The sequence below is a fragment of the Emydura macquarii genome, unplaced genomic scaffold (assembly GCF_026122565.2).
Source record: "Emydura macquarii macquarii isolate MOO-44397 ecotype Brisbane River unplaced genomic scaffold, CSIRO-AGI_Emac_v2 contig_2531, whole genome shotgun sequence".
In the NCBI taxonomy this organism is placed as follows: Eukaryota; Metazoa; Chordata; order Testudines; family Chelidae; genus Emydura; species Emydura macquarii.
The window spans coordinates 5,691,415-5,763,503 of NW_027132668.1; the positions used below are offsets into that span (position 1 = coordinate 5,691,415).

The 72,089-nt window shown below is 40.2% G+C and overlaps 1 protein-coding gene across 1 annotated transcript; it reads right to left on the minus strand.

The window, feature by feature from the left end:
* Positions 1–1,233: 1,233 nt before the first annotated feature.
* EDAR (ectodysplasin A receptor) lies at positions 1,234–37,504 on the minus strand. Its single transcript, XM_067563537.1, has 11 exons — positions 37,454–37,504; positions 36,765–36,887; positions 35,223–35,404; positions 29,334–29,419; positions 14,729–14,815; positions 11,361–11,486; positions 11,191–11,265; positions 10,808–10,880; positions 8,049–8,208; positions 4,298–4,358; positions 1,234–1,553 (listed from the first exon to the last, which is right to left on the minus strand). Exons 1-11 carry the CDS (start codon positions 37,502–37,504, stop codon positions 1,234–1,236), a joined length of 1,344 nt encoding a protein of 447 aa, XP_067419638.1.
* Between the last annotated feature and the right edge of the window lie 34,585 nt (positions 37,505–72,089).

Genomic DNA, 72,089 nt, shown 5'->3' on the forward strand with positions numbered 1-72,089 from the left:
TCATCACAGCATTTTAGCAACAAACTGAACAGTAGATTAACCAACTGGGTTGTTAACAGCTGCTGGCTTCTGGCCTCTGCAATTATAGATTTTAAAAAACCCACTATATCAAGAAAAATAGAAATTTGTTAACTCTAAAAAAAAATAAGTTGATACTTGCTGTGGGCAACCTCAAAGTAAAGCATCCATGGTTTGTTTAACCCTGTGGTCTCTGTGTTTATGTTCATATCATATTTTTATAACAAGAGCACAGCTTTTCAAAAACCACTGGATTCTCTACATTTTCTTCTTTTTTAAAGTGTTTTACTAAATCTACCTTTTTGTTCTATATGTCTTCTGCAGTTGTAGAGTAAGCACCATTCTTGTTTGAAATTTCTCTGCTTGGAATATAAGCACAGATGTCATTAAATACCTAAAAAGAAAAATGTCTTGTTATGCAATAGACAAGTGTCTTTTTTTATGAATTCAGCGAAGAGAAAAAATATTGTCCTTTTAACTTAAGAGCAGTCACTGCCAGCTTTCTCACCATGTCTTGTCAGTTAACACTTTGCATTTACAATTTATGAAATGTCTGCATGAAGAATCCAAGAAGAATCCTACAGTAATTTGAAGCACTTGTATCATGTAATTACATTAGTAATTTTTTTCGTACAGAATAATTAGTTAATCTAAGCACTCTGTTTATATAACCCTATGCACACACTTCTTGATTCAACAAATCCCTTGTATGTATAAGGAAGGAAATTGGTTATCAATTAAACATGTTAGAGCTGGTAGAAATGGATGTGCCTGATGCATATTGCTTGGTAGTGTATCTGACTGTAGATAGCTATTAAATTATTGAACTGAGCCCTATGTGATGGAACTATCCTCAGATAATAATTAAATGGGTTTTCTTTAAACAGGCTATCAGCAGATTGACCTGCACTTATACTTGTAAACTGAGTGGAAAATGGCTGTCACTGTCCACTTACTATCAGTAACTGTTTAACAAAAGCCATTCTTTTTAATTAAATATTTCATGTTGTGCTTCTCAGAAGAACTTCTGCCCTTGTTTGTTTTGTGCATGTTAAATTCAGATGCAAATCTTGCCTCATTTTAGTCTTCGGAATAATATAGCATGTGAGCAGTGTATGAGAAAACCACCAATTCTCTCAAGTCTCTGTCCCATGTCTTGGAACCATTACTCTTGGAATCAATGTTCTTGCACATCCTTTAGAAGTGATGATCACATCAGGATGTAATCGCTGGTTCAGATGAAGGCATCACTTGCACCCACTCCAAAATATCTGCACACAAAGACTCAACAGCATCTAACCGTTCAATTTGCACGAGTTTAGTTAGAAGTTCTGGGATGCTGTAGCCGGCGGTACTGATGCGGTCGAAGAGCTGCATGCCATCGGTCATACCACCTATTTCATCCCTTTTTAGTCCAAAGCTCTCAGCAAGGTGGCGCCATGTTTTCACAATGGCTTTTTCTGAGTTGTACGTTGAGCTGAGCATCCTGCTGGTCTTCTCCAGGCAGTCAAATGGCAGCTCCGTGGGACTGAGACCTGCGAAGTAAAAATTCCTGGAGTCAGAAGATTCCATAGACACATTTTGACAAATACTAAAAATGTTCCCTTATTCAGTACTACAATATTGAATATTAGCATCATCTTAAAATATTAAATAATAAATACATCCAAATGACACCTGTGAAAGTAACCCACCTTGCCTGGCACTCAACTCTTTGGGTTATTCTCACATGCATGTTTTGATAGCCCCAAATGACAGTATGGAATTGGAAAAGTCTTGAAAGAGAGAAAAAACTGAAACAGTGGGAGAGATAAGAGAAGAATGCATCTGTGAATTTGGGTTCAAAATATTTTTAACTGAGTTGTGTATTTCCTTATTACTGTATCCCTCTCTCAGCTAACTGTAAAGTAGCTTCCCCAGAGAATATATTGTAGATGTAGCCCTAGTGAGCACTTCAACAGATACAGCTATGCATGTCCAGCACAAGAGTTCCATTTTGGCTTTGCAGACTGGCCAGTGGCAGCCAGATTTCTAGTGGTACAAAATTCAGTTATTTAATAGCACAAAGAGTACTTTGCTGACAACAAACCTCTCCCACAGCTGGCTCAGTGTTTGATTCTCCTTCGACTCTGTATATGTTTCTGTGATTGGAAGATGTTCTCGCAGGGATAAGATGAGCATGGGTGGTATCATGATACCTAGTGCCTCCATGCATATATGTTCCTGCAAGAGCTTTCTTGTTGTTGTACCTCCAGAGGAGATCTTGGTCAATATTAACACTGATTTTCTAGAGATGGGATTTAGCACTGATCATGTGGCTGAATGGCTGCTCTTTGCTGGACCGGTTTCCCATGATACTGGATGTAGTACAGAAGATACTATCCACAACAAATAATGAAGCAATCACTTTGCAAACACTTAGAAAATAACAATGTGATAAGTAACAGTCAGCATGGATTTTTCAAGAACAAAGTGTGTCAAACCAACCTAATAGTGTCCTTTGATAGGGTAACACAAGCCTTGTGGATAGGGGGAAGCAGTAGATGTGGTATATCTTGACTTTAGTAAGGCTTTTGATGCTGTCTCACATGACCTTCTCAGAAACAAACCAGGGAAATGCAGCCTAGATGGAGCTACTATAAGGTGGGTGCCTAACTCGTTGGAAAACCGTTCCCACAGAGTAGTTATCAATGATTCACAGTCAACCTGGAAGGGCTATCAAGTGGGGTCCACAGAGATCGGTCCTAGGTCTGCTTCTGTTCAATCACTTTATCAGTGATTTAGATAATGGCATAGAGTACACTTAGTTGGTGGACAGTACCAAGCTGGGAGGGGCTGCAAGTGCTTTGGAAGATAGGATTAAAATTCAGAATGATCTGAACAAATTGGAGAAATGATCTGAAGTCAAGAGGATGAAATTCAATAAATTGAAATGCAATGTACTCCACTTAGGAAGGAACAATCAACTGTACATATTCAAAATGGGAAATGACTGCCTAGGAAGGAATACTCCAGAAAGGGAACTAGGGGTTATTGTGTATTGCAAGCTAAATATGAGTCAACAGTATAACACTGTTGCAAAAAAGCGAACATCATTCTGGGATGTATTAGCAGGAGTGTTGTAAACATGACACGAGAAATAATTCTTCCGCTCTATTCCACTCTGTTAAGGCCTCAACTGGAGTATTGTGTCCAGTTCCGAGTGCCACATTTCAGGAAAGATGTAGAAAAATTGGAGCAGAGGAGAGCAACAAAAATAATTAAAGTTCTAGAAAAGATGACCTATGAAGGATGATTGAAAACATTCAGTTTGTTTAGTCTGGAGAAGAGAAGACTGAGGGGGCGGGGGACATAACGATTTTCAAGTACATAAAACGTTGTTACAAGGAGGAGGCAGTAAAATTGTTCTGGTTAACCTGGGTAGGACAAGAATGAATAGGCTTGAATTGCAGCAAGGGCAGTTTAGGTTGGACATTAGGAAAAACTTTCTAACTGTCAGGGTAATTAAACACTGGAACAAATTGCCTGGGGAGGTTGTGGAATCTCAGTCATTGGAGGTTTTTAAGAGCAGGTTAGACAAACACCTGTCAGGAATGGTCTAGTTATTACATAGTTCTGCCTTGAGTGCAGGGGACTGGACTAGATGACCAACTGAGGTCCCTTCCAATCCTACACTTCTGTGATTCTGACTTTTGTGTTTACCCCTTTTTAATTGATTTTGAGGCTGATAGAGCTTTTCCTGTTTCAAATTCAATACCAGTGGTTAGATGGGAGCTGGGATCTCACTGAGCCATAGAACACACAGAAAAAGAGTGAATTAAAGAGAGAATTAAATAAGATTATGTACTTTTTGATGTAGTGAAATGAATCCATGTCCACTGTGCCTAGGTAACACAGGTAGTCAGATGCTAAATCAAATTAAACCCTTAAAAATGGTCTGATTTGGAAACTACTGTTCTTGGGATGTGGTGGCAGAGCGGGGTAGGGTTTAAGGTAGCTGAGAAGCAGGACGGGTCAGGACACTTGTCTGAAATACCGTTCTGATCCTTCCCAAATCTTAAACTTCTCAGAACATAGTTTAATGAGTATGGCTTCATCCAAACTACTTAAAATAAACAACTAATACAAAGTATACATTTAATAATTTACACCTAATTTGGGTCATCTCTTTGAAGACCACTTTTTGACAGTTTTGAAGGCAAAAGGAAATATATTCCACAGCCAATAGTTATAATCTAATTCTGTACAGTTAGTTTGAACATATTTTGTTCACACTCACCTTCGGCAACACCACATACACTGGCATACACATCAAGTATCTTTTTCCTTCGACTTTGAATCTAAAGGGAGCAACAACAAAACAAATTTTAAGGACTAGTACTGCATTATTTCTTCAGTCACGGGGGGAGATAATTACTAGACAAACAGAGGCAACCAGACACACAATGCAACCTCTTGAAGTGCTCTCTAGAGGCTCCTCTTCCAAAACTCTGAACACGCTGAATTAGCACATAAAGCCTCCAAGGATCCCTTCTGAAGATTCATAGAAGAGTAGGATAAGTGTAAATGAGTTAAGAGTTCCAGAGGGGTAGCCTTGTTAGTCTGTTTTTAGCAAAACAGTGAGAGTTCTGTGGCACCTTAAAGACTAACAAATTTATTTGGGCATAAGCTTTCATGGGCAGAAACCCCACATCCGACAAAGTCGGTTTCTGCCCACAAAAGTTTACGCCCAAATACATTTGCTAGTCTTTAAGGTGCCACAGAACTATCGCTGTTGAGTTAAGAGTAAACATGTTTTTCAGATTTCACTTTCCGCTCTTGGAGATCTCACTTTCTGTCTCCCAGTGTCATCTAATTTGGATTAATGAACTTTCTGCTTTAAGTGTTTTAGTATTTAATTTCCCTATCTAGACTCCACACAAGGGAGAGAGTAAACTAAATACCATAGCCGTGTGCCCCAAATGCAGGGATTGTTATGTAAAGAGGATTGGACCAGCTGTGATGAATTAATTTTTCCCAGCACACTTCAAGAGGGCTGTACTTGGAGGAGTTGTTGCTGGTTGGTATTAGGGGGTAGATTATGCTGGTTGGAACATTTTCAGTTGAATATATTTTTTTTCCAAAATATGCTCATTTGTCAAAGCTGAAACAGAAACATATTGGTTTAGATGGGAGAGCTTTTTGAGGTCCAGGGCTCTCTGACCACTTCTGATGAGACAGACAGGAATTGACCTGACCTATTAAATCCAAAACCAGATGTTTTAACACAATCCTATTTTGCGGAAAGGATTTCTTTTTGTTCCAATGCAAAATGAAAACAATTTTAAAACCTTGGAAGTTATCATAATACAGAATTGCTGACCTCCAACCAGCTCTATTAAGAACAAGCTATTAGAAAAATTCTCTTTTTCATGGGACTGAAGCACTGGCTTCACAGATCCACAGGTTGTCACTAAATGTATTTAAGAAAACACCCTGCTTGAGCTTTTGGGTTTGTGGAATGATCTTGTTTGGTTTGTTTGGACTGCCCTCTAAAAGCCCAGGTATTGTATATCAATCAGTTGGATTTCTAGACCTGTGGTTTTGGACCTCAAAGTGACTGCTTCTCACTTGACTTGTCATGTAGACACATTAGATCTGCAGGTATTTTGAATGTAATGAGATGGGAATACAGATATTAAATCGATTTTACATATTCTTGTGTTATGTATTTATTTCTTAATTAAAACTTTTGGGGTTTTTGAGCATAGTAGCTGTTGTGCATTTGGAGCAGCCACTTCATAAACATTTCAGGAGCTCCCATTTCTTTTCCTACGGTGATTTTTAGAGTTCTTTTTAAAGCATCTAAGATTCCCCCATTTTCTCTCTTCACTCTTGAGCCTTCCTTATGATTGTCTCCGGAGCAAGAGAGACTAAATAGCACCTTCCTCCCAAGTCCAGCCAGAGTGATGCAAACGGCTGTCTTCTTCTCCAGAGGCTGAGGCTGTTGATTCTGCACTGCTCCTAACCTATAAGCAAATAGCTAAGTTTGTGATTTGACCTCGGATCCACTGCGTGGTAGCTCATTGCATAATATCTCTTTTTAAACAGGAAGGAGCAGTCCAGAATAAGGTGAAGATCTAGCTTTTAGATTCTCTATATTTTTCTACCCTTCTCTTTAGCTGTCTTTAGCCTCATTTAACTCCCATTTAGCATGATGGTCTGTCTTACAAATACTACTTCATCTCCCCAAGTGCATTAATTCTCTTCCAAGGCACAGGACCTGGTTTGGTCATAAAATGTGAGGCATGGAAGCTGAGTGTCTCAGCACAATTGTATTTTCATCAAAGACCTTGTTTTCATTCTTGTTAAGAGACCTCAAGTCGTTATAACCATATTCCAGCAGAGAGGTCTAGGATAAGGGATTTATGCTTTAGACAATATTATAAGCCAAATAAATGCTTATGAAGATGTATTTACTGTATGTACAGTCTTTAGGGGGGTTAAGCCATTTCTTTTAAGACACTTCCACTTGGTCTGAGGCTCTGTGTACCAGATTTCAACCCAATGTGAAGTATAGCTAGACGATGGTGTCTAGATTCTATGATGATGTGTGCATTAGAAATATCTAAGGACAGATAAGAAAAACTCATACCTGGGGTTAATGATAATTTTCAGCTGTTCATAACTCTCTAAAAGCAAAGCTAAAAGCATCTCCCTTGGGGTTGAAACTTTCCATGTCTGGTCTTAGTTGAAAGATGAGCTATTCTGGAAAGTTTTGAGTTAAGTCACCTCTGCCATTTCAATTATGCAAGCATGAAAAGATACACTTTTCAAACCTTTTTCTTTTTAGTCTTGAATAACCAAAAATAGCTGATGCTACAAACTTCTATCTTGGCCTGACTTACTTCATTGTGGTTGGGTTAATATTTTTAAAACTAAAGTATAAAACATATCCATCTGAATATGTGCATTTCCTTTTTTAAGTATGCTTTAATGTTACCATTGATTAGAAAGTTGGGTATGTACTGAAGCACCTTACAAGTGCCTTTAAATGCCCTTAGCTGCCTTGAAATACACTAAGCTCTGGTCCACACTCACCTGGCGATTCGGCGGCAGTCTACGGGAGTTATGCAAACTACGCAGGGTAGCTTGCGTAACTCACGTCGACCGCTCTGCTTCCCTTCTGCGCGCTGTCTACACTGCGCTGCGCCAATGGGAATAGTGTTCCCGTCGACGCAGCGCTATGCTACTTGAGAGGGTGGTTTTACTCAGTTGACTTCCTGATCGATTGAGCAGGTCTACACTGACTGCTCAATCGATCCAGAAAGATCGATCTGGCAGTGGCGAATTTGCTGCCTTCAGTATAGACATGGCCTAAGAGGGAGCCAGGCAGCAGGAAAGAATGTAGGCCTCAAGTAGAAAAACCAAACAGGGAGATGGAGAAGGTGTGGGTCTATGGAATGATGGAGCCACCTTCAATGTGACTCTTGTAGCTTTGAAAAATAAACAGGAAAACTAAGTACAAAAATTAATATTAATGAAACATTAAGGTGTAGAAATGAGCATGTTGTGTTTAAGCACACAAAAGTCAGGAAATTCAAAAGTTAAGGTTCCCATTATAACATTAGTCGAGGCACATAGTTCATATACTCATGTTCCTTCAGTGACATTAACTCTGCTCTTTTGAATGCTGTACATTTTATGGTATAAATGTTAACAAAAAGTCAATAATACAGCAAGACATGCATTTAAACAGAAAAAACAAGACTACATTTTTCTTCCTTGATTTGACTTTTGGGTGCTTAATTTCTCAGTCTTTCACAGTGCATTTTATATGCACATACAGCATTTTTGGCATATTAAGAGAATACTATATGCTATCTCTACAGATAAGATTGTCAATTTCTTGTCACTTTGCAAAACTTTCCTGTAAATTAGTTTAATTTCCATTGTAATTCATTGTTTTATTGTAGTGATGATTTGTGCATGTATTTTTTTAAAAAACTAACAAAATATGTCTTCATTTTCAGTTCTGAAAAAAGCCTTACCCCAGTTGATTTGTTGTTCATAGAAGATTTGTCCCTGGCCAGATGAACTAAAGATAACAAGCACAGGTCTGGGGTCCCTTGCTTATCAACAGCAGCTTCTTCATCACTGTCCATGCTACGACTTAAAAGGCGTTCATTCTCAGAAGATGCATCATTTTCACTGAAAAATTAAGGGTAAGGTTACCGTAATATAGCCTTTGATAGTATGAGTCGGTTCTGTCTTTTCTCTTATCTTAGAAGCAATGGCCTATCTATTTTGAAGGATCATATAAGTAAGGCTTGATCCTGCTATTGCAGATGTATGTACAACTATCTTTATTTAAGTTACACGATCATGCATATCTGTATGAGAGCAAGAAGGAGACCTTATAAAGGGTGTTTTTTAAATATGTTTCTTTACTTAGGGCCAAAGTCTAGCTCTTTGACTTTACCTTTATATCTTTGAAAAATTAAAACCTAAAAAGGAAAACTAAATACAAAAATTAATATTAATGAAACATTAAGGTGTTTCAGGCCAAGACTATAACAGGATACAGAAAAAGAACTAGATTAGTTCACGGAGGATAGGTCCATCAATGGCTATTAGCCAGATGGGCAGGGATTGCTGTTTGCCAGAAGCTCGGAATGGGCAACGGGATGGATCAGTTGATGATTAGCTGTTCTGTTCATTCCCTCTGAAGCACCTGGCATTGGCCACTATTGGAAGACAGGACACTGGACTAGATGGACCATTGGTCTGATCCAGGATGGCCATTCTTATGTTCTTACCTACATCTACACTTTGAGCTAGGGGGTGTGATTCCCAGCTTGCATTACATGTACTTATGCTAGTTAGATGAGAGCTAGCATGAATATAAATATGGTAGTAGCATAGCCATGGTAGGATGGGCAGTGCCAGCACGTACCCAGGGAGTTCAGGTTGCCTGTGCCATTGTGGCTACATTACTATTTGTACTCGTTATTTATTGACCTAGCATGAGTATGTGTCTGCAAGCTGGGAATCACACCCCTAGCTTGTAGTGTAGACATAGTCTTTGTGGTGTGGCACAGCACTCATTGTGTCATTTACCTGGTCTCAGGGAGCCCTAAGAGAATCCTTAGGGGGACTGGACCTGTAGCCAGTTATTTCATATAACCATTTAATTGTGTTATGAATTAACCACAACAATAGATATGTATTCAGTGCGTGATGAATAGATATAAGTAGAAGGCACAATATAGGAATAAGTAGGATAGTATTATAGGGATATAAGGCTGACAAACATTTATGAGAGAACAGTATGTATTAAGTATATAAGCAAAGTAAGGCTGCAATGCAAACCCTACAGGCTGAGGCTGGTAACATTTTAAGTTAGCCACATTAGACCTTGGGCCTAAAAGAAGGGTCGACATAAGTAGCTGACCCAGGAGTAATCCTGTACCAGTAAAAATACAAGATTATTGTAAAGAATGTGCCAATGGATGATGTTTGGGAAAATATGCCACAATGTACCTGTCAGGTCTGCAAAGCACTCAATTGTAACATCATGGAAAATTCTGCAGTGACTGCAGGTTGCCATGGGGACTTGTTGACGTAAATGCTAATGCAGATAAGGGGAACGAAGAGGCTTGGCTATGAAAAGTTGGGCACCCCAAATTTTATGGGATTGGCAAGTCCTGATAAGGAAAAAGAGGTCAGAACTTTCATTCATATGTATAAGGGCTATGGGTGTGAGTGTAACTCAGCCTAGAAGAGATTCCCAAGCATGAACAGGGAGGATGAATCCATCAGGAGACCCTCCACAGATGACCACCTACTGAGAGAGCCATCCACCTTGATGGTACCCTTGCGGATGTGAGTATGAGAGCCTTGATGCTGGACATCCTATGATATATATATTACCATGTAACAATATGTATCTCTGTAACTGTGGCATTGATTATCTGTGTAGTAAGATTTTTAATAAAGGGAAGCCTAATAACTTGTGAATGCTGTTGTGGTCCCCTACTATTGTTCCTCATGTGCCTCCAGAGCAAAGGACATTTCTCATGGTAGTTCTTGTTCTGCTGATTCTAATACTGCAGCCGTTAAGAAGCACCAACTTTTCGCCCAGGTTACTAAGGTTTAAGAGACCATTGTTAAAATCAACCCTTCAATAATATATAAAGGCTACTGACTTCTGTGACTTTGTGCCATCTAGATGCTGAACACTAAAGTTGGGAATAAGGTGCTTTCTTGATGTGTGGAGCAGGAAATGTGTTCTCCCCTGCTGGCTGACAAGCAGCAGGGAGAACATTAATGGAGAACACATACCTGAAAACCACACTTCTGGCTCACAGCACCAAAATGGAGCTGTCAGGAAAGAAGACAGAGCCCAATAGAGATGAAGAGGGAGATGGGATGAGGGGATGATCAGTCCTCCCCCAGCTAGCCTCTGCCATCCTATCTTAGAAATTAGAGATGGAAAAGACCTAGTGAGTCATCTAGTCTTTCCCCTGCTGATGCAAGACTGTTAGTGTATTTTCAACTCTCAGGTCTAGCTTTAAAAAACTCAAGCAATGTGGTTTCTGGCCCTTCCTTTGGCAGACTGTCCCTCATTCTATTAGATCTCACCAGTAGGAAGCTTTTAGCCTCTTTTTTCCTTGTCTTAATTGCAGCTCATATTTTTGTTGTATTCCTTTGTAACCCGGCTAAATAATTCTTCGCCTCAAGTATCTGGAAATGGTTACCTTCCTTTTCCACCATAACCAAGCTAAAATAATGTTTATTTTTCACTTACCTTTTAACAGTCTTAGCTGGAGTTGCTGTCAGTTTTTCAAACTCCTCTTTTTCTGAGAAAATCACAACATTTTCTGTAGATCAAAATAAAAAGAAGTTTAACTGGCAGAATGATTGCAAGTGTGTGTTTTGCCTCACTAACTTCTTCATCTGGCAGTCTTACTACAAACCTAAATCTCCCTGAATTCTTCTACACTTTTAATTGCTATCAGAGGATTAAGTGCAATTTTGGTGGTACAGAAATGTTTTTGCATATTTCTTTACTAAATGGAACTGGAGTTTAAACAATTAAAAGGGGAAATTGCACAGGAAGAAGGATTTAAGAGAGTTTAAGCCCTGTATTATCCGGTGTGGAAAAAGCAGAAACTATAAAACGGCTCAAACCTTGTACTTCTTTCTTTTCTTCTTGCATATTGGCCTGGGCTTCAACTGTTTTGACTGAATGGCTGGTGCAACAGGCTAGAATATAAAGAATGTAACTTATTAATAATCATTCTCAGCAGTTGTCTGGAGATAGCATTTTGCAATTGGAATTTCTTATGCCACATAATTACCTTGACCAGAAGGTTTTGTTTTCACAATGTAAAACATGATGATCAAGACAATAGCAATAGCCATTATGAATATAGTAGACATGGCAATTATAAGAGCAGTAGCCAGATGCCCTTGTCCTGAAAGATCTGCTGGAGACACAAAGAAATAGTGTATTGTAAAGGAGAATGTTTATCATTTTGAGGTCTGCACTAAACTTAATTCCTAGTTCATTTATTTATTTACTTAAAACTTAGTGCATTTATTTGAACTGGAGTTTTGCTGGATAAAGCACTGCAGAACTTGGCTCTTATGATTCAAAAGCCAACCAATATACAGAATTTTACCAATCAGTGTAGTTTGTTCTCCAATAACCAATTAATAATAATTACATTAAGTACTAGATGATGTGGTCCTGCAGAGATGAAGGAAGCTTTATTGTTCTCTAATAATAAAAGAAGTTATGTATGAAGAGGAAAATATACTCTGCTCTTTCAAATATCTTGTGAAATGTTCAATGTTTCAATAAGGAGAAAATATGAGCTACCAAAATTTGACCTCTTTCCATATTTCAGTTTTTTAAAATTATATACATAAACTATTTCATTAAATTTTGTTTATATTTTACTCATTGTAAAAAGAAAATTTATGAAATTAAAACATGTGCTTGATATTTCTTTGGTAGATTTCTTTTCTGCCACTGTCAATCTGTGCCTGAGAGAATGAAGTTTGTTGTTTGTTGTTGTTGTAACATGAAAATAGTAAGCTGAAATTTATGTCCGATGAAAATTATAACAGGCCTGTAGGCTCAATGTTGCCCATGGCTGCGCACATAACTGGCTTCAATGGGGTCTTGGTACGTGAACATCTAAAGATAGGATTGGGCTTTTTGCATGGCAGAAAATGGTGTTCCCCTATATCATAACATATGGTATGTTGTGTGTAACTGCGAACAGCTGCTAGCTCTCAGCCCTGAGTGAAAGTTGGACTTTTCTCTTAATTTTAAAATAAGTTATTTAGCTTTCCTTTATAGAACAATGAAACAGTTCAATAAAACAACAAAATGTGTAATCTCTTTTCATAGACCTAGACCAACATACAAAGTGGGTGACCAGCTCTGGTAATGTTCCATTGGTGTGAACATGTTAAAAATTCTCCTGATGGAAGCTTATAAAAAAGTACAGGTGAAAACGTTTAGTTTAGTTCAATTTGTGTTGTTTGTATGGATTATAAAACCCCTCTGATGCCATTTTTACAGATGCTTCTCAGAGAAGAAACCACTGCTTAAAAATAAACGATAAAACTTTGAAATTTTAAAAAATATGATGGGGAGCCAAAGAAGGGAAAAACAAAATAAGGAAAAATTCAATCATTAGAATAGGAGCTGTTGTCTATGTCTATGTCTTTGGGAGCACCCACAAAGAAGGAATTACAGTAGTAAGTCTTGAAAAAAATGGAATAATTGATAAATGATTCCAAGTGTTTCTTGTCATAGCAATATCCTGAAGAAAGTAGAAAGATGTTCTAATTATGAAATGTGACAAATATGTCCTAACACGCAACCTCTTTATGCTAAGGAGATAGGCTCAATAGATATTGCCAAAATAAACTCTTAGGCTGGGCGCTTCACATCACAAACCACCTAAAACCAGCTAGCAATCAGCTTTAGTTGGATCATTTTATAAAATACTGTGATATCCATAACTGGATATCATGTTAGGAGCCTGACAATTGGCTGGAAGCATGAGGTAGGTCTGGACAGTGTCTGCTTAAAAATAAGACCCAATAACACTTTCGGAAGAGCACTGATCCTAACATTGATCCCCGGGGCAAGGCACAGAGAAGCAGGCTGAGGTCTAAATTGACCTATGGTAATTGTGATTGACTGCTGCTTTCAATAGGACTCCAGTTAAGCCAAAGCAGTATCTGACAGCCCAACAGCAGACAGCAAGCACATCGGAAGAATACTATAATCGGTACTATTGAATGTTGAAAAATGAAACAAAACTGAAAGTGAACAGAATGAGCAGAACTGGATAATGCATGATTTGCATTTACCAGATCATCCTCTTTGGTATGGTACCCTAGATAATCTGATTGGAATTTTCAAATGAGTCAAATTAACTTTTATATCTGAATATAAATTAGTTAACAAAACCAGGATGAAAATTAGATATCAGCAAAGAAATTTTTAAGGTCAGACATCTAAATGATTCATTATCCCTCAAATAAACAGTTTCATGAAAAGTAAATGCTCCCTCAGCAATGAGGTGGGAGTCGGATCCAAAGCACATTTGTGCTCAAGCCCAAATATCGTATGTGTGATATCGGAGAGAAGAGCTGAAAACCAAAGACAGAGTTCATAATGATAAGTTACCTAAAAGCTGGTTTAATATATGCTTTCTCTCAATGTCTGGAGCTCATTCATGAAATAAATTCATCAGAGGGGTAACTAGATCCTCCCTTACTTCAGAAAGAGCATCTGAATATTTTAACATGTTGTTTCTCTGCTTCAGAAGCATCGTTTGATCATGTTGATGTCATTTTGCTTCAAGGGGTTTTTAATGCCCTCAAAAGAAAGGTAAGGAAAGGGAGAAAACCAAGCCACAGTCTGCAAAAGAATTGATATACTTGTTTTTCTAACACAGATTTTGCACGTAATGTTGACAGAAGATGAATTTAAGATAAGGTATGTAAGATTAGATATGAAAATCAGAGACAATAAGCTAGGATCTAAAAAGCCATTTAGGGTTATAGAAAATGATAAATACTTCAAAGAGTGTGGAAAGTTGAATTACAAATGAGACAATACAATGTCTGGAAATGTGGCCTCCAACATCACAAAAACAGACACAAGATGATCCGCTTTGGCAATTCTTTATTAGTTGTTTTATCCCCCCTACTATGCACGCAGTGTTCTTATTTTCATTTATTTTTGACAGACCAAGAATAATATTGCAGAACTGCTTGTTTTGTCTGCTTGTTTCAGAGACTGTTTGTTTGTTCAGAGACCATTTGTAGAACTGCTTGTTTCAGAGACCAGCCACATAGTTTATATTAAATTATTTTCACATTCCTGGCCAGGCTCTGCTGGGGCACAATGCCATTTCCTTGTTGCTAGAACTAATGAACTAAATAAACTGCTGGCATAAATCAGTACAACTCAGTCGAAATCCATTTTAAGTTCATCTCCACTGAAGTAATAGTATTGATTAATCAAGGAATAAGAAATCATCGTAAATTATTATTGTTTTTGGTTATTGATTCTTCAAATATGGGAATATAGTGAAAAGTAATTTTACAGCAGATGTTTTCAGCTCAACAGTTATATCAGCTGATACTGTATTCTGAAGAAATAGCTGATGAATAAACCTGGGGAAGCTTTTCTTACCTTTGTGTGCATGCTGAAAAGGTGGGAGCGTGTTTGAGCCAGAGGTACTTGGGAAAATGGCTGAAATACCAGAGGTAGTGCCTGCACCTGCAATAGTAACAAAACTGCCATAAATTTTCCTGCTTACCTTGTGAAGTATCAGCCATGCCTTGACCTATTTAGAGTAAGCAGAGCACGCACTTAGTTTCACTGAATTTCCAAGTCATTAAAATATGGATTTTGTATATATTTTTGCATAGGCCTTGGAGGAATTTTCAAAGCCCTACTGACTGATTTATTAACCTGTCTAAAGACAAAACGTTCAATGGTATACACAGGATCAGATTTGCTCAATGGATTCCCCTCATGTAAACATGTCTGGGGAGCAGAATGTCTGCCACGAGTGAGTCAAAGTGATGCAAGTCACTCACAACCTATGCGCCATGATGGAGTCTGGAGCTGGCTGGTGCAGGCCCCGGAGTAGTCATCTAGAAGTTTCAGCAAATGAGTGCCTCTCTCAGGCAGCCTCCATAAGTGGGATTTCGATGGAGCCCTGATTCGTGTTTAAAGTTTCATTGCCCCAGTGGAGCCACTGGGGAAGATGGCAAACGATATTGCAGGATGCCTACCCCTTGGTGAAACTGCATAGGGAGGATGCATATTTTATGCAGCCTGGCAGGATGACGTGTTTCATATGATCCTGCCAGCTAGAATCCATCATCTAGGAAAAAACTCTAAGCCACCATTGTTGTACGAGTAAGCCCTACATCTACTGTAGGAAACAATTGGCAATGAAGGATAGGTAAGATAACTTTATAGGTTCTTTTCCCTATCTGGGTTGTATGATTGATTAAAAACATCAATAGTCTTTCTTTTTTTTAGTTCAGCAGTGAATGTGCTATGTTTTCAGAATGGAAAATCAGGTCACAAATGGCAGCAAAATACCAACCCTGCTAGCTTCTTTTGACTCTAGGCACAGACAGAAACACAGTGGGAACTAAGACCGAAGCTAGGAATACTCTCATTGAGCATCTCACTGTAATAAGATTCCAAAACAGGAATTAGAAATTAGGGTTAGAAAAGACCATTCTCTTCACTCCTGTAACAACCTTTAAAGTAGTTTGCAGATGCAAACAGGTACCGTCAGCAGACACTGAAAATTTTTTAAATTATTCTAAGATGCGATGTAGTCATCATCAAGCAAAACGATAAAAACCACTAATAATTCTTCATATTTACCTTGTGTAGCAAAAGGTAGGTATTAGTGAATTAATTATTTTAAGACTAAAAGGTACAGTGCAACTAGTCTGTGTTTGTGGGAGGATGGGGGTAGCACAGTCGTTGAAGACCTAGTCGGGCAAATTCACACCACAACTGAAAAGTGACTAGTGCTATTCTGACATTCTGGGAAACATAGTAAGGAATTTCAGGGTCTTGGCCTATCAGTTAAGATCAACAGGAAATTAAGCTGTCTGGTTGCTTATGAAAGATATCTCCTGGTCTACGAAGTAAAGAAATATACATGATCTTTAAATAAAAAAAATAGTTTTTAGAAAATGAAAAAATATTACCCAGTATAAAATGTTACTATGTGTACAGAATGATAAATGCATACTCTTAACTTGGCTCTAAGAATACAGTGCAGATGGCTTCGGAAGATTTTTTTCCTATAACAATGGCAGAACACCTTCCGAACTTCATTTGTTGGCGTGGAAGGACATAAATATTATTTATTATAGTTTTATTTTTTAAACTGAAGCAGCATTTATTTTTATAAAATTTTAAATATACTGGTTTGCCAGGCACTTTCAATGCTATGTAGGTAAAATAATTACATCTGTTTAAACTTTAAAATGTGTATATGGAAGAAAGACCTTAGTTTGCAGAAGCCATAGCAACCAGGCTGATGACTCATTCTCATCCTGTTCATGGGATGCTTGTGAATTATGGTGAACAAATCATAGAACCAAGTCCTGTAGTCCTTACTTAGGCAAAAGTTTAATTGACTCAGTTTCCCATTTGTTTAAATATGAGTTTTGCCTGAAAAAGGACTTTAGGGTTTGACTCACAGAAATTATAGATGGAAAAGATCTACTGGGTTGTCTAGAGAGAGATGATGGGTGAGGTAATTTCTTTTATGGACCAATATCTGTTGGTGAGAAAGACAAGCTCTTGAGTTTACACAGAATCTTCTTCAACCTTGTCTCTTTTACTAACAGAAGTTGGTTCAGTAAACCTCACCTCCCTTGTCTCTAATATTCTGGGTCCGATACAGCTACAACAACACCGCCTACTAGGTCATCTAATCCATCTTCCTACCAGTATAGGATTGGTCCCTGAATCATAGAAATGTAGGACTGGAATGGACCTCAAGAAGTCTTCTAGTCCAATCTCCAGCACTCAAGACAGGACTAAATATTAATGTTGTAGTGCTTTATCAAGTTTACATTTAAATATCTCATAGGATCTTTTACCACATTTCTTGGAAAATTATATTCCATAGTCTGAAATAATGCCCCAAAAGGAAGTCTTTATTTGCTATTTAACCTATCTTTTTTCTTTTTTAAAATTTTCTCTCCCCTTAATTTCTAAAGCTCCAGAATGAGCACCCATTCCTACTTTGGCCTCTGGTCACTTCTCTGTGACAAACCTGGTTCAAAAAGAAGTTAGGTATAAGCCATTAAAACACCCTTTGCTGTTAGACCATTGCAAAAATGGCAGAACGAAGTTAGTTTCTGTATGAAATAGAGATTAAGGATAAATAATTCCTTAATTTCTCTACCATTGTGCTAGTTCTTTTCACAGAATTTATTTTCACCCTCTGATCTTTATCTGTTTATTTCTTCATCCCAGTTTGAAAGTCGGGAACTTAGGTCAATGTTCAAATGTGATGCCATACAATTCTTGCAGGCTGAAACAAGTCAACAATAGCTATTCTTACATTGCAGTTTAATTAACACAGGCAAAATAATATGCTCCTTTGTCTGCTTTTAGATAATCCAACAAGCTCTAGTTCGTCCCCCTTTTCTTTAGTTGAGCTCAAGCATGTTTTAATGGAACCATTTTTGTTTTGCTGGATCAGGCGTCCAGCCACTCTTATATTGTTAACACAGTTTTTCATTTATCCATGAACAGGAAGAGCAGTCAGGCTGTAGAAAACCATTGCCCAAATAAATAACCAAGAGATGGTAATAGAACCATTTCTGCACTTTACACCATTATTTTCCTACTTCAAACTGAGGGATAGATCCTACCTTGTCCTAGCTCAGCATGTGGCGGAGTCCTCCATTCACACTCTGAGTCTGCTCGCATGCTCAAATTTAAGTACATGCAGGATCAGAATGATTGAACAAGAATTTTCGTATGGTTACCTAGGAATGGGACCATCTGGGTTTTTTGGGTTTTTTTGTAATACGTGTCACAGTGAACTTCACCCTGATGCTGAAACAAGGTCATCTTTCAAGTATACTTATATAAGTGTTAGTAATTATACATATTTTAAGCCTGATATCAAATTTAATATTTTGGCACATTTTATTATGAGCTAAGATTTTGCTTTGAATGTGGTTTTGAAGAATATGCCAAATAATGCACCTGCATTAAAAGGTGAACTGAAAACTGCCAGTTTTTTAAGGGCTTTTGTTAACTATGTTGCCAGCTTTTGTCAGCTTCCTATGGATAAAAGGGATGGGGGGAGGAAAACTACTTTAGTTGTCGCTCTTTTCCCATCCAACGATACATCAAGACTATGAAAGTCTAGTTTGTACCCAGACCACATTCCTAACTCTGGTTTCAATGCAGATGATGTCACTTACATTATCTCTAATGCTTTAGATATAGTTCAGGCAGGGAAATTCTGAGTGTATGCTGCCCCACATATGGAAATCACTCTTTTCTGGCCATGAAAAAACGACTGACATACAGTTGTATAGCCGTGTACTTTACATTTTTAGTCACCTGTACGTAATACCATTGGAATGTAATAAAGACACCTGCTAGCAATCCTATATCATTAGGGGTTTGTCAGCTTTTCCATTATAAACGTTGTTATTTAGGGAGGTTACAATTTGGTCATAAAAGTTTTCTCTGGACTCAGACTCTCCCTACAGCCTTTTTTTTTAAAAATGCATGAAAATAATTTTGATTGTTTTAAAAGAATAATTGCATTTGTTTCCAGATTTGAATTTGCTTTTCTAATAAAAACAGCTTTAACTTTTAAATAGCTTTGTAGTCAGTCATTTGTCCATAATGCAGATTAGGTGCTGTCTATTAAAGTAATTTTTTTCCTTCCTTTATGTTTAAAGAACAGTTTTCCTGTGCATAGCAGGACTATTAAAATTATTTGTACTTATCAAGCCCAATTCACAATAAGGACCAAAGAACAGCACTACTGAACTTGTTGTGTGGCAGGCACAGAGGCAAGGTTTGTGGACATGTTGTCCAGATAATGTTTGTGGCTTTTGATAAAAACAGCTGCAATGTGATGTACAAATGGGAAAGCACGTTTATTATTACTTTTCTTTGTTTAGTGACGGGTGGATACTGAAATGGGAGGAGGAATATTTTGCATGGATTTAAAAAGTTATCATATGTATATGAACTAAATACAGCCCACTTTCCTGTCAAACAATCATAGAAGATTAGGGTTGGAAGGGACCTCAGGAGGTCATCTAGTCCAACCCCCTGTTCAAAGAAGGACCAACCCCAACTAAATCATCTCAGCCAGAGCTTTGTCAAGCTCCACCTTAAAAACCTCTAAGGATGGAGATTCCATCACCTCCCTAGGTAACCCATTCCAGTGCTTCACTACCCTCCTCGTGAAAAAGTCTTTTCTAATATTCAACCTTGACCTCCCTCACTGAAACTTGAGACCATTGCTCCTAGTTCTGTCATCTACCACCACTAAGAACTGCCTAACTCCATGCTCCCTGGAACCCCCTTTCAGGTAGTTAAATGCTGCTATCAAAAATCCCCTCGTTCTTTTCTTCTGCAGACTAAACAAGTCTAGTTCCCTCAGCCTTTCCTCATAAGTCTCGTGCTTCAGCCCCCTGATCATTTTTGTTGCCCTCTGCTGGACTCTTTCCAATTTGTGCACATCCTTTCTGTAATGGGGAGCCCATAACTGGACACAATACTCCAGATGTGGTCTCACCAGTGCTGAATAAAGAGGAATAATCACTTCCCTTGATCTGCTGGTAATGCTCCTACGAATGCAGCCCAATATGCCGTTAGCCTTCTTGGCAATAAGGGCACACTGTTGACTCATATCCAGCTTCTTGTCCACTGTAACCCTCAGGTCCTTTTCTGCCAAAGTGCTGCCTACCCAGTTGGTCCCCAGTCTGTAGCAGTGCATGGGATTCTTTCATCCTAAGTGCAGGACTCTGCACTTGTCTTTGTTGAACCTCATCAGATTTCTTTTGGCCCAATCCTCTAATTTGTCTAGGTCACTCTGTATCCTATCCTGTTTTCCAGAGTATCTACCGCTCCCTCCAATCTGCAAACTTACTGAGGGTGCAATCCACCCTATCCTCCAGATCGTTAATGAAGATGTTGAACAAAACCGGCCCCAGAGCAATCTCTGGGGCACTCCGCTTGATACCGGCTGCCAACTAGCCATTGAGCCGTTGATCACTACCCGTTGAGCCCAATGATCTAGTCAGCTTTCTATCCATCTTATAGTCCATTCATCTAACCCATACTTCTTTAACTTGCTGATAAAAATACTGTGGGAGACAGTATTAAAAGCTTTGCTGAAGTCAAGGTATATCCCGTCCACCACTTTTCCCACATCCACAAAGCCAGTCATCTCATCATAGAAGGGAATCAGATTGGTCAGACATGACATGCCCTTGGTGAATCCATGCTGACTGTTCCTGATCACTTTCCTCTCTTCCAAGTGCCTCAGAATGGATTCCCTGAGGACCTGCTCCATGACTTTTCTGGGGACTGAGGTGATGCTGATGGGTCTGTAGTTCCCCGGATCCTCCTCCTTCCCTTTTTTGAAGATGGGCACTATATTTGCCTTTTTCCAATCATCTGGGACCTCCCTCAGTTGCCACGAGTTTTCAAAGATAATGGTCAATGGCTCTGCAATCACATCAGCCAACTCCCTCAGCACTCTCGGATGCACTGCATCCTGCTCCATGGACTTGTGCATGTCCAGCCTTTCTAAATAGTCCTGAACCTGTTCTTTCACCACTGAGGGCTCCTCACCTCCCCCTCATTCTGTGCTGCCCAGTACAGTAGTCTGGGAGCTGGCCAAAATAAGCATTGAATACTTCAGCTTTTTCCAAATCATCTGTCACTAGGTTGCCTCCCCCATTCTGTAAGGGGCCCAAACTTTCCCTGACCTTCTCCTTGTTCCTAACATACCTTTAGAAACCCTTCTTGTTACCCTTCATGTCCCTTGCTAGCTGCAACTCCAGTTGTGCTTTGGCCTTCTTGTTTTCACTCCTGCATGCTTGAGCACTATTTTTATACTCCTCCCTAGTCATGTGACCAAGCTCCCACTTCTTGTAAGCTTCCTTTTTGTGTTTAAGCTCACTGTAGACTTCTTTATTAAGCCAAGCTGGTCGCCTGCCATATGTGCTATTCTTTCTGCACATGGGGATGGTTTGTTCCTGAGCCCTCAATAAGGTTTCTTTAAAATACAGCCAGATCTCTTGGACTCCTTTCCCCCTCATAGCCTCCCAGGGGATCCTGCTCATCAGCTCCCCGACGGAGTCAGGGAGCCCTTCTCTCCACTTTGTATTCTGCCTCTCGTATTTCCTCCTCACCTCATTCCTTCTTTTCCTGTATCTAGTGACTTCCTCATCCAGTTTTCTCCTTTTCTTGGTGTGTGTCTCTCTCCTCATTGCTTTTCATCAGATCTCCACACTGTCTATACAGGCCATATATTTCTTCCCTCAGCTTTCTGTCTCCCTATTTGTTATACTCTGGCTCCCTATTCCTACCTTTGCCCCAATATCTTCTCTTGCTATTTCACTTTCCTTTCTTAAGGTCCCCTCACCTTCCCTTTTTGTCATCATATTATCTCCTCCGCTTTCCATAGATTTCCCCTTCTAATGCCAGTCTGTGCCTCTGTAGGTCAGTCAACAGGAATCATGCAATGTATGGGCTGAGCATGGTGGTATACAGCAGCAAAGATCAGATGACTCTTCTGTTTCACAGTGCAGCTATTCGGAGGGGTGGAGAGAGAACAGCAGATACTCCTTCTGCTGGCCAGTCCAAGGGGGCTCTACTACTGGGATGGAAGTGTCAGCAGCAGCAAGGTTGGCAGGACACCATGTGTGTAACTTCTTGGGTGTTCTGGAAGCGTACTGCTCTAGGCGAACACCATCTAGGTTGCAATAGCTTCTTCACGGTGTACTTAATACACATTGTAAAAATATGTGCATTTATAGTGCATGATAGAGTGTTACATCAACTCTGTAAATAGCGTGCATTTAAAATTGTCTTTGCCATTCATTCAACTAACAGATATTTTTACAATGTATGCGCATCAGAAACTTACTGCCTTTTGAGCTATTAGCACAGGGACTGTGAGGGTAGTGGAAGATAAAATGGAAAAAATAATGATAACCCAGAATAAAGGCACCTTGATTCAGACTACAAGTGTAAATCTAGTCCTAAGTATAGGATTCGCTATCTGGTAAACACAGGCCAGAATTTTCAAGTGTGTGAATTCATATTTAGGTACCTACATAAGTGGTCTGTTAGAGGTACAGTTCCCATGGAAGCCAATGGGAGCTGCAGTATCTGTGGAAATCAGTCCACTTATTTAAGTGCATAATACTAGCCCTACACATTTGGAAATGTTGCCTGACTGCACACTGAGAGTAACTAAAAATCACTAAATAAGAAGAAGAATCTCCCAGGCAATAGAATTGCACCTTAATTTGGAGAAGATTGCTGGATAGTACAATCGACGTTTGTGAGGTGTGCAATAATAGTACCATTTGCAGAGCTACTGCCAAAGAGATATTGGGGGCCCAACCTTATGCTTACTGAAATCATTGTAAGGGCTCCCATTGTCTTCAGTGGTCATGAGATCAGGCCCATTGGGAAATATTTTAGCTCCCAGATTTTATGCTTGTAATAATTAGGCACTATATAGCCAAACTTTTACATTAGCTCTTGCCAAACTTGTAAGTAGTCATTGGTGTTAAGATACACAAAAGAGAACTTTTTTTGCTGTTGTGTTCTCTCGGCTATGCCTTCAAGCAGCTATTTAACTTTTCTCCTGTGATTTTGATGAGATGGTTTTGGTGGCATGTCCACCCCCACACAAGCCCTGGAATGGTGAAGGTGGCTAGCTTGGCCAATTAATTTGTCAGGTTGCACCTGGAGAAGGAGCCAGGGAGCGGGGTTAATTAAATGAGGATGAGCTTGACAGGAATAGGAGGGGCCTATACAAAGCCTAGGAGCTGAGAGCAGAAAGGGACTGCAAGGACATAGTCTGCAGTCACTTCCTGGATGAAGGGAGGTTTTTTGGGACTATAGAGGGTAGTCCACAGTTACTCCCTGGGAGGAGGGGAATGTAGTGATCTGGCTGAAGAGCCTCCACAAAGGGGAGGCTGCAGTTCCTGGAGTGAGAGGAGTCTACATAGTGAGAGGATGACAGAAGAGACACCACCAGACGAGGGCGCAATGCCGGCAGAGCTAATGCCCCAGATGGCCAGGAGGAGGGAGCACTAGAGGTGAGTGCACCCTGTGACAGTTGTCGTCTCTTGAGGGAGCAGAGGTGGTGACCATTCTAGGCTATGTGGCCTTGGTTTGGCACTTCATTTGCATGTGTTGTATTTTGATTTTGGATTTTATAATTTTTGTATTTATTGTGTAGCACCTAGAATTGACAGGTATGTGTTCTGTGAATTAAACTCTGTATCTGAGGTCTAACATCTTTTTCTATGCAACATAAAGCGGATAAAAAGAGCTGAAATTATACTATAATGGCTACAAAAGTATGAAAAGGAGAATTAATCCAAAAAGGCATTAATCTCCTAGTCTTGCTATGAGACCTTGGAATCCCGTCTACATGAATGACATGAAGTTGGGGTTCTGCTGGTTTTGAAGCAGGCTTGCAAGACTGAAATGGGGCAAAGCTGTGGCAACCCTATAGTATTTTCTACAAGTTAGTGCCACTTATGTGAAAAAACAATGGCATCATGGCTTCTGAATGAGTTGTGAGGCTAGGAGCTGGAGTTCCACAGGCAGCATGGAGGGGTAGGCCCTCTCAGAGGATGACACAAGCTCTACACAGTTGGACCAAAGTTTTCCCATAGATCCTCAGGCTCCAAGTGACTGAGAATGCATTCTTTGTTGGCCCTCAAATCCCTCCCTCTGAGGTCTGGTCTACAATAAGAAACAAGGTTGAGGTTAGCTGACCCTGACTTAACCTCAAACTCTTGTCTTAATGGAGACCGGTGGTTCTCAACCTTTCCAGACTACTCTTCCCCTATCAGGAGTCTGATTTGTCTTGTGGACCCCCACTTTCACTTCACTTAAAAACTACTTGCTTACAAAATCAGACATAAAATACAAAAGTGTCACAGCACAGCGTTACTGAAAAATTGCTCACTTTCTCATTTTACCACATAATTATGAAATAAATTGATTGGAATATAAACTTTGTACTTCTATTGTACAACTATAAAAATTTATATAAAATATATAGTATTACTAGTACTATAAGTAGTTTTTCTGGTTAAGTGTTTTAAGCATTTCAATTAAAGATCCTGAATTCTGGGCCTTCAGAACATGGATATAAAAGTGAGCTTCTGATTGGAACATGACATAAAAAGCCTTCAGTCTTCTAGTAAATTATTTTGTACAAGATTAAAAATCCCATCTGTTTAGTTGTTTTGAAGTTCTGAGAATGCAGCAACAACAACAAAAGGGGTGTTTCCAGATGGTAGTCTCACTCTGGTAATTAAAATTTACTTTAGTATCTTGCTTAAAACATTAAAATAAGACCATTAGTTCATGTGTGTTGAAAACCTAGATAGGTTGATTAATACCACTGCTTTTCAGCTACTTGAGTGGGGGTCAAAGATTAGAAGGAATGATTTTTTGACAGATCTGCCATCATGGTTATGACAAAAAATATGGATATTTTTATAACAATGCACTTGATTATGCTGTGAGTATTGCAAGTAGATGTATTCATTTAGCTTTCCCTGGGATATTCTTTTTTTATGTGTATCTCAATTGCTTTGGGGTTCGAGTGTTCTTTCACAAAGGTCTTGCAGCCTCTGGTTTGGTTTATTAGCTGTAACATATAGCTGGGAAGAAAGTATTACTTATATCTATAGCTACAGTCCATTGGCCAATATTTTACAAACTGTAGTCCATATGAGAAGCATGATTTAGTAAGTGTCCTCAGCCCCATTTCCATGTTATCTGTTTTCATTTCATACAGGCCACTAACCTGTCTGTATTTTACCAACTCTCCTTTACACCTTTCTTATGTTTTGCCAGGTGTTCATTCACCTGGATATATCAAAAGACATTCAACTAATCTGAAGGCAGCAGCCACCGTAGGCCTTCTGTCGTCTTCATAGAATTTGCAATGTTCTTACTTGAAGGTCTGTATGTATTTGAAGCAAAAATTTGTCCCTCATTGAAATCTGATCCGGGAGAGCGAAACTGTGATCACTTCCAGCACTTTCATGACCTGCCATCCAGAGCTAATGCTCATTATGGGAGTTTTGCACTCCTTGTTCACCTCAGCCCACCTTCCTAGTGGGTTGTACTGCTTGCTAATCTCTCACAAGTAGGAATAAGCAGAGACCACTTGAAGAAGAAAGAGAAGTTACTTTTCAGTAAATGTTCTAAGAGAGTGTCACCTCTGCATATTCACTCTCCACACTCATATTCCCCACGTCTTTGGAGGCTAAAAGAATTCTGATGTTAGAGAAGGAACTGAAGACTGTTAGGGACATTTCCTCTTTTGTATCCTCAGAATCCTCCATGAGGTTTGGGGGCGAGAGGAATGAGTGGCCCTAACATTCACTGCTGTCAAGAAGATTCTACAAATCAATGCCAGAAGTCGCTAATCCCACAAGTGTGAATATGCAGAGGGGACTCTCTGGAAGAACACCACCGGCAAGTAACCTCTTTATTACATTAATGATTTATTATTTTAGGTGGGGGAAAAATAGATAAAAGGGGCCACCAAACTGCTGAAAATTAAATTTCTAAAAAGTCAAAAATTGTTTTGGCCTTTTCTCCCCTTCTCCTTTTTTCACCGCTTAATTCTTCTACTTTCTCCAGCACTTTCACTTTTCTACAGGTCAGCAAGTCTTTTATCCACTTATATATGTGTTTAAAAACTGAATCCGGAGGGAAGTGCTGGAATTCTCCCATTCTCTGACATATGACAACTATTCTGAGAACACAAACCCTTCTGGAAGGAAAAGATGAGATGATTGAGGGGACAAGGGGAAATAAGTAAAAAGGTTTTAAAACATTCTGGCAGTTTCACAGACCCATTTTCTGTAGGGTTTTTACAGCCTCTTGTTCTTTTCTTCATGTAAACCATAGCCTTTTTTGGTGTCATAGAATCATGAAAATGTAGGGCTGGAGGGACCTTGAGAAGTCATCAAGTCCAGGCCCCTGTAGTAGGGTGGGACCAATTAAACCTAGACCACCCCTGACAGGTGTTTGTCCAACATGTTCTTAGAAACCTCCAGTGATGGGGATTCCACAACCTCTCTTGGAAGCCTATTCCAGAATTTAACTGCTTAAATTTAACTTCTTGCCCCAGTGACTGTGAGCCCTTCAAAAGATCCCACAGGAAAGGGATTTTCCGTTTTAATTGCAAGTTATTTTTTCTTTCTTTCTTTATTATTTATTAATTTATAAAGCACCAATATCACACCAATATCCAGAGTTCTGTATATAATGAAACGAATACGCTGGTCTTAATGCCTAGAAGATCAGCTGCAAGCAAACTGGATTTAAAAACAGCTTCAGAAAAGAAAATGTTTGTTAAATACTTTACAATGTGTAATTAAATGATTGGTTTTACTGGAATATATTGAAGTGCTGATGTTACTTTGATTTAGATTGCTATTTTCTCCTACGGTCCATTTGATTTCTTAGTAGATTAAACGCACTTGGCTAACCTGCTCCCAAAGATAATGTATATTCTACCTATTGTGAGACAGCAGGGTCAGAGGGCAGCAGGAGGGTGATGGAAGGGAAATAGATAAACCCAAGAATGATCAAAGCCTTGTTCCCTGTAGACTGAGCAGGGGTTACTACAGGTTAATTAGGAGCACCTGATGCCAGTTAAGGCCCAGTTAGAGACCTGATAAAAACCCCTGCTCCAGCCAGACAAGGAAAGAGTGAGGAGAGCTGGCAGTAGTGTGGGAGGAGTGCTGCCGTTGACCAGAGAAACGCCACGAGAAAGGTACAAGAGACCAGAAAGGGGGAAGTAGCCCAGGGGAACGAAGTACAGTCACAAGCACTGTCAGCAACGCATAGCTGCTATTCAGAGGGCCCCTGGCTCCCTTCTCCCTCCCCTGCTCCCCAGGCAGTACCGGAGGGGCTAAGGCCCAGAAACAGGCAACAGGCGGTGCCCTGGCTCACCACACGAGAGAAAAATATGGGACCCACCAGAGTGGAGCTGGCAATATGCCACACCATTTATTGGTGCCTTTGGCAAATCCAGAATGAATGTGATTAGCAAGTCATGTATACATACTTTTCTCAAAGAATTAAACGTGCTTATATTGCACCTAACAAATAGCCTTTTTGAATTAAGCAATAGCCCCTAAACTCCTCTAGTGGTTCCTTGCCAGATGTTCCATATCTTACATGTTTGGAAAGATTCAGGCCCCATTTTACAAAACTCTTAAGCATTGGCTCAAGCCCATCACAATTCAGGGTGTCATGGCTACTAGATAAGCTGGATCCCTGCCATTGTTTATGTAGAGATAGGACAAATGTGAGCAGAAGATGGCAGTGAGGCTGCAGTGACTGGTGGTGGTAAGAGGAAATGGCAGGGCCTTATAGTCACAGGTATACAGTTTATCACCATAATCCCACTTCTTGTAACAAAGATCAAAAAGTATTTTAAACCTGTAACTTGTTTTGTTTGCTGTGTATCAGTGATCATCTGCTAGTCAGATAATTGCCACATGTCTCCATGACGGCTCAGATGGCTGTGTGACAATCCCAGCCCTTATATCCTACGGATCAGGTATCACTGTGTTTGTGCATTTGATGGACTTTTTAAAAAATAGGAGGAGGCATAAGCAGGCTCATTCTTATCTGCTTGTAGAGAAAAAGGGTCCCTGCTTTCTCCCCCTTGGCTGCTGGCTGGGGTTGGGCTCTCCTCTGTTTATTTGTCCCTCTCCTGCTACCCACCTCCTCTTTCCTGGATTATCTCAGGGAAGTCCCAGTCCACTCACTCTCATCCATAGATAATTTCTAATTGCACCACCTCCTTCTTCATCCCCTACAGGAAGAGGAGATTAGGCTCCCAGATGCTTTATCTGCATTGGGGTGTTCCCAGTGACCATGTCTCTCTCCTTCCCACAGGGAAGGGATGAATCAACCACTGGCCCAGTTCAACATGATAATTAGCAAGTGCCACTAGAAAACAGTAGCTCTCTTTTTGCAATTAACAAATAAAAGTTCAGCAGCTTCTTAAACAAGTTCATATTCTGCTGTCAGCCCTCCCACAATGTGACTGAAGAAGAGCCTGAAAAGGCAGGATGCTCTTTTACCTGGATCCAGAGGAAGATGTCCCATATTTTGATTGTCTCACAGAGAATGTAATGTGAGGCTGTGTGCTTAGAAGACAGTCGCTGCTTTGTACCAAACTAATGAGATGATTCTACATGTACTAGTTAGGGACAACTTTGTTTCCAGTTTTAACCTTACTAACCTAAAGAGTAGTTATTTTTGCCCTGAATGTGTAAATTTTGGAACAAAAGACAAGTAATCTTGGCTTCCATCCTCCCCTAGTTTCCTCCCACTGCTAGCAGGACTCCATCCTTGCTTCTGTTCTCACCAGTTCTGCTCTAAGACCTTTTCTTCCTTCCTAGAACTTCAAAAGAGTTCCATCCTCACCCACTTTTCTTTAGCCACCAGCCTTGCTCTGCCTGCTGAAACATATAGCTGGCTGTATGTCCATTTTTTCTCTGACCTCAATCTTTGCTGCAGGCCACCTCTCCCTGCTTCTTCCCATCTTAATGGAAGGGCAGGGACTCAGTATAGCAGAGGAATGGCTAACTGGAATTTGCATGTAATTAGAATTCCAGTATTGCTTATCTCCCAGTACAGCATCCTCAGAGAAACCTAGAAACTGGCTAGTCATTAAGATATTGAACACCTAGAGAGTAGCCAGTTAAATAAGGGTAATTGATCAGATATGAGTATTTTTGGAGATGGAAAACATCACGAGAGAACAATCGCAGGACTAATTAGGATTTCCCCGAATTAATCGCTTAGTTTGCAGTGTGATCTTGCTGGAGACAGATACAGCTTTCCTGTGGGGCTGACTCTTAGTTTTTGACTGGCATATGTAGCAGCAAAATGCTGTGCTGTATATGAAGCTTCCAGCAGAACCCAAGTCAAAACTGAATGAAATACATAAAAACTAAAAAACACTTACATTCCTTGGTATTCGGAGGTGCCAACAAGCATGAGTAGCAAACCATGCCATAGATGTTCCTTGGTCTGTTTTCCAACATGTAGTAACTGCAATAAAGAGCAAGACCAGGCAAAACAAAACAATATGAGTGCATGCTTCACAGTTAAGTATGGTTGAGCAGTAAGCAGTTACTCTAAGATAAAATCACTTTTTAAAACTTTTATAATCGTTTTGATGACAAACATTATCATTTCTTTCTGCCTGATTTGAGACAACCTTTCTCGTCTGCCCTTCGCCCATAAAGGCAACTAATCCACCATTAACCATACATGACATGAAGCAGTAACAGTGCCTAAAACAACATTATTCTGCCTCCTGAGTTCCTGCTGCAGTTTACAGCATGCCCTGAAATGAGACTTTCTAAACAAGGACAGTATTTCTTTTCCAGCAGTAATTTTCCAGACAAGACCACCAATGGATTTATTTAGATTATTCTTATGCTGTGTATACAGAAGACTATCTCCTTAACTAAGGAGGAAAAAGCCCAAATTGAGCAGGCCACCAATCATGACTAGAAAAACCATCCCAATTTCAGAGAAAGCCAAACTAGAGTTTATAGTATTTCAAACAGCTCCTTTCTTGGCATAGTTTATATTTAGATTTAACATGAACCTTATGGTCTCTATTAGGTCCCTTTTGGCAAAGAAAAGATTTTCATGTTTTAAACTTCCATTTTGCTCTTAAAGTATGTGTCGGAAGGTGGTAAGTAGGCAGTATGTATGTAAGAATCCCATTCATAGGTGAGCTGATGAGTAAAACAGTCTTAACATTTTAATTAATAAATGACATTCCCATGCTTTACGTACCTAATTTTAATACATGGGTCTAGTAACTATTACTGAACATAATGCATATTTATAACTAAATAATTAAAGGATTTATTCTGTTCTTTTCACTACGGTATCTCAGCATCCAATATAATATATACTTGACCTTGCAAAACTTCTGAATTCTGCTCTTATCTGTTCAAGTATGCACATGTGACTTTTTTCTGAAAACATTCCCATTCAGAAATTATCGCTGAAACTATTAATCAAAATTCTTAAATAGCCTGTTATATTTTTGTTTTGTTCTTTACAGTTCAAGAAATAACAGGTGCCTCTTATCTTACCTTGTAATTTTATCTACATTAGTTCAACATACAAAGCCACATGAATGACAGCAGCTGTACATTAATATTTTAGCCTTATAATAACGGAAAAAAGGCACAAGAGGCAGTCCCCCATACACGGGCAAGCATCCGCAGATTTGCACTGGGGAAACCCATAGTACACATGATATAAGTTTAGCACTGGCTGCTGTTGAATATGTTCTCCATCACTTCTGGAAGCATAGGGGACCTCCACATATATAAGCCACCAGTTACTACCATTTGGGTGGTGCACCTTCCACAAGTGTTGTTTTGGCTCTTAGAGCCATAATACATTCCTAATTGTATATACATAAAAAGAATTACTCGTCTCCTTAATCATTTTGCGGCCTGCCATCTAATATGTGAAATAAGTGATAAAAGCACTGTTCTACGGAGAACTACTGGTGACTGCATGGATCACAAACCTCTAAGATCGGGTGTGAGCACACCGTTCAATTACATAACTATCAAGAAAAGTTAATCAAGCCCCCGACCAAAGGTAAAGACTCACAGCTAGATCAAGAAAGCCAAGCAGCAGCCTGCAAGTCTGTTGGGACCCTGGAGAAGCCTAGAGAGAAGTCTAGGTCAGGGAAGCTGGCTGAATAGAGCTTGGGCCTGTAAGATAAAGCACTGCTCCTGTTGGTTTTGGTCCCTCCTGCATTTGGAGAAGCAGGAATTTGTATATTTCTTGTAAATAAACAAGATGGTATCAAAGAAAATATATCAATTCCTACTCCCAAATGTAACATCCTCAGGGCCTCAAACTCTGACTAGTCACATGTGGGTCAAAAAAAGATAACAATGCAATAAACTGAGTATCTCGAGGTGCCTAAGGGTATGTCTACACTACAATAAAACACCCATGGTTGGCCTGTGTCAGCTGACTTGATCTCATGGGGCTCCAGCTGAGGGGGCTATAAAATTGCAGTGTAGCAATTCAGGCTCAGGCTGGAGCCTGGGCTCTGGGAACCCACAGAGTCCCGAATGTCTACACTGCAATTTTATAGCCCCACAGCTGGAACCCCACAAGCCCAAGTCATCTGACATGGACCAGCTATGGATGTTTTATTGCAGTGTAGACATACCCTTAGAGATAGCTAAGAGAGTGCATAAGCTAGTGGACACTGGGTTTTTTAGCAGTTTTGAAAAAGAGACACTCATTCCTCTCTTTTTATACTTCTTGTACCCAGTCTACCTCCCCATCTTTACCTCAGTAGTATTCTTTGGTGGATTGTCAGTGCCACATAATGATGCACTGTGGTGCACATAATGAATAAGCAGGGAATTACTGCCAAACCATAAGTAAGAATGGCAGGCCAAAGATACTTCTAGCTCCATAAGTTAAATATGGAATAGTCTAGATCAAGCGTCTAATAGCCACAATGGTTTAGAAAAGATAAATAGCCCTACATTCAGCTTATCAAATCAAGCTGAAGAAATATTTCTTGGGTTTTCACCATGACACAGCATGACAGATTTACTTTTGTTCTCAAAAAAGGAATCGGAGAAGGTGCTAAATGGCAAGCAAGTGTTCATCTGTGTTTGAAGAAAGCTCTCCAGTTGCAAGCCTTAATAATCCATTTCTATGAACTTTAAATAGCAGAATAATTTTTTTTGTGTTACCTTACTATGCACCAAGTATTTGGGCAATGTGGGAAAGTATTTACTAATCAAATTATAGCACTAATTGTGGAAAAGGAGAGCATGGGTCAAGAGCATGAGAACTGTCATGGATTTTGATGCTCTAACTCTTCTTCTATAATACTGATACTTTCCACTTCTCTAGTACCTTCCTACCTAGGATTTCAAAGTATTTCACAAGTATCGATGATTTCAGTCTCACAACACCCCTAGGAAGTAGATAAGTAGTAGTATTCCCATTTTACGCATAGGAAAACTTGGGCACAAAGAGCTTATGAATGACCTAAGGGGTCATACTGATGGCATGATATAACCCTGGGTCAAGATCACAGAATTTGGTAGTTATATGTATTGCATTTCTTAACTGCCTTTCTACTCTGAAAATTGAAGCCCTGCCCCTTGGGGATTACTCCCTGTGTAAAGTAGCCTTTGCCTGGCAGGTAACTGCCCATATGCCATCCCACCTCACTATCCCCATTTAGAAGCTAGGTGTGAGAAAGTATGGCGAGAGTTTGTGTGCTCCATATAGTCGGGTCTGGCAGAGCAGCCCTGAGTTATAACAGCTTTCCAGAGCTACTTAGGAGCAGTCTGTGTGGCTTCTCTGAGCTTCTCTCAGTAATGGGACCCAAGTCTGTAAAAATAGCACAGTGGGCGTCTGTGTTTATTTTACCTCAGTAATTTCATATCTGATCTCCTCAGTTTACAAGTAAGAATATATTTTTCTAACTGTCAGCCCTCCAAAATCACCCTGGGATCTGAAAGTCAAATAAGTCTCTTCTCTCTCATGCATCAGCCGCTTAGCAATAGAATCCTGTAATCCAAATTCTCTTTTCTCTCACACCTGTGCAAACACAGTATCTTCTGATCATGTCCCAAGTGACAGCTGTGCAGCCTTATTGTTTACAGATTGAACCCCAGTTGTACCTGTGCAACTCCATTAGTCTTCCATGAGATTGTGCAGGTGTGACTGAGGATATTATTCAACCTTCAGAGTCTTCAATACTGTTGGTGATGTATGAAGAGAAAGTCAAGTGGGATTCCTTTCAAACCACAGGGTGAGTTTGTTAGCCTGGCAGCTAAGTCAGTGGTTCTCAACCTTTTCAGACTACTTACTCCTGAAAGGGATACTGATTTGTCTTGTGTAATCCAGTTTACCTCACTTAAAAACTACTTGCTTACAAAATCAGATATAAAAATACAAAAGTGTCACAGAATGCTTGCGGAAAAATTGCTTACTTTCTCATTTTGTCTGTATGAAATTTTATTCTGTGTTGACTTCTCTAGTGCTTTTCATGTACCTTGTTGTAAAACAAGGCAAATAGTTAGATGAGTTGATGTATCCCCTGGAAGGCCTCTGTGTACCCCAAGGGGTACATGTACCCCTGGTTGAGAACCACTAAGCTAGACAAACACTTCTTTTTACCTGTAAACTGAGAAAATATCATATAGAATCACTGATGCAATAAACTCAGGGTCTAGCTGATTGCCACGTGTGGGGTTGAGAGAGAATTTTCTCCCAGGTCAGATTGCAGGGAAACCTTGGTTTTTTTTTATCTTCCTCTGCCACATGGGGCACAGGTCTCTTGCTGGGAATAACAGGGAATATCTCTCTTAAATCAACTGCTGCCGTTGCAGGGGCCCTGAGCAGTGGTGCACCTTAGTCCTGCCTATTTTCTGTCTATTGCACACAATCGTGTAGTCTCCTATGGGCTACACTGTAATGCTGTAATACTTTGGTTTAATTTTGTTGGTTGAGTTTAGTGTGTGAGTGATGTATGGTTTGTTGGTGGTCTGTGATTTACAGGAGGTCAGTCAGACTAGATGATTTGGTAGCTCTGCTGGCCTTAGACTCCATGACTCTAAGGAATCAGTGATCTTTTTAAAGATTCAACTGCGTTTTAAGTAGTCTGAGCTATATTGTACCTCCAGTCCCTGCACACAGCTTCCAATAATGTCAGTGGGAGTTGTACATGTAGCCCAAAGGTAAAAATGTGAATACAAGTAAAATAGTGAAGTTTGTTGCATGATATTTAGTTAAATAAAGCCAACTAAAATAAAGTTTTTAAAAATTGCATGCCTATGTATGCAGATATTAAAAGATAATATATCTAAGAGTACACCTCTAATATACTTAATTTGGTGATTTCTCTATCGCTTTTATTTCCCTCCCCCCTTCAGAATTATGCTATCTGCTCTCAGTAGAGCTCAAAATGGTAGTAAAAAGGTGGTCCTAACACATGGCATGTATTGGATCTTCACTTCAAACCAATAAGACCATGTTTAGGAACTTCTTGTTTTTATCCCTTCTACCGTGCCTTCCCATCATTTACGACTGATACCAGCCATGGGATATTATTATTTTTAATCTCGAGAGGGTGTTAGTAAGCAATAAGGAATATGACGTTAGTAGCCCTTGAGGGTACATCTACAATGCAAAAAACAAAAGAAAAAAACCCACCTCCCCAAATCCCTGCAGCAGCGGGTCTCAGAGCCTGAGTCAACTCGTGCTATGGGGATAAAAATAGCGTGTAGACGTTAACACTTGGGCTGGAGACCTGGAATGGGGGTGGTTTTCAGAGCCTGGCCTCCAGTCCTAATAGGAATGTCTCGCTGATATTTTTAGCTCTGTGGTGCGAGCCCAAGTCAGTTGACCCAGGCTCTGAGACTTGCTGCCTCAGATTTTGTTTTGCAATGTAGCCATATCTTGGACAGCTGTACTACAGAACTACTAAATACTGTATAGTGTCAAACTTGACAGCTGGTCTTTTTCCGAGGAGAGTCATTTTCTGTTTTTTAAGGGGAAAAATATCATCTCTTTTTTCCCACTCTTTCCCTCAGAAACATTCCTCCAATTTATTGCATTTTAATGGGATTAAAGGCACATTCCTATTTTCTACTACTACAACTACTCAAAAACTTTCAAATACTGGCATCTATTATTTTTGCCAATACCATAAATTATGACTAATTGATATTGTATTTATAATCAAGTGAGGAAAACAGAGGTGTCAATGTGGAAAAGACATCTGGGACATTTTGAAGAACATGTCTGTAAAGATTCATGATTAAATCCTTACCCAGAGAGACAAGGCCCACATTCTGCATCATTCTCTGTATCACCAGGTGTCATGACAGTGGCTCGAAAAAATCCCTCACAATCTTTGTGACGCCTGCATATCTGGTAACCTCCTTTAGAAAACTTTTCAGATGGACAAGGAACGCAGCCATAGTCTTCATCTTTGGTGCCATATCCGCAAGTCTATAACAACAGAAAGACACTGAATAATAGAACTGCATTTGGTGCTACCTTCTAGGAAGAGAGAACATTGTAGTCTGGCCCCATGGTTTTGTATTGCTATGGAATACGAGTGCCAAGTTTGTGGTTCAGTCTCTTGGTGTCTGTACTGATAAGGCTGAAGAATGATGAGGAGCTGGCATGTTGTGATTTTAGGAAGAGAAAGGGGAGAGAAAGTTCTGTTTTTTTCTCAAAAGGGAGCCCTTTAGCTATTTATATTATATTCCTGACAAACTCAGAAATGAGTTGCATCCATTCCGCAACTGGAAAGATGGTGACTACACATTAGGACATTGAAGATTAGAAATTTAAAGCAGGAAAATGTGGGGGAAGCTTTATGGTTCCAGCAGGAATATTAGGACCTCTTAACAGGTGGGGAAGGAAGAGGCTGTGGAGTGCTTCCCATATGGCAATGTTTTCATGATACTCTGTAACCCCTTAACTCTGATTTCCCAGATGAGCATTCAGTTTAGATTAAATAAAGCAGTGCTGATGTTCTGGACTAATACCAACTGGTAATTACAAACACATTTATTCAGGATTAGCAACTTTGCAAAACCCTTACAACTGGAAGGTTAGCCTATTAAAACCAAATAAGCTTTCAGTAATTTATTTTTTAATATGCAAATTATCTGCTATAAATTAAATGGTTATTTGGAAAATGTAATTTAAAATGTTGCAGAGGCTTCCAAGTTTCTTTAATGCCAAACTATTTTATCAGGAAAGCAAAATTAAATTCTCTGTGTAGGGGGTCAGCAAGCCCTTGAAGCGATTCATCATACAAGATCTCCGATGTTAACATCAGGTTTTAAATTGCTGATTAGCTGATGTACGGGAACCAAGATGAGATTACTGACAAAATTGTGTGTGATAGTTTCTTAAAAGTAATATTTTAAAGCAGTTCTTATATAAAACCATTTGTGGGCTGTGGTTTACAGAAGTATAAAAGAGTCAGACCCCAATCCAGCAAAGCATTTGAACACATCATAGCTACAGGCTTCAAATTAAGCATGTGCTCATATGCTGGCTGTATTGGGTCTGAGTGTCTTTCCTTTCTCTCACTAATACAAATATAATAAAATCTTGTTACAAATCATGTCTATCTTTAAACGTGAATAATACTTTTTAAAGAACTGACACTCCTTTGCATTTGTACAGCATCTTTTATCTAAGGATCTCAAGTGCACTGCAGTCAGCTGAGCATCATAAATTTGGTAGGATCAGTAGTAGATATCTGAGATCCATAACCACTTTTGTCGGCCATTTTTTCATATTTCAGCCTCGGGTGTGACATTTCATAATAAGGCTGACACTCGGAACTTACCATATAAGGCTCTTCTCCGGGCTTGCACTGGGGACAGTCATGGCACGTTCCAGTGGTCTGGTTATAGTACTCATTTTCACCACAGTTAGAATACTCAGCATTAGCAGAGTACACCAGAGACACCTGTCAACAAAGGTTAAACATTTAAAATATTTAATTTCGTCAACCAGTTTGCCCATTATAGACATGTTATCCTTGTCAAACAGCTAAGGTTTGGAAGGCTGATGGATTGACTTTACGTGAAAAACATCCTTAATAGCACTGCCTGGAAGTGGAGATGGAATGAATTAGGGGTGTTTTAAAATATGACTTCCAGGAAAATGGGTGGTGCCCTAAAACTCCCGGCTTGAATTCAGTTTACTAGGATGTAGGCACTGAGGCACGGTTCAATAAAGTATTGAAATACATGCTTAAAGGCATCCCTATTCGGCAAAGCATTTAAGCACATGTTCAGGCCCTGTTGAAGTCAGTGGGACTAAAGCACAGGACTAAAGCTAAGCACATGCTTCATGCTTTGCTGAACAGGAATAGGCTGCTAAATTGAAGCTTAAGACAGGAACCTGGCATTTCATTTGTTGTGGAAGTGCTATGTTAATTTGCTGAAGTTAAGAAGAAACCAACAAATCGCCCACACAATAATGACAGCTATCTTTGCAACTTGGTTATACCTTAGGCATTTAAATACCTACCACCAGAATAGGGAACACGTGAGTCCATTTACATTCAGCCAGAGGAGCCATATTTTCTTGATACTTTATCTGAAAAGATATGATCAGCCATTATTATATGAGCATTAATAAATATTCTTCATGTGTTTCTGCATGGGTTTGTCTTCTGTCCTCTTCCCCACTGCTCCCCCTTTCTGCGCTTCAAAGTAAATCCTTCATAATTTGGGAGTTGGTTTTGAGAGCTGTTGTGAAGATGAGCAGTCCGAGACTGCTGTCAAAGTATGAATTGGACATTTTATAATTAAAACAAAGGTTATGTGGGAGCAAAGATATATAAAGCTCAAAAGAAAGAGACACACATCTATGAAAAATGCCTACAATATTACTTTAAAAGTAAAGCCCTTTCCTCACCTTGAGAGCAAACACCGTCAGTGTATAACCCATACGCTTTGTGTACTGCCCCATTAGACTTTGTTTCTCCAGAGAGGGGAAGAGAAGCAGTGGGGGGGAAGACTTGGATCTTAGCTGGGTACTCTGTGACTTTGAACACGTGCAGAGAGCAGGGCAGGGTAACTCAGTTAGAAAGATCACAAAACTTCCAGAACAGGTTGTAGAAGTTACCAGACATGTCTCGTAGCTATTCTGAGGCTATATAGGAAGTTTTCATTGTGGGCAACCCACCTGAGAGTTCATACCTTCGTTATTCTCTAAGACCTGAGCCAACCAAAGAGCAAAATGGTGGGTGGGGGGGGGGGGATTATAAATAGAATAATTACAAATAGCCCTGTGGACTAAGTTGCTGATCAACGGAGGACCAAGTGTGTCTTTTGTGAGGGCTTGTTTTTTGACAGGGTTCTGAAGTGAAAGGGCTAAGATGCTGCCATTTCTCAAGCTCTGACGGGTCCAGGTGACACACAAACACACATACATACTATGGTCATACTATAAATACTGAGAAGTCATTTCTGAAAGAAGATCAGAGGGGAATGTGTTATGATGTGTGCTCTAAAGCATAGAAAATGTTGTGCTGAAGCCTTATATTTGAATAGTAGTAACAGAAACTAAAGGGGGAAAAGTCTGTATAAGGAACAGCAGTAGATTTACTGTCTAATAGCTTGTGGTTAAATTATTCACAGTATTCCAAACATTATTATGATATTTCATACTATATACAATGTGTTTTGTGTACATTAAATGTCTGTTTTACTGAAAAAAAACCCCATATCATGCTCTGTTTTTGAAGTTGACTGGGAACTGTTAACATGTGTTTATGAAGGTTTTACAAACATTAGCCCTGGGATTTAACTCGGTGTAATCCTTTCTGAAAAGTCCCCAAAAGACTTTGAGAGTCCCCAAAAGAACTTCGGCCTGTGTTTCAGCAAACAGTTAAGCAGGAATAACAGGAGTGTATATTTGTACAGAATGTTGCCTGAGCATTCTCCTCCCCCTGTTGCAATTGCATAACGGAGTCTAATCCTACAGTCTTTACTAAAATCTATTGAAATTAAGGAGGAGGCAGATTCTGAGCATCCTTTCACCTACAATTTAACTGTCCTAAGGATTCCTCCTTCACAGGAACCAGGGACAACGCCCAGGTGGCATTGAGCTGACTTCAGTGAGTACTGCTGAGTGCTCAGTGCTTTTGATAAATGCCATAGTTTTAGGAGCCTAACTTTAGGTGTTAGGTATTATGACAGTGACTCAAAAGAATTCATTACAATCTTTGTGACAGCTGCATAGCTGGTAACTTCTTTTAGAAATATTTTCAGATGAAAAACATTAGGCTTATTTTAAAAAAAATATTGGCTATAGAATCTGAAAATGATAATTTTTAATAATCAATTCTGAATGAGAACTAATGCTATTTATTTGTTTTTTGCAATGTTTTTAAAAAAAAATACTGGGGAAGAAAGTACAAACCCTTTCTGTAGCATGATGAAAAACATATTTAGTGGTAGTGTTGCTGCACATAATGTGCTGCAGGGATTTTACAAATTAAAAATCTCAACTGGTTGAGGTGTGGTTGTAATACTTTGGTTCTAGCAGATGCTAACTACCCTTTGAGAAACTTCAGTTGGCAATTTTCTGATACTTTCAAAGGCTTTCTTAAGTTTCCAGTGAGTGTACAATTACTGCATTGTGTCATATTCTAGCACAAGACATATAATATATTAGTGCTCAATTAACTGAGATAGTCCCAAAATGTACAGTTCTAACCACTAAATGGATTAAGTAAAGATTATATCACTCTACCATCAGGCAATTAACACACTATATGTTCCTTCTAGCAACTGGGCTAGCTGAGGCAGGTAACTGGGTGGGTGGGGAAAAAGCTGAATTATAGAGTACTTCAATTTCTTCAGGAAATTACTGTTGGAAAAACAGAAACAAAAGAAAATCAGGGATAAATTGTCTTAAATCTAGAGATTGGGAGGTGGGGAAACTTCTTCTTTATTTTTTTGGAGAATTTAATCTTGTATTTATCATTATGGAAAATAGTCCTGTGATGGTGCTAGCAATCAAATATGTTTAAATTGGCCAAAAGTTCTAGCTAGCAGAGTATAGTTACTTTGGAGGCATTCCAAGAATTTAGTCTTAACCCATATTGTTATTAAACTGAATCCTAATTATAACAGAGCTTGGAAATGCTACCATATAAATATCGCAAATCCATTGTTTATTGAAAATTGGCCCTGAGACTGTACTGGGCCAAAACTTCACTGAGAAAATTTCATTGTGTAACCAGTTGTACAATAAATAAATAAATATGTTTTAGTTGCTTTCAGACTACACAGGTGTTTACCAGTCTGAGATGCTTATTTGCAGCGATTAGCTAGATTTGTCTAGTTTAAATTAAATGTTGTACCCTATTTGTCTACATTGTAGTCTGCACATGTTTGGTATTGATACACAGAAATGTTAATTTTCAAGGTATGTGTATTATAAGTATGTGTATATATGTATACACACACTCATTTCAAAATATGTATGTGACTTTAATATTGTATTAGTATTAGTATTAATTATTGTATTAGTATAGTATAGTATAGTATTGTATTGTATTAGTATAGTATTAACATAGTTGTTTAATTTAATTTCCTAGTTTAGATTGTTTTTAAAAAAAGGGTTTGGAAGAAAAAAATAATCATGAATTAAATTGCATAAATGTGCATTTCCTTGAGGAGCAGACAGGTGTATATTGAAGCATGCTCTGAAGTGTGCATTTCTTTAACTTCACCATTTATATATGTGTACTTCAAGGAGTGTGCACCAACCATAGGAACTGGTGAGGCATGAAGTCATCTGGGAGGAGACTTGGAAAATGTTTCCCACAAAGACAAATGGGACAGAAATTGGTCTCAATACCCTGAAAGGGAATTGCATTGCAACCTCACCATCCAAACAGGGAAGACAAGGCGCAGTTTTGGGGACCAGCTCTCTGATCACAGATTTCAGAATTCTTGGACTTTTGAGGTCCTGGTGCAAAACTGGCAAGTTTGAATGGAATGTGTTTGCACAATGATAATCACAACTGTAGGAAAGCAAAGGGGGAGTGGAAAACTGACCAGGAGACTAGAAGTTTAATATTTAGAAGACACAATCAGGCATAAATCATTGACTTATGAGGAGTGGCTGAGGGAACTAGGCTTGTTTAGTCTGCAGAAGAGAAGAATGGGGGGATTTGATAGCGGCCTTTAATTACCTGAAAGGGGGTTCTGGAGAGGATGGAACTAGGCTGTTTTCAGTGGTAGTAGATGACAGAACTAGGAGCAATGGTCTCAAGTTGCAGTGGGGGAGGTCTAGGTTGGATACCAAGAAAAACTTTTTCACTAATAGAGTGGAGAAGCACTGGAATGGGTTACCTAGGGAGGTGGTGGAATCTCCATCCTTAGAGGTTTTTAAGGTGTGGTTTGACACAGCCCTGGCTGGGATGGTTTAGTTGGGATTGGTCTGGCTTTGAGCAGGGGGTTGAACTAGATGATCTCCTGAGGTCCCTTCCAACCCTAACCTTCTGTGATTCTATGATTCAGTGTGCAATTTCCAAGTTGTCCATACACATACAGTGTATATTCTCCTGAGCAGCTCACCTTACAACTTAACACAATTTTCTGCTGAATTTTTTCAGTCGATAATTTTTGTACACTCCCTACTTTATTAAATCAAAACCAATTTTTTTTTCAAGCTGAGAAAAGCACACAGTCCTCATTGAGGGCTCTGTCGCTGGCAAGTGTCAAAGTTCAGTCAGTTTGGCCTGTAGCCTGGTTGAAAAAGTTGTAGTTTTGGGGAAAAAGGCTCACTCATCCCAAAGCTGGATGACAATGAGTGCACAATAATCTATTTTGGAGCAAAGGCCAAATATGGGGAAAGTTTCAGCCAAAAAAGGTGTGATAACTTTTAGAAAGTTACAAGAAAATGAAAACTATTTAGCAACCTTGGATACAAAAAATCCTCCCATGGCAGCGAGTCTCCGAGTCCAGGGCAATTGACTCGGCCTTGTGAGGCTCATGCTACAGAGCTAAAACTAGAAGTGTAGATGTTCTCACTTGGGCTGCACTCCCGACTCGGAGACCCATCTCCTTTGCCAGGTTTCAGAGCCTGCACTCAAGCCCAACTGGCAATGCCAGCACTCCGAGGCGATGCATAACTGTTGATAGTGGGAGGGGGGGGGGCGGCACCATTTAAAGGTTTTGGTGGTATTTTGAACCCTCTCCCTGCAAAAAAATAAACACAAATAAAAATATAAACCCTGGTAGAGCTCGGGGGGAGGGGGAAGGGAAGAGAAGGAGAGGCACGTGACCCCGCGTGCCCCCTCTACACGTCGCCTCTGCCAACACTGCTGTTGTTAGCCCTGTAACCCATATCCTGAGTCAGTGGACCTGGGTTCTGAGACTTGCTACTGTGAGGTTTCGTGCAATGTAAGATGTATCCCTTGACTCTGCAGCATGAACTCGTATTGCTTTAATTACTTAAACATATACTGCAGGGAACAATTCTCTGTTCTTTGAGTGTCCTTTGCATATTCCCATTCCTGGGATACTCTGACACCGGGATGCAGCTTAGACGGTGGAACTCTGTCTAGGAGAGTCTGCTGAAGCAGTGAGCGCTCAGCCCCCCCTTCCTGGATCTCCCCTCAGCGTTCCCAAATGTTCTGCTGCTGAGGCCACAAAAGGAGGTGTGGTACGTCAGCCATGGGTTAGGGACCACTCTGGGGGTGACCTGGCGGGTCTCTTCGAAGCCTTTTCTTAGAGAATTTTAGCATAGGCTTTAGTTTAATTAATGTACGTAGTTATTTTTAGATAGCATTGGGGCTTGTCTATATGGAGACTGTAGTGAGGCTGAAAGTCCTCATTCTGGGATGGGGGGAGGAGTTACTTCACCTTGTTGGGCTCCGCCACCTTCAATGGAAGTATCGGGGCAGGACAGGAAGTATAAGAGCAGAGCCCTACAGCTCAGTTGGAGGTAAGCCAGGGAAGGAGCCAGACGTCCTTCCCAGGGAGTCCTACTGCTGGCAGAGCCCTCATCCACCTGTGGCGAATGAGGACTCGCCTGGAGAGAAAGCCAGCCACTGCCCTGGGAGATGGAAAGATCCAGAGGAGAAGCAGAGAGTGAGCCACTCAGTGCGGGGGCGAGAAACCAGGCCTCAGCAGCCGTGGAGCAGCCCTTCCAGACATTGGTAAGAAATAGCCCAGGGAAGTGAGACATTGACTTGGCTGTGTTGTCGGGAGATGACGCAGTGACCCCACGCTTCCCAGCTGACCCTGTGGCGGGACTACCTGTCACTTCTAGGGCCCTGGGCTGGGACCCATTGGAGCAGGGCAGGCTCAGGTCTCCCTACCCTGATCAGCTATAACCCTTAAGCAAGGAAGCCTGAGCCACAGACTGTTTGTTATGACTATTTCTCTGTTTAACCCTCAAGCAGGAGGCCTGCCTACCACTTGTCCATGGCTTGGCTGTGAATCAGGATGCCTGATTGATCCACCCAGCACGAGAGCCAATTCTCCGCCACCGCCAAAGGGGACGCCCTGGCCCTGAGACCCAAGGATCATTATAGAGATTTAGTGCCTGGGAAGCCAGGGTATAAGTCTACAGCATGCTAGCCTGTCACGCACTATCAGACTGTGTGGACCCTACTACAACATGCTAAAAGTTCCATACTGGAGCTTTGATCGACTTTCTTGAAAGAGAAAGATCCAGATCACTGTAAATTCTATCACCTGAATCCCAGAATGGATTTTTGGACAGAGTGGCAAGTTCTTCTATTGCTGTAATGGCCATACTGGTCCTTCCTTCCCAGGAAAATACTGAGAACCATAACAACACTTCTATACAAGAAAACGTTGTCCACCATGGATCCGAAAGAGATTTCAACCTTCAGATCCAAATATCCAGGATCTGTCCATACAACACAGAGGTATGAATCAGTCCCCTACAATTGTACCAGACACTGTTTTAGAGGAAGAGGAAACACTGATGTCTGAACAATCTCAAGAAATGGACCTGACTCAGAGGACCACACATCTCCAGATGACAGTGCAGGGATTACAACTGCTTATTCCCTTCAGAGGATGCAGTTCTTTTTCCATGAGTTTACAGATAAGATGACAAAGATTCTCTGGATTTCTTCTGTGTCTATTGAGGAGATTTCCCACCCAATATATGACATTCTGGGAGCATCTTTTAGATACAGGATTACACTTCTTCTTTTAGATGGACTGTCCCACTTGGTCAAAGCAATCTGATCTTCAGTTCAAACAATATAAAAAAGATTGATAAACTTTATCAGCTAATTAAAGAAAAGTTTTCTATGTTCCATACACATCCAGACCAAAATTCCTTGATGGTCAAAGCTGCAGTACAAAAATTTAAACGGGGACATGTTCATCCAACACCTTGTGATAAGGAGGGTAAGAGAATGGGCATGTTGGGAAGAAAGGTCTTCTCATCTGCTATATTAGACATAAGGGTAGCAAATTTCCAGGCACTGATGTCAAGCTATTAGTACCGTTTCTGGGGAAAATGTAGACATTTATTAAGAATCTTCTGGCTGATCATATCAAATTAGCTAGTGTCCTCATTGAGGAAGGACATTAATTCAGACCATCCTTTGACTTTTCAGATACTTCCGCTAGGGCAGTAGCCCCTGTGATATCTCTAAAACATTATGCATGGTTTAAGATCTTCAGGATTTCCACCAGAAAAAAGAGTAAAGGTGGAAGAGCCTGTATTTAAGAAGGAAGACTTGTTTAGTTCTAAAATAGATGAGGTTCTGGAAATAATGAGAAATATTAAATCCCCAGCCAGTTTTCTAGGTGGATCTCAGCTTCCCAAAAGGAGATCTGGAGTACCTCTCTTTAGATAACAGAGACAGTATCTTCCATCCACTCCTTTATACTTCTATCAAACATGTAATTACCAACAATACCAAAATCCTCCTCAACAGTAACATCAGCAGAGGGGAGGAAGAGCTTTAAACTTCACTGTAAGGGGAAACAAACATCAGCTTCATCTTCATCAGGGCCACATGGGCATCCTCAGATTTGACATGAAGGCCAAGAGCTTCATTCCAGTCTGTAACCTACCTTTCCCTACCCCATTTGGAGACTGCCAGTGCTATATTTGCCACAATGGGCAGTCAATAACTTTAGAGTGATGGATTCTAGAGAGAGTACACAATGGATATGCTATTCAGTTCAAGGCCAGTCCTCCTTCCTCCCATCCCTTTCCTGTCTGAAAGTCAGTGTCCAGGAAATGTGCCAGAGAGGGCAAGGGAGAAACTAGTGTTGCAGCCTCCCAAGGCTCCATAAGCTTAACACACTCCAGGGATCCAGAGCAGAGAGGCTTGGATTCCCCTCACAGCGGTCCTAGTGAGTGGCTGTGATGCAATGCTCTCTAGGATCTGTGACACCAACATCCTGGAGTTTAGAGCCATCCAGTGGACTTCTTAGGCCTTCCTGCTGCAAAACCACCCAACTGGGTTAGCACAAGTAGCAATGAACAGTACAACCACTACGTGCTATCTGAACAAGCAAGTAAGCGCTCACTCCACTCATCTATGCAAAGAGGCAATAGCTCTCTGGGACCAATGTATGGCACAGAAGATTTATCTACACCCAGTGGGTAAGCACAACAGCCAGGCCTATCAGCATTAATGGTCTTTGAAGACATCAGGGATAAATGAACTCTTCAGTCCGCAGGGAAGCCTGGACATAGCCCTATTTGGTTCCAAACAGAATGTGCAATGCTAAAAGTTTTGTTTGAGAGGAGGGAGAGACTGTCAATCCATAACAGATTCATTCCTGCTAGACTGGGAACAAAACCTCCTTTATACTTTTTTCCCCTTTTTCACTCTTACAAAAAATGTTGAAAATAAAACAGGACAGAGCCAAAGTAATCTTAATAGCCCAGCTTGGGCCAGACAGTAATGATTTCTGGACCTGCTTCCTTGATGACAATGAGCACAAATCTGTAGTTTATTTTTTTCCTGTGATATAAAAAGGGGGGAGGGGGAGTCCTGGATCAAACTACACATAAAACTTTAATTGCCATGTATGATCTGACCTCTTTAGCCATAAAATAATTCATTGATGGAGCATAGTCCCAAAATTCCCTTCCAGTGAGAGTTGTGTAACCAGATGTGACATAGATAATTCTTTAGGGGTACTGTACATTGAAGAGATGGAGGTAATAAATGCTAAAAATCTGCCTCTCCACAGATCTGCTATATTGAAACTATATCTGAAAGTAATGACCTTTCAGCACCAGTAAATCAGTACTTAATTACTACATTGCACATTCAAGAGAAAGTAATATTTCTGTATGTCAGTTGTCCACAGGAAGGCCATAGCAGTTTTTCCTTCTCGAGTAATTACTGAAAGTAACAAAATACAAGCAATTGGAGAATCTCAAAAAAGTTGGTGAAGATAAGACGCCACTTTTGGCTTGATTTTAAATGGACCTCAACATGGTCTTATGTTTTGTAGGCACAATTAATTGTGCCCTCAATTTTGCACTACTGTAAACCATAGGTGCATATCTTTCCATTTATCTATCTAATGACTTGATCTCACAAGGTGCTGAGTAGTGTGGCTCAGTGGAACTACCCACATACATAAAGTTAAGCATGTACTTAAGTGCTTTGCTGGATCAGGGACAGAATGCTCAGCATGCAGAATCAAGACCTAAGTATCTGTTGAATGAGCACAGTCAGCTACTTAGAAGTCTTCATGGTATGCTTTAGCCCCACCTTTTAACTGTGGGTGGAAATAATCATAGGCACAATATCATGCCCACAAAAATCAGCAACAATGAAAATCTGGCCAGAGAAATTAACAAATAACCATCCCAAAGTCACACAGGAATGCTGTAGCAGAGCCCACAGTGGAACTGAGATCTCCTGACTGCCAGCCCTGTGCTTTGACCACAAGTGCATCCCCTCAGTTTGTGCTAGAAATACTGTGAGAACAACGCCATGTTTTGGCACTCTTATTTGTGGTCCTCTCTGGAACCAGACATGGCTGGGCCGCAGAGGAAAAAATGAACAGTTACTTTGCTGAAGCTAAAAACCTTGCAGTGCAGGTTCATCTTGAGATTGGGGTCAGATTAATTCTTATTTTATTCAAATTGTTTGTTCAGACAAGTTAAAAAAAAAAAACCACCTTCATGAAACAGTTCTCAAACCTGTTCAGCTTAATGATAGTGTGGACAGGGCAGATGTGGTCTTTCTCATAAAGTTTTCATATAAATAAAGACAGGGAAACAGAGTAAGAGAGAGAGGAGTTTTTTAATCAACCTATTTTGTACATCTGATATCCTGTAGTGAGGTGGTGTGGCCTCCCTCTGAGCCAGAGGGGGAGGAGCCACCCTCCCTACCCAAGGGACAGAGCTAGGTCCACCTCACCCCTCCCACTGGAAGAGAGTGGGAGGGACAGGAGGTACAAAAGGCAGGGTCACACTCTAACTCAGCTGAGTGGAAGCTGCCAAAGGAGAAGGACATCTCCCCCTAGTGCTGGGGCTTGAGCCTGACAGTTGCACCGCTGCAGAGCTGCCAGTTAAAGACATTTAAACAACCAAACAATAGTAGAGAGAGTATGATATTTCCCTAATATTTCTTTTTAGTGGGTTTTGTGTTTTCTAGATGGCAGATAATAATAATAATAGTGTAATGAATCCTGATTTCTGTGGTTAAGTCAGTTTAACTGACTTTTAAGATTAATAAGCACTTAAATGCCAATAAATCACTCAGTGGGTTCCTTTTATAGGGCCTAATTCTTAAGGTGTCAAGCACCCTCAACTCCTTTAAAAGTCAGGGAGTTGTGGGTTCTCAGAACCCTGCAAGATTTGGCCAGTAATACCCATTTTATAAGATTATACGCACACAGACACAAACCACAAAAGCAAGGAAATCCAGAGATGTGTCAAAGGAATACGCTCAAATGAAATTCTATGCTGACCTTAAATAAATCAGTTTGTACCTAGGTGTGCTGCATATTTAGCTCTCTTAAATAAGTGCCAGCTATTATTCCAGGGTTCAAAATACCTGCTTACCACTGGCAAATTATATTAGAAATCAAGTATGTAGCCAGATAAGGCCTAAATATCTTATTTCTTGCTTCTGTGACAAGTTCGTGGCTATTGTACATACATCCCAGAGGAGCTGGTCACAGCTGCGTAGTTCAAGTTAATTCTATTTTGCACATATAGTGTATGAAAATTAACCAAATGATTGTGTCTCTTATTGACATTATGATACCAACCACTGACCTGCTGAGCCCTGCTACAGCAGAACACAGCAGTGTTCTTGTAAGTGCTGACATTCTATTAAGATGCCAATATTTTAATGGGGCAGTTGCTGGAGCAGCACTGGATCTGCCTTTTTTTCTCCATGTACAAATATGTTAAGCAACACTGAAGCAGTTATGTCTCGATTGATCTTTCTGGCCAATGTAATAAGCCAGATACGTTAGGTGGAGGCTACTCGGACTATTGACTTAATTTTCAGGTTTGATGAGCACCATCAAATCTCCTGGAAGTCAATGTGAGTTTCACATGCTCAGTGATTCTGAAAATCAGGCTACTTGTTTGCAGATAAAAGAGCCTGTTTCAACACCCCTTGAAAGAATGAAATCTTTTTTTTATCACTGAGTTTGAAGAGGGTTTGTTATTTCTGTAACTAAAGCCGGGATATTCCAAGCTGTGTGGGCTAGCAGAGTTGGGTGCACTGCCAAAGGAACATGCTGAGGTCTTAGCGCAAGATCCAGATAGCCGGCAATGCTAAAAGTGTGACTGAAGAAGCGGTGGTAGCAGGCTTCGTGGAGAATCATGCACAACACTTCTCACTGAAGCTAAAGGGGTTGCTGATGTGGGCACATGTGGGAGGCAATGAAGGACTTTAAGGGTATCCCTACGCTGCACATGGGAGTGTGCCTCCCAGCTCAGGTAGACAGACATGCACTAACTCTGCTTGAGCTAGCATGCTAAAAATAGCAGTGTAGTCGGGAGTAGCATGGGTACAAACCAGCCTGGAGCCCTTGGTATGAATTCAGGTGGCTAGCCGCCCCCAGTGTTACCCCTGGCTACACTGCTGTCTTTAGGGCACTAGCTGAAGCAGAGCTAGCAGGTGTCTGTCTATCCACGCTGGGTAGCACACTCAGAACTGCAGTGTGGACATACTCAAAGAGTAAAACATATCTCAGTGTAGATCAATGGTTACAGGAGCACTTAGTCTTTCCTAGGAACTTTATCTTTGATCTATGGGCAATCACACCATCTTGTTGAAGCTGTTGGGCATGCTAGTCACCTTTAATTCAGGCTAAATGAGGGAACAATTAAATGCCTCTTTTTTTAGTGATTGCTGAAACAATGGACGCCACTATCCAAAGACTAGATGGAATGACCTCAGGATTGAATTATTTCAGCTGTGTGGCTATGTGTATCTGTGAGTCAGAAGCAGCCAGAAAGCAGGCAGAGAGAAGCAAAGAGCCAAAGAAGCACTTGGAGAATGGCCCTGAGAGAAAGCCAAGAGAGATTTTTGGGTATAGTTTTGGCTGGAAGAGGCTTGGAATTATGAGCAAGGAAAATGCTTCTTTGTTTGAGTCTTCCTGTGTCCAGGTAAACAGGATTTTATGTATATCCTTTGTAAATAAATAGGATTGCATAAGAGAAATACCTGATTCCATTATTAATTTCTCATAATGGAAACACTCTGCAAGACCTTGATGATTGGCTAACTGCTTGAGCCAAATAGGGATAGCAATTATCTAATTAAATAAGAGCTGGTCAGGAATTTTTCGGCAAACTATTTTCTGGTAGAAAAATGTTGATTCAGCAGAACCAAATCTGTGTGCAGGAAAGTTCTGATTTAGATGAATGTCTCAACTTTAAATTTTTTGGGAAAAAAATGATTTGAAATTGTTGAAATAGCCTATTTTGATATAACCTGAATGCAAAAAAAATCTTGTTTCCTAGTTCAGAACAACTTTTTTTTTTTAAAAAAAATGGAGATAATACAATAAAAAAAATCTAAAGATCATGAAAATTGAAACAAAATCTTTCAGCTGAGCTGAAGCAATTTTTTGTTGTTGGTTGGTTTGCAAAAACTTTAACATTTTGTCCTAATTCAGGACAGAAACTTTTTTGAAATCTTGAATATTTTCCCAGACTGGAAAAACTATTTCCCATCAGCTATAAGTTTAAAGCACGCAAATTTCCGAAGAGAAAGCAGATTCATTGGCAAGGCTGTTACCTGTTTCTTCACTGGATAGAGGACCACACCATAAAAGTGAGCCTACTTAACATAAAACATATACCCTCTTCCAGCTTCACCATCCTCCTGATTGTTTTTACACTTCCCCTTGCATTCTCTCCTCTCGTTGATTTTTAAATGCCTCTTACGCTACTGCAGAATCATCAATTGGCAGGATGATGCAGCAAACAAGCTTTTACCACACATTGCTGTGCATAGGCATTGCCCGCTCTTTTACACCTTCATTCCATCCCACACAATTCCCCCTTCCTACCACCCTGAACAAGCCCAGAGGGAAAGTGGGTGTGGACATGATCTGAACAGACAAAAGTAGTAGTAGATAATAAATCAGATGTAAAGTGTATAGAATCAGTAAATTAGCATAGTATTCTGGAAGAGACAATAGTAATTACTGAAGAGAGTTAAAGCAATAATGAAGGTGGAAAGTAACCAAAGATTTCTGCACCCTAGTCTTTTAGCAGTGTTCATTTCTTTTAAGTTCTGCCTGCATAAAGCCACCAGTTGACAAACTTTAATCTCTAGAATGCACTAATAATGGGCCTGCAGCCCTGAACTAAATCATACACTTCCTCCTTTCTACAATACATTGTATATTGCTGTCAAAGGCATGAAACAGAAAGATACCCAACAAAAGGGGACTTTGGGAGCCAATCAAATCCCAAAGAAATCAGGAGGAAAAAGAGACAGTGACACAGGGAAATGCAAAAATAGAGTTTATTTAAAAGGTGTTTTCTAAAAACGCTTAATATTCTCAACTAAACTATTATTAATAATTATTATTTGTTTCTGGTAGAAACCACAATGTGCTAGAGGTACATTCCAAACAGCAAGGAAGAACGGGTCTTATAAAGACTAAATTAAACTATTTCCTGGCTGTTTAATAATAATGATCTTTACACCACTTGATGTTAGAGACGCTTTAGCTTTAACTACGTTTTAAAAATTATAATTTGGTTTCCCTTTGGTCCTCAGCCTGTGTGATACTAAGCATTTCCTATAAACAGCTGAGCATCCTCATTTCCCATTGACTCCTGTAGGAGTTGAGAACTCTTGTCTCCTCACAAGATCAGGCTCTAGTTAGTATTACAAAATTAAGGTAAGTCACAGCTCCTTTAATTCCCTAAAATGCATTCAGATATAACAAATAACAATATTCTACCCCTTACTAATCTGATGCTGTGGTATCATTTTTTCACACACTCCTATTTTTTTTTATCGCTGCTTCGAATTTCTGTGAGGTAAATAGAAGATAATGAGACTTTGCATGACACAAGTGCAGATATTCAGAGCAAGCGCTCCTAAATTAGATCCAGATTCCACTGGAGGGCAGTAAATTAGCACATATATTAAAATATTCAGTTTGCTTTTGAGACAGGATTTTCTAGAAGAATAGTTAGAAGTCACATCAGAACTACTTATGAGAACAAAAATAAATATAACAAACTATTGTATGCGTAGTTAAAATACACAACTCTGCTAGCCACACAAGAGGCATAAATTTGACAGTGAAATTACCCCCAAAGTATTAGGTGGTTTAAAGAGAAACCATTTATCAGCATTGGGATCAGTAGATTCTAAATTGGCTACAAAGGTGTAGGGAATAATTAAGCATGGAGAAGTTTATTATTATTTTTTTTAATTTTTAGCCCCAAGGAGCATTTAGAAGGTTTAATGTTTCTCTGGAGAGCTGTCAAAATGCTGTAGAAATTTAATAGGCTGCCAGCGTGGGTGGTTGCTACTGGAAAGCATTCCAATGTGATGAAGACCTTCTCTGCAAACTAAAGTCAAACTTCATTTGGAACTAAATACAAAATTGGCAACCCAGTGATGTAAGTACATTGACTGCTAGATTTGATACATATTGTATAGTATCTTTTATTTCTTTTCAGCTGCTTTGTCTTTTTTTCAGACAGTAGTGGAGCATGTTAGAGGGACGGTGACTATAACATATAGGCCCTATTCTTCTCATCTTTCTGCTGGTACAAAGGTCACCTTGACGCCAATGGGGGAGAGGCAGGATACCAGGAGTTCATACAAAGTGTATCAGTCTCCTGTACAGCACCTCTGGTGACGTGGCTGGAGGTGCGAGCAGGAATGGAGGATTTCGCTTCATGAGAATCTTAGGGGCTACTCCACTGCAGAGCCTGCTCTGCCATTAGGCTAAATTAGGGGGCGGAGGGTGGCTCTGCTGCCACCCTGTGGGCAGGGAGAGAGTTCTTCACACCCTGCTCCTGCAGAGTTCTCGAGCACTAAACCAAGTTCATTAGGCTGGTGTCAAGATTTGGGACATAGTGATTAAACCGAAGAGCTACACATGTGTAATAAGACCTGTACTGTATTGGGACAGGCATACAGCTACACCCTATCCTGAACGCGACTGCAGTGAGATCAGTGTAAAAGCAGTAGTGGCGTATAATTCACATGCTGCAGGTGAGATACAGTACTGAACTCGCACCCCCCTCCCGGAGAGGAGGGGCTAAGGCTGGGTTTAAGCCGTGTGTGCCCTTCTGATTCTGAGTGTTGCTAAGGCCTGTGGAATAATTTAGACAACTCTGTGTAGGCCTGCCTAAGTTACAGCAGCCTGTCTCCAGCTACCAATGGGTGACATTGCTACCCCAAATTGCCATAGTGCCCTGTGCTATGCTCCTGCCCGCAGCATAATCGCTACACTGGGGTTTGTGGTGGGGTCTTGGTGGGCATCATCAACTGCCTTGAACAATGCCTGCACTGGGAGAACCCTCCCTCGGCTGGATTTTGGGCTCTCACAGTCCTTGTACATGGCCACAGCAGTGTAAATGGGCTGTAGTGGAGGAGAGAATCCTGCCCTGTCTTGCTAATTTGGGCCTTAGAAAGATGTGAAGGGCAAAAGTGATATCACTCCCAAAGCAGCATCCGAGGGGGCTTGACTGTGCTTTCCATGTTAATCTGACCTAAAAGTAGCAACATGCCTAATGATTACAACTGGCCACTGCTACCAATGTTTTGAAAATCACCCAGTGTACTTCCTCCCCTTGAAAGGTATATATGCTTCATCAGTATTTTAAATATACTGGGACTTGGAAAACATTCAGCTTAGTGGAGACTCTGTGCCAGTTACTACTATTGCAGGCATATACTACTTTTTTGTATCTTTTTGTAAAGATACCATATTAAAAGGATTCCTACTCTCAGCCCTTGTGCTTCTAGCAAAGGACAGGTAGCATCTCCCCCATCTGACAAAGAGTTTTGAATATTTGAGGGACTGGTAGGTGCACATAATGCTACAGCTCTTTCTGGAAGGCTCCAATTCAGTTGCTTTCTGGCCATGCTCAACCATTCCTGTAGACTTCAGTTAGAATAAAGATCTCTACTCCATACAGCACTTTTCCTCAGTAGATTTTAATGCACTTTACAAAGAAAGTCAGTGTTATTTTCCCCATTTTACAGATGACGAATATGAGGCACAGAGAGTGGCTTGCTTAAGGTCACCCAACAGGCCAGTGTTAGAGCCCAGAATAGAAACCAGGTCTCTGAATCCCAGTCTAGTTCTCTATCCACTAATTTTTTATTCTTTTCAATTGCTTCCCCTGCTCCCAATAGGTTTCTTAATGGGACTAACCAAGTTCTCAGAACACCAGTGTAATTGAGTCCCATGACTTGTAGCCAAGTAGTTAATCAATCCAGAGATGCTAGTCTTGAGACAATAGATGCATCAAGATGGCTTCTATGGGTTGTCTCAGTACAAAATGTGTTAATGGTCTCAATGCTTCTCTGTGAACAGGGGTGTTGTCTCTGTCATTTAGGGTTTGTCTAGTCTAAAAAAAGAGGTTGAGATTTGCTGGGGGCTAACGAATGCATGTCACCCCTACCTAACCACTACTTTATCCCTAGTGTACATACAGGTACCTGTTACCTCAATTTAGCAGGGTCAACCCTGACCTAGCCCTGACCTCTTTTCCTAATCTAAACAAACCTTTGGAATGTGTCTGTCCTCCTCACTTTTATGAAAGGGTCTATTGGCCATTTTGAAAGTATGGTCTTTGTCAGAATGTATGGTCTGTCTTGTCTTCGCTCTTTTTCCGAGTTGCTTAACTAAAACTGCATATTGCAAATGACACAGATTTCTGCCAATCATCTATAGCTATCCCTTAGTGGCAGTGTGGGCTTCTGATGGTGGAGGTTCAGAAGACCTGACAAACTGAGAAAAAAGACCCAGGGAAAATTGTCTTACTTGGGTTCATTCTAGAGGTCAAAGTACACATCATAAAGTGTTACTTTATGTGGGTTTAGCGAGAGTTTTGAAAGTTTGGAATATTTTTAAATTAATAAAGTTTGAAGGGACTAGAGATTGTTGGTCATAAATAAAGTCTGTCTATTTTTTCCATCCCAAGAATTAAATACACTTTTCTCTACGTCAGTCTGCACTGACATTGAAATGACCCAGTCACAGATGGTATTTGATCACATAGATGACTGGGATGTTCAGTGGTTATAAATAACCATGTATTGTCCCCTCTCAGAGAAGTTGTTTAGAAAATTCGAGTCCAAGCATGAAGCAGTCAAGACATAAATTTGGGTCTTTCCTGTCAAACATGATGTCCCGTTCTACTGGTTTAGAAGAGATTTTGTTTTTCAGTGTTTTTCTTTTAGAGTAATATGAAAGCCTTGGGGAGTATAAAAGTAGCTAAGGATTCAGTATATAAAATATACAGCATGAATGCCGGAAAAATCTCTGACAGAACTAAACAAGAAGTTACCTTGCTATGAGTTGGCAAAACTTTTAATGCCTAGTTACAGAAAATGGAGTCTTAGAAATGGAGTATATTTGGGAATTACAGAGATGCAAAGATAAGTCTTTTATTAGTTGTTCAATGCAAATGTGAGGATTGTTGGTATTCACACTCCGGGTGTAAATATGTCATCAAGGAAATCTAAAGCAGTAGGATGTTTAATGCTGTGAAGAGAGAGGAGGTGTTAATTGGCCTGAAATTCCTGGAGAACATCATCCTAAAGAATTTTGGTGGAAGGGATATGAAATTTCTAGGTAAAGTTGTCTTGCATTTATGGCAAATCTGAGTAATAAAAAAGGGTACATTGTGATGGTTCTTGGGACACCCAGACCTGTGAGTCACCTTGATGCCCCTGCCTCCAGCAAGAAGGAATTTTTCTTATAGTAACTGGGTGTCAGCTCCCAACAGCACCAGCCTTTCAGCCACTCGAACTCTCTCCTCTAGGCTATGCCAGCACCAGCTTTGCCTTGTAGGTTAACAGAAGGTGCACACCAGTCCCTAAGTTCCTTTGAATCATTATCCTGTGATATTCAGTCCCTGCCACTGGTTATGCACCAAAATTCCAGATCCTTTATGACCACAGGTGCAGTAAACCCCAGTTTACCAGTTTTACCATAACCACCGCTCTTGCATAGCACACTGCACTTGTGAGCACTTACCATAAAACAAAAGTAGGTTTATTTAGGAAAGAATAAAAATTTAACTAGAAGTGAGAGAAATGGTGGAAACAACTGGTTATAACATAAAACAAAATAATAAAATGCAAACTTGGGTCTCTCCCTTTCCTATCTCATAAAGTAGGCTTTCCCCACAACATTCAGTCCATTGCAGAGCTGGCTGGTTTCGCAAGATCCAGGATCCCAACATTCATGAAAGCCCCCTGCTCCTTAAGGAGTTTCCTAAGTGAATGGGTCCAGAGTGCCTTTCTGTATACTCTGTTATACTGAAACAGTTTTTTATCTTTATTCATAGCCAGGGTAATCTCCTGCCTGATGTAATGTTCCTGTTGACTGCCAAGTGATTTCAGTCATTTGCAATTGTCTTTGCTGGTTTTCCGTTGACTGTGCTGGTCTGTGGCAAGGCCAGACAATAGAACCATACATTAGCTCACCAGCTGTCTTGGGAGGAGTAACAGCTCCCTCTTGCTTGAATGGGTCATCACTGAGGCTTGGTCTACAGTGAAAACTTATATCAGCATAGTTAGGTCTCTCCAGAATGGGAAAAATCCACCCCTCCGGAGAGATGTAGCTATGCCGATCTAACCCCCGGTAGAGATAGCATTAGGTTGACCTAGCTACTGCCTTTCAGGGAGGTGGCTTAACTGCAGAGATGGGAGAACCCCGTCCTGCTGCTGTGTCTACACTGAAGCACTACAGCAGAGCAGCTGTGGTGCTGCCGTGGGAGCATTTTAAGTGTAGCCATAGCCTGAGACATGTTACCCCTAATTTCGATTCCAAGTCCACAAAGCATACGTTCAGTATAACTACATTATTCCTTAAATACTTTCCATACTTACATCTCACAATGACTGAATCTTGATAAGTTATGAGCTTTCTGTAGATACCTTTACATGTTACTCTTTATGGACAAATATCCTGTAAGTCATGTGATTGGTGTAATGAGTTGTCAGGTCTGAGGTGAGAGTAGTTTGCAAAGAACAGAGGACCCACTGGCAAGGTGCCCCTGTGTCACATATGTCTATGTAGCATTTTGGAGTGAGCCTCCCAGCCTGGATTGACATAATTGGGCTAGCAGGGCTGGCGCTAGTGCTCTAAAATAGCGCAGCGCTTTCAAGTTGTGGCTTGGCCTAGAAGCTGGGGTCTGAAAACCATCCCCTTCCCTAGGCTTCAGAGCCTGAACTCCAGCCCAAGCTGCAACTTCAAAGCACTGTCCTTTACAGCTATTTTTAGAGCGCTGGCGCCAGCCCCACTAGCCCAAGTCTGTCAATCCAGGCTGGTAGGCTCACGCCAAAATGCAGTGTAGACACACTCTAAGAGACTTTCTCCAAGGACACAACTACAGAAATCTAGTTTGAATACTTTGTTTACCTGACTCAGTTAATGTGGAGACTTTTGCCATTACGTCAATTCCACCTTTCATATCGTATAATTCTTGGTGCAAAGGAGATCAGATCAAATATAATGAAATGAGATCTCTGATCAGCTGTGTAGCTGGGAAAGTATTCTTTGGGTTTGGGGAACTTTTTTTCTTTTGTACTTTATATATGAATTTAATGCTAATGTTGTGCGTGTGCGTGTGCGTGTGCGTGTGTGAGTGAGACTGTCTTTTGGATATGCACTTACTAAAACCCAGTGACTCTGTGTTTGTATTATTGTAATTCATTCGCTTCCTCAGTCTTTCCTTCTACCATTGTTTTGTCTCTTTCTCTCACATATCTCATAGACTCACAAACTTTAAGACCAGAAGGGACCATCATGATCATCTAGTCTGACCTCCTGCACACTGTGAGCCATAGAACCTCAGTCACGCACTCCTGTAGTAGGCCTGTAACCTATGACTGAGTTACTGAAGTCCTCAGACCTTGATTCTGAGACTTCAAGTTACAGAGAATCCACCATTTACTCTACTTCGCACCGGCAAGTGATATGTGCCCCAGGCTTCAGGGGAAAGCAAACCCCCCCCCCTTGTCTCTGCCAATCTGACTTGAGGAAAATTCCTTGTCAACCCTAAATATGTTGATCAGTTGGACCTTGAGCATATGGGCAAAACCCACCAGCCAGACACCCAGGAAAGAATTCTCTGTATCACATTGGGAATTAGATTGTCAGCTCTGTGGGAATAGACATTGGGTATGTCTATACTGACGTCAGATCAATCTTTCTGGATCGATTGAGCGGTCAGTGTAGACCCGCTCAATCGATCAGGAAGTCGACGCAGTAAATCCACCCCCTCAAGGTGCGTAGCGCTGCGTCGACAGGAACGCGGTTCCCGTTGGCACCATGCAGTGAAGACAGCGCACAGAAGGGAAGCCCAGCAGTTGACGGGAGTTACGCAAGCTACTCTGCATAGCTTGCATAACTCCCGTCGACTGCTGCTGAATTTCCAGGTAAATGTAGACCAGGGCTTAGTCTTTTGTGTGTTGCATCTGGTATGTTCTTGGGCACTGTAAAAAAACCATAAATAAGAATAAATGTCAGCGAGTAATGAATAGCATTATCATAAACTAACTAGGGATTAGAAAGATGTGGTGCATGTATTTTCACACAACTCATGTAATGAACCTCAGTCCTGACCTGAACTACCCCTGCTATTCCTGTTTTGGGTTTTACTTGAGAAAAGCCTACCAGTCAAACCAAACTGTGGTTTAGGTATATGTGCTGCACTTACGGAGACAATAGGCCTCTGTAGTGAGACTGTGTCTCACTCCAGCTTTGGAGGATATGTAGTGATTATGATGGAAGCTGGGTATGCTTTAAGAAAATAACATGGTAATGTGTTTCTGTAGCTGCTTCACTAAAGTAGGTAGTTTCCAGCCTGTTTTAAAAGAGATTTCATGGATCCTATACTTTCCAGTACGTCTGTTTGGAATGAATGATGTTTGTAAAGCTGTTACTTTTACAATACTCTGAGGAAATGTGGGCAAAAGTATGTGTATGTGCTTATTAAGTTGTCCAAAAGCCTGAGGGAGTAGTATCTTAAATTCCAGATGATTTGGTATTTCTGGCCTTATTCTAGTGATCTTTGGCAAAGGTAATCAAAGGGATCCATTTATGAAATCTAACCAAAGGTGATTTGTTTTATTGGTTTCAATACAGGTTTTGTTCATGAGCTGGTTCCAAAAGATGTAAAATCCTAATAGAGCTTTACTGTTTATTTTGAGGTTACTAGGTACAGAAGTATAGTAAAGGATGTGAAAACTCATTTGTAGGTGTTTTATTAGAAATGTCACTATATTAAATATATTGCAGTTCCAATGCTACTGTTTTCCATGCCAAGTATTGTAAGTCTTTGAAGGCGTTTGTTGGCTCAAGTAATTGAATTCCTAAAATTACATCTTTAAGTCATAGGTTTATAAGGCCAAATCCAGATCTCTGTTACACACCAGTGTGAATCTGGACTTCATTCCATTGTCTCGAAGGGGGTTACTCTGCTCTTACAATGGTGTAACTGAGATCATTTGGCCCTGAACGTACTAAGTATTTTAACAAGAGTGTAGACTTTAGCTCTTAAATGTCTGCCATGCAGAAGAGGGATGCATTTAAATACTGTAGGGTAGGGTATAAAAATAAGATAAATATTAGACTGAAGGCTTTAGAATGGTTTGGTCCCTGTATTAGCTGCTGCCATTCACCCTTTTACATACTTATTTGATAATGCTTTGGACTTGCCTCAGTAGGATGAGCTCATGTAGAACTGAATTGTCCTTATTTCAGTTATCTTGTGGATAGGTCTGTGTGACAGAGTGCTGACAGCCAGCGGCTTACCTAGTATTCTGGTCACTTAGCCACTAACTAGTTCCCCCTGGAGAAGCCCTGACTGAGGCTTGGAGTACTTAATCAGACTCTGGGTTGTGAGCTAAGAGGCTAATTAACCCAGCAGCTGAGAAGATAGTTAAAAAACACAGGAAGGAAGTAGCAAGGAAGGAGAGAGAGGGGTAGAAGAGCCTATGCAAAGCCCACTCTGGCTGGTGAGATTGTGTCTGCTTCCTGGAGAAAGGGCTATGGATGGAAGGATACTGGAAACAAATGTGCTGCTGCACAGGATTGTGATGATGGGGGTGTGGTAACAGTAATAAATCACATAGCGGTGTTAACAAACAAGAGGCATACAAGACTGTTTGTGGGATTGCAGGACAGGTGTGGAGTCTGTCCTGTTACAGTCTGACAGGTTGACATAGACACTTTAAATAACTTCGAGGCCTGTAAGTGTTTATGTGCCCTGATTATTCCCATTGCCCTTGTAGCTTGGGTGCAAGTTGAGGCAGTCTCAAGGCTGATTTAGCCTGTGCTGGAGCAAACCCAGATAGGGGAAGCAGAAATCACCCCTTTGATCCCAGCGATGGGCCAGCATTGTCATGTAGATGAATTCCCCTGATGTGGCTGTAAGCAAATTCCCCCTTCTCTCAACAGAACACTTGCACTGGGATAGTTCCAATTTACTCCCTACTTGCTTTTTGCCTATGTTGTTGCTCTTATTTAAATTAACAATAATCTCAGCCTCAGCTTTCTCTTGTGCTTGGCTCTTCCTGGTGGGATTTTTTTTCTCTGCCCATTCCTAGGGACACTAATTCGGTTCTATTCAGGTTCTTATATATCCCTCATTACCAGAAGTGTATTAAGTCACATGATTCCCCTTTGCATCTAGTTTCAGTTCTAATACTTCAGTGTACCACTCTTAATCCTTTTTAAATCTTATGTTGGTGGTAATGGCTGCCTGCCATCAACAAAATAACTCTGCATTTTTCTGTAGGATTCTAGCATCTAACAACAGTGTAGCTATTCTTCGAGGTAGTGAAAGCTGCCACTCTTACGCTGTCAAACTACAGCAGAACTCTACCATTAATCCAAATTTCCTTACTTTGTAAAGGCTAGCCCCATTCCAAAACTGGGTTTGAACAGAGAAAAGTCTTGAGAATTGAGAAGGTTTTATAGTCTTTAAATTGAAAGGCACATGGAGCCAAAACTCTCATTTACTTCAGTGAGACCAGAATTTGGTCCAATATTTAAAACATAAATCAAAATGTGTGCACCCAGCAGAGTGTTGTATTTGCCAGAGTTAATAAAGGAGAGAGATGAAAGCTTTTAACTTTGCTGGAAACATGTATGTTTGGTGTTGTGTAGTTGACGTATCATGGCAATACAACTTCTGTCATCAGAGACCCACTGTAGTAGTAAACTTGTACTAGCCAATCTGGTTCTCAAAATTAAAAAAAAAAAAAAATCCAAGAGGTTTCTCGTGTTTAAAAACAAATCTGTAGCAATATTTGTTTCCCTGTTTGCAACTGTAAGAAGCATAGTCTGTAATAAAAGTGGGTAGTATATTCACTAGTATTTTAGCAATCAAATAATGGTTTATAATTAGCGGTGAGCTGAAAACTACTATGGCAAGCTCTTGTGTATCAAAGTGCTTATTTGTACTCTATTGCCCACATCAAAACATTAGAGCAACAGGAAGGAAATCTCTCATGGTCCATTTAAAAAGTCACTTCCAGACGAGGCTGTCTATCGTGTCTCATTACATTATTGGTTGAACCACTAGCATTGGTCATTTGGCAAAATATGGCATTAAAGGAATCTCAGAGGTAGGGAAGGAACATTTAAAATATTTCCTTGTTACACTCACTATGATGAATTACTAAATTTGACAGATCCTGGTGCTTCTATCCAGAATTTTGTCACACAAATTGAAAACTCCAGAAAGCTAACAAGCTTCAAGAATAATATTAAGATAGTCTAGGGATTTTACATTGACTGTATTCCTCTTTATCATTCATGGAAATATTTTCCATCTCTTAAATGTGTTCAGATAGTTAGGGGGTTAGCAGGAAAGCTCTACAATTGTCTACCTTAGACAAGGATTAAAGTGCCTATGTTCTTGCCCATTTTTCACATCTAGTTACCTTTTTTTGGTTTTCACCAAGAAGGCTGGTGGCAATTGGACATCTAACATAGTGAATGCCAGTGAAAATGAGGCAGGATCAGAAGCTAAAATAGGGAAAGAACAAGTTAAAAATACTTAGACAAGTTAGATGTCTTCAAGTCACCAGGGCCTGGTGAAATGCATCCTAGAATACTCAGGGAGCTGACTGAGCAGATATCTGAGCCATCAGTGATTATCTTTGAAAAGTCTTGGAAGATGGGAGAGATTCCAGAAGACTGGAAAAGGGGCAAATATAGTGCCCATCTACAAAAAGGGAAATAAGGACAACCCAGGGAATTACAGACCAGTCAATTTAACTTCAGTACCTAGAAAGATAATGGAGCAAATAATTAAGCAATCAATTTGCAAACATCTGGAAGATAAGGTACTTAACAGTCAGCATGGCTTTGTCGAGAACAAATCATGTCAAACCAACCTGATACCCTGTCAAAGAAAGCTAACAAACCTTGTGGATCGAGGGGAGGCGGCAGATGTGGTATATCTTGAATTTAGTGAGGCTTTTGATACTGTCCCGCATGACCTTCTCTTAAACAAACTAGGGAAACACAACCTAGATGGAGCTACTATAAGGTGGGTGCAAAACTGATTGGAAAACTACTCCTAGAGAGTAGTTATCAATGGTAGTTATTCAATTGTTGTTCAATTCAATGGTAGTTACTCAATTGGTTTCATAAAGTCACTCTCCAGAATATCTTTAAAGTACAGGATAAAATGAAGAACTCCCATAGAATATGGGACTTTAAGAAATTTTTATTTCCCATGTCTTCTTTTAAATGTAAATTATCTATAGATTAGCTAAGGTTGAAATAAACCTTAACTCTCAAGCCTATACTGGCCTTTACTTTTCAGATGGATTGGGGTTTTTTTTTTTGAAATTTCATGGGTCTGATCTTATTGCGTTGTAGATGGTTTTTGGAAAGACTGAGGTAAATTACACAGGTATTTGAAAGGTATAGAGGTTTTAAAAAATTTGTAACTTTATTGGCATGTCATAACAAACAGGTTGATCTTGAGAACTGAGTCTCTTACTCATTTGGGGAGAATAAGAGTCATTGGTTTATGAACAGTTGTTTCCACATGCATGTCAGGTGTTGCCTTTTAAAGTAAGTGTTTGCCAAAAACTACCAAACAACGGTATCTGAGATACCACAATTTCTCTACAAACACTGTAAAATAACTGTGGTGCCTGTATGGTAACTGTTTTGTGCTCACTGACAATTACTAGTTTGTTTGTTTTTTTGTTTTGTTTTGGTTTTTTTTAAAGACACCTCTGCAGCATCTTTAATTCCACATGGGCTCCAGTACAGGTTTTATAAACTTCATATGATCCTGATGCAAGGTTTGTAGAATTTGAAAAGCACTGACACAAACACACAAGATTTAGGGAGCAGAAGCCACAAAAGTATTTTTGGATTGCTAGGAGGCTAGTCTGAAGCAGAGCAGAGGAGAGTCATAGGGGACCACCAAGTGGGGTAGTTGTGTGACGTGCAGGAAAAAGGAATCCATATGAAGATCTGGGGAAGTGGTTTAGAGAGGAGTAGGGTTCATCGTTGCATGTCTTATCTGTGGAAGTGCATGTAAAGTTTGCTACAGCCAAAGGGATTCTTGTTACTAAGAAATTCTTGCACATTTTTTTTTAAATCCAAGAAATTGTTACACCGACACTGAAAACAATGGGGCTACACAGGTGTAACCCAGGGCACTGTTTGAAGACAGTGGTTGGAAGGGAGAGCAGATTTTTGCCTGATTTTGAGTCATGTGAGGATGCAAGAGCAGGTAAGCATACAGCTTGATTTTTCAGATCCCAGCTTATAAGTGACGGCAGTAAAAGAAAATGGGCATAAATCTCCATTGCCTGCCACACGGTATAGTTATTTATTTTTGTGCAAAGGGAGAGGAAAGTGGGTGCAAAAAACCACTATTCTGATTTTAGCAGCATTTTATTCCCACTTTGCACAGGTGAAAATGATTACACATGGTGAAAGGCAGTGGGGAGTCAGACTAAACATCTGTATACTGAGTACATATATGGAGTAAAACTGAGACAAACAAAAAATCTCATGAAGCCATTTTACTGTCATTTTCAGAGCAGAACTGCACTTTAAGAGAGGGATCACAAATTAGATTTCTTACATAGTGGTTTTGTGGAATAACTAGGGATAATCTCAACATATCATAGACCCATGTACACAAAATCAAATGCATATTTTCCAGAGTTCTTTGACTCCACAGGCAAACTAAACAAACAAAGGGAATTTAGCGGATGTCTACAGCCTGTGACTGTGAACTTCTTCAAGCCTTTCTGAAAACTTATTTATAAACACCCTCATGACAAGGTCTCCCGTTCACATGCAAGTCACACATGTTAGCTGAGAGACAGGAGAGTAAAACTTGTTTGCGTGAATTTAACTGTGCATTTCATATTAATATTTGTTAGCTTTTTAAGTGTAACCCTAACTTCAAACTTCTAACATTGTGTTGTAGTAAAATTGCAATATATTCTTAAGGTTTCCCCTCCCCCCCTTAAATAATAAAAAATTACAACCTTTACTTCATCTTAACAATTGTCAAAAATAGTTTCATAGATTAGGCAATCATTAATATTAATTATTACTAATTTAATAACTGATAACATATTCAATATTGTACAATAAACAAAAACATAGTTCCTGTCTGAAAAACCTTATAGTCTGAAAGACAGGAACATGAATAGCAGAGCACAGTAGGCAATGTAGAGGATGGATAACTTAGGAATTTTGTTCTGTTTTTTAATAAGTTTTTATAAGATCACATCTTGTGGGTTTCAAAGAAGTCATACTTCTCATTTTAAGAGCAAGCATTTTTCATTGCGAAAAGTATGTATTCATTTTCAGTCTGAGTAATGATAGTCTTCCAGTAAACAAGTAATTATTCATGGCCAAGGGGAAGCTGCTGACATTTATCTGAGTCTAATTTTTGTTAGGTTTTAGGTAGTACATTGCTGTTCACTCCCTCAGCCCACATTGTACAGTGATATCATTCCATTACAACCTGTCTCTGTAGACAAGCTGTACTTTTCTGTATTCATCAGAATGTTACACTTCATTTTTTTTTCTCTCTCTAACTTTGGTGGAAAGCTCAATAAATAGAATTTGAAAGTCATCTTTCTTCCCATGATGACTAGATGACTTTTTTGGGGGGTTGGGAGGATTGGAAGAAAAGACATTGCACTCTAGTCTATGAAGGAAGATGTTAAATTAACAAATGAGGTCTTTGTCAGATATTTCTGAATATCTAAACAAACAAACAAAAAAAAACGCCTTTTTTATGAGTCCTATAACACACAGAAGTGAACATGATGTAACCAATATAAATACATATTTTCCATTATTTGATTTCTGCCTAAGTTTCTCCTGACCAAATGTCTTTCTTAAGACTTTGAATGCACTTCTAAGTGCAATAAGACTACTTGTAAGTTACAGAATGCCAGAACACCCCTTCTCCCAAAAAACACAGGGTGGGGCCAGCTTTCTAGCAGCATAATTTACATGAAGTCATGCTATCAGGAACTTTATTCTATTCTATTCTGTATAGGTTCTTTTACCGTGCTCTTCACTGTAGTATCTGAGCACCTTCTAGTAGTGCAATGAACAACATCACTGCATATCTGTCACATGTTTGTTCTCTCATCCTTTCTCCAGCAGGAGAAACATGTGGAGTGTCTGGGTTTGGTTGTGTGTATGTGGGAGCTCAGCCTGCTCGCTGCCACGTACCCTTTTCTCCTGGCTCGGCCCCGCTGCTTGCCACGTCCCTCCTCCGCTCACCCCCTCTCCTCTCTTCCACACTGGCCTTTCCCCTGAGGCAGTGAGCAATGGCGGGGCTGCGTGGGGAGGCAGGGAAGAGGGAAGCAGTGAGCAGTAGCAGGGGATAAGTCGGGGAGAGGAGGGATGTGGCAGTGAGCGGGTGGGGCCTGGGGCGGAGTGTGGGTGGCGCCTTGGGCAGAAGAGGCGTGATCGGGAGCTAGCCTCTGTGAGGGGAAGTTGTTGGGCCCCTCGGCAATTGACCCCTTTGCCCCTCCCTTACTCCTATGCTGTTCCTCCCATTGGCAGGCTTGGTTGCTCTTATTTTTGAGAGTTCCATTGGGCTGGAGGCGTGGAGTTGTAGACCATGGTCTTCGACCCAGAATCTTTTAGGTATCCTGGGCCCAGAACATGAAGTGAATTGAAGATAAGGAGTGAGATTTTGAACTTGATTTGAAATTCTAGTGGAAGCCAATGTAGTGAGCGGAGGACAGGTTTGATGTGCCCGTGGTAGCCTGTCTTGCTGAGGAGATGAGCTCCAGTGTTCTGTAAGAGCTGGAGTTTCCTAAGTGCCAAAGGCTCATGCACAGGATATCATGCTGCTGTAATCCAGCTGAGAGGTGACGAAGGCATGAGTAAGCTTAGGCCAGATCTTCATCTGCTAGGATGGGACTGAGTCTCCTAGCAAAGCTGAGGTGGTAGAAAGCATTTCTTGTGGATGCTGCTGTGTGAGGAATCCAAGAGTATGTCTAGACAGCATTTTGAAGTGAGCAGCAGTGAACTTCCCAGCTTGAGTCCACTGACTTAGGCTGGTGGGGCTCACCCTAGTGCTCTAAAAATAGCTGTATAGACAGATATTTGAAGTTGCAGTGGGGCTGGAGCTTGGACTCTGACGCCTATGGATGAGGGTGAGCTGTGAACCCAGGCGGAGAGGCTTGCTCCTGTGGGCTCCGAAATGCTGTGCTGTGCTGTGCTCCTAGGCCATGGACTGAATTGATTAAGTGTGGGTGAATAGCCTCGACCAAAGGAGACTGCACTGTGGCTGTGAACTGTTCAAAATACTTTTCTCTGCTCACCTCTGTCTTGCTCGGCAACTCACTGTTGTCCCTGGACCTCCAGTAGGGAAATACACACTACACAGGGTCTCCAGGATAAACTTAATGCAGCCTCAGGTGACAAACTTTTTGAAGACTTCTCCACTGGTGGGTGGGGATGATGCACACCCCCACCCCTTTCCTAATGGGTAATTTGCACTGCTTGTCCCTTCCCAACATGTTCCCTCTTAGGTGAAACCTGGATCCCACAGAGAGGAGAGTGACAGAGAATACTGATTTCCACAGGGTGGTCCCCTACACTTTTGTATCTTAGAGGAATAATCCATCCAGATATGATCATCTTATAAAGAATTTAAATGACCCCTAAATCAGACAGATCATGGCCTGACTTTGGCGTATTGCTGATTGCTGTCAGACCAATTTTGATTTGAGTTTGTGCATGTTCATTTATGTATTTATTTTTGCAACACAGATGTAAAAATAAGTGTTTATATGAAATGACTGCTCCTCAGCAAGATGAATTCATGGTCCCATTGTTTGTACAAAGTGTGCATTTGTTTTGTGAATTGGTGCTATTTAGAGCCAGTCTTGTTTTGAGTTAAGCCAATGGTGGCTGCTGCTTGATTTCCTTGCTTTTGGAAGAGGCTGTTGTGATGAGAAAAAGGAGGTGGGGCATTAGGGTACCAGTGCCAAAGTGACATTATGGTGTCCCGTGTTTTCAGCTAATGAATCCCTGTTTTGTTTTATTTGAAGTGTTATCGAACTAAATAACCTATAAACTGTTCCAACCTAAACTTAAATAAGCAGCAGCACCAATAAAAGATAATCTGTTCTACAAAAACCTCAAAGGCAAAGACATTCAGAATTTATTTTTTTTTACATATAAAATCCTGAAGCAACTGTGTTGCTTCTTGAGATTTTGATTTACAAACACACTTGCCTTAAAACTTCTATGCAGGGGACAAACTCTGTTTATGGGCCTGCCCAATCATGCGCGGTGCTGAGTGCCCATGGCTCCCAGGTAAGCCAATGGAAATCAGTGCCCCAGAGCCCTTTGACAACACTTGTAGACTAGGCACTACTCTTTTAGCACAATGAAACATCCATATTCCTTCGGGTTTTAGAACCTATTATTTTTCACCCAAGTGCATTTTAATAGCTACCACGGTGCAGGGAAAGTGCTTAAAGACACTTTGAAGAAAAGGGTGTATTTTTCTTTTTCTTCTCTAATTGCTGCAGATGTTGCATAGCCTCATTATCTGTTAGTTAAATATTATGCCTCTGTAACATTTTTGATCCTCATTAATTACAGCCCAGGAAAGCGTACAAAGGCAACCTGCCCTCTTAATACAATCAAGATTAATTGCAGGGTTCCTTCATAAGAATGAACCACCAACAGTTTAACAAAAAATGTTTGTTTTTAAGCAGCCCTTGGATAATTTTTTTAAACTGTTACAGGAAGTGAGAGGCTGCCAAATTACTATGCCCGTGAGCCTCACCCTCATTTTCAGACTAAATGAATGCACACACCCCTGCACTTTTATCCTCTTCCAAGTCCAAGGAAAAGAAAAGGGGGGATAAAAAAAAAGTCTTTACACAAAGTGTCTCTGAAGTCTGGAATGCGTCCTGGTTGTTTGAAGACAAGATTTATACCTGATAGCCGTCTTTTAAGCTCATTGTTGAGACTTGTCTGTTTTCAAATCAACCGCAGACTGACTGCTTCAGGTACTTCATCTTATAATGACCACATAATCTAAGATAAATGCACAAGGACTTGCTATCACTTCCAGATAAAAATCAAATCACTAATGCAGCTAGTGGGAGAAGGTAAAAGAGAACTGGTAAGAGATGTGTATGGGGAGTGCACAGCAAAGCAGACAGTGCTGTGATATGGACAGCAAATATAGAATGGGTTTGTCCACTGAGAATGTATGTGCAGGCAGCTGAGTTTTAGTCGTTAAAGACTGGCTACAGAATTTAGGCATGCGGGGGGGCATATTTTAATTTAGGCAAAAATGTGCATAGCACGTTATAGATGACAAAACAGAGTCCCTTGCCCGATATGCTCACATTCTAATACAGAGAAGAGGAGACGTGATATAAAAATCATGCTATTAATTTGTTTGTTAGGCATATTGGTTGTTGGTTCTAATGTTTTTATATAGCCCATCCTCCCATTAAGAAACACTGTGAGATCGCTACTTTCTATCTCTTAACTTCCTTTCCAGTTTCAAGACTAAACATTATGCTTCAAATATTTATATCCAGAGAAGCTTCAGCCTTCAACATTCCAGAAAAGCTCAGATGATGAGTTGATTTTTTGCCTTCTTTCAGGTGGGCTAACTTACAAGGTAATAGGGTGTGTAAAGAAGAAAAGGGGTAGGAAGAAAGAAAGGAGAGAACAGACCATGCAGAACAGGTGGAACATGTACTGGAGAGACAACAAAATTATCCTCTAGCTTCGTTTGATGTAAATCCAATATTAGCATGTACCAAATGCACTAGTTATAGAATACTTTGAATTTGATATGGACAGAAAAAAAACCCAGTCCATAAATAGAAAAAAAAAACCTCCAACAATTTGCAGACTTATTTAGCATTCATTTTGCAGTATCACTTAGAGGCCCCACTCAGGGATGAGGCCAGGGTGTGCTAGGTGCTGTATAAAAACACACTAAGATGCATATTCTGTCCTGAGAAGTTTACCATCTAATCCAAAATAATACTGAACATTGAAGATGTTTGTGTGAGTAGCAGACAATTAGGCATTCTAAGTTAGCAATATTGCTGGAGTGACAAGGAGACTCACTGGACAGCAGTGATTGAAATCAAATCAAAACCAGAAAATGATATTTTTATCGATCCATTCAGAATGGTTTTCATTGGTTTTGGCACTAAGCATTACAGGACTCGTAACAGAAGGGGGCAACAGATGCCATGCCCTCCAATAGGCTGGTTTATAGCATTTTGTTTAAACTGCACGTCTCTTTAGTTGTTTGTTGAAGATCGGCATGAGACACAATAAGCTTGATCCAGTGCCTATGAAGTCAGTGGGAGTCTTTCCATTAATATCTGTGGGTGCTGGACTGGGCCCAACATTAGGCTTTGGATTTGGATTTCTAACTCAATGTTGAGCGATGTTTAGATTCAGGGTTTTAGTTATTAAAGATAAAGGCCATTTGCAAAATTTCCAGGCTTATGGGATATTTGGGATGTTCAGATTCTGGGTTTTGATTAGAATCCATCTGTATTAGAACATTTGTGCTGATATTTCTCAAGGTTTGATATCCTCTTACTGGTGGCAGCAGGAGGTTTTTGAAGTTCCCAAAGAAATCAATTTAATGAGACCATAGCTACTTGATTGAAAAAAGGGAACATAGGTCGATGCAGCAATCATAGGATTCCATTGTGGACACATTGCTTGGAGCTTTTATATCTTAAGACATTGGGTATCTGAGGAAATAGCATTCAGTATTTCATTCTGACATTTTAGCTCTTGGCAGCAAAGTAAAGAATATTGGTTGAGCCAAAGTCAGATGCAGTAAAATAAAAGCAGTTTTACTAAAAGGTGCAGGTGAAGGAAATCCAGCTTACCTTGTGTCACAACAGCAGCAAAAGGGAAAAATCTAAATATGTGGATTTAGGCAATCATTTCTTACAGTTGCTGTGTATTTGTGTAAAAATAGCTGACTTGCAATTCCAAGATATTCAAAGCCTCTTGTCCTAATTAGAACATTCAACATGAATTATACAGCAGACACCCTGAAATTGTGTATATATAGCACTGCCCGAGCCATATTTCTACACACTCCCCCATGCACAAGCCTTCTGCTATTTTCTGTCGCATGCAGTTCATTCACAAGTATCTTATGCTCTTATTTAATTTGAAATCTGCGTGTAGAATAAGAAATATTGAATTTAATGTCCATGTGTTGAAGACTTTTATACTGCATTGCCCCCATTCCCGTCTGGGTTCCATCTAGATTATCCATACTATCTTGAAAAGAGATCACTACTATCTTCTTGCATACAATGAAAGCTGGATTCCCCCCTGCAGCTGACACTGCCCTTGCAGACAGAATGTCTCCTCTTACACTCCTTACCTTTAATTGTCCCCAAGGACCATAGTGGGGAGTTGAATACCTTCTCTTTCTCCATCTTTCTTTCAGTCATTCAAACACCACTTCCTCAAATTCCTCTTCCTTTTGCCTTTCGTATAGCCATCACCATCCTCTAACTCCCTCCTATACACCTTTTCTTAGGATTTCAACACCTAGCTCTCCTTCAGCTCATTCCACTTTCCCACCCTTGTTCTCATCGGCCACAAGGATGTCCAGTCTCATTTCCTAACTTCCTGCCTCCTTGTCATCAATTCCTTGCATGATCTTCTACCCTAGACCAACAGTCCTTGTCACCAAAAGGGCTACTTGTCTTCACTAAATACTGCTTCCTAACACTCTCCATTTCAGAGTTGCATCACATGTCCCTCTCTCCAACTACCATCTCATCTCCTTCAACATCGCTCACTTAACCTCTGGTCTCAGCCTGCCAACCACATACTTCTTGGACTTCAAACCAGTTACTTCCATTCTCAGGTCCCTCCTTCCCTCTCTTTCCTCTCACCTCATAAAACATAGGAATAGCCATACTGGATCAGACAAGTGGTCCATCTAATCTAATATTTTGTCTCTGAAAATGCTTGGTGTCAAATGTTTTGGAGAAAGGTGGAGGAAAAACCTACAAAAGGCAGAGATATGGACTGATCTGATATACAAGGGAGTTTCTTCCAGACCCCGGCTAATCAGAGATTGACTTTTGCCTTGAAGCTTGATGGTCTGTATCTGTTCCCAGACTCTTGGGTTTTTAATCTTTGCTGTTATAACCCAGAATATTCTACTTATGTATACAAATGTCTAATTTTTTTCAATTCAACTGAGCTCTTGGTTTCAGGGATATTTTGTGACAGTGCGGTCTACAGGCTAATTGTGTATTACGTGAAAAAGTATTTCCTTCTAGCAGTTTTAAATTATCTGCCTTTCAGGTTCAATGAATCTCCCTCACTTTTTGTGCACTGTGTGAAAGGATCAAAAGATAGAAGCTCTTATCTATCTTCTGAAACCATTATTCTGGATACCTTTTATTATGCCCCTCTTATTAGGTTATTCTCTAGAATGGAGAGACCCACTTTTGTCAGCCTTTCTTCCCAGGAAGGTTTTACTATGTCTCTACTCTTTTTTTGTTGTTGTTGTTGCCTGTCTCTGAAACCCCTCCATCCCTTTCAAGATAGGGTGACCAGAAATGAACAGTCTTACAAGAGTCAACATAACTTTTGTTTTACATAATGGTATTATATTTTTAGAATTATTTTCTCTCATTCCTTGTGCATCCAAAAAACAAAAAAGTTAGAGCATTGCTATATGTTGAGCAAAGGTCTTCACTAAGCTGTTTGCAATGATGCCCAAGTCTTTTTCTTGTGTTTATCATAGTTCATTTAGAACCCAGTAAGGTACATGTTCAAGTTATTGCTTTCAATCAGCATTATTTGCATTTGTCAACACTTAATGTAATCTACTAAGCTATTTTTCCATTCACCTAGCTTGGTTAGTTCCCTCTGAAATTCCTCACACTCTCCTCTGGCTTTGACAAACCTAAATAATTTTACCATGTGCA

What these genes read in the sequence shown, in the direction of transcription:
- EDAR (XM_067563537.1), bottom strand. Translation starts at nt 37,504, where the DNA reads ATGGCTCCTCTGGCTGAATGTAAATGGACTCACGTGTTCCCTATTCTG. An exon ending in TTTTCAGCATGCACACAAAG is followed by an intron (nt 11,487 to 14,728) that starts GTAAGAAAAGCT and finishes TGTCTCCAGCAG; the next exon opens with ATCTTTCAGGACAAGGGCAT. An exon ending in AACAAAACCTTCTGGTCAAG is followed by an intron (nt 11,266 to 11,360) that starts GTAATTATGTGG and finishes TTTATATTCTAG; the next exon opens with CCTGTTGCACCAGCCATTCA.